At 40.2% G+C, this 72,089-nt stretch overlaps 1 protein-coding gene and 1 pseudogene across 1 annotated transcript; one reads left to right on the top strand and one right to left on the bottom strand.

The window, feature by feature from the left end:
• The first annotated feature begins 16,591 nt into the window (after positions 1-16,591).
• On the top strand, positions 16,592-24,859 carry TMEM215 (transmembrane protein 215). The gene has a single exon (XM_071802370.1). It carries the CDS (start codon positions 17,057-17,059, stop codon positions 17,774-17,776), a length of 720 nt encoding a protein of 239 aa, XP_071658471.1. The 5' UTR covers positions 16,592-17,056; the 3' UTR covers positions 17,777-24,859.
• A 3,817-nt stretch (positions 24,860-28,676) lies between these two features.
• Positions 28,677-62,331, bottom strand: LOC136115404 (atrial natriuretic peptide receptor 1-like; annotated as a pseudogene).
• Between the last annotated feature and the right edge of the window lie 9,758 nt (positions 62,332-72,089).

Raw genomic sequence — 72,089 nt, 5'->3', positions numbered from 1 at the left:
AGAACTGGCCAAAAAAAGCAGAGGCAAAAACATTTTCGAAAGAAAAAGTGGAACAGGCACTACTGCATCTGTAGGCTGCTCATCTCCACTAACTCTCTGGGTTTTTAAAAACCTCTTTCACTATAGATGGACAACAGCTAACTCATCAGTGTCATGCATCTGTCAAGCAATCCGGATGTAACTAATTACTTCAGTAGTAGGTGCCCTCTCAGGTATTCAGAACATGTGCCATGTGAGCAAATCCTCCTGATGTGCCTGGCACCTCTGGGAACATGCCACCCTTTGCTCTGAGACCTTCCCCACCTGTGGTGATTCAAGATCCAGAAGCAAATTTTACCAGCAGGACTTTTTGCCTCTTCCCTATTTCTCTTTGGAATGAGGAAGCCAGTGAAGAAGGACCAGCGAGACTAGCAGGACTAGGAAGACCATGATAAAAGTGTGCGTAACCAATGTGCTTTTTCTTGGAGGATTGCGAGCATTGAAATCATTAGGGCACATCACAGCTGAGTGATGTAAGGGAATCATTTCACGCACCACTGAGATGTATTTGTCATTGGGGGGAAGTACAACAGCTGTTTAGCCATGTACAGTAGCAGCATGTAACAATTTTATGCTAAGAATGCCTGAATTAATTGGACCTTGGGGGCAACTGAGGAAGGCAGAGTGTAATTACTTGAGCTGGAATTTATCCAGCCTGAAGAAAAAAGCTTATTCCTGGAAAAAATTATTATGGGAAGCTCCATAACGAAACCTATTGTCCAAAAGCACTCAGAATGCTGGGTTGGTATTTCCTATTAAAAGCTATCCAGTGCTGCAAAGAAATATGCCATGCAGGCAGGTCTGATCAGTGGAAGATGCAAATCCATACACACCAGTTGACTTTATCAGAGAAACAGACATGCTTATGCTGATTTATAAATGTTGCACATCTGGCTAAGATATGTTTATTGTTTTGTTTGCAACATGAGGGTTATTTAAAATAAATACGCATTAATTTTTTCATTCTTTTGTCTACCCTGAAGGCAGCTGTCATGTTATGGATGCTCAGAAGCCTATTGAGAAGTGACCCAGAGCTAATGTCAAACCATAAGCTACTGAGCAGGCCCACATCTCAATCACTCAGCAACTTTTGCACCAGATGTGGTTGATTTCTTATTTAAATTGAGTCAGTTAAAGAAATACTAAGGTAGTGAATGAAGTTAAGCCACTATGAGGCTGAAAGATTAATATCATACAAAAAATTTAACTAGTACAAACCAGGTGAGTAAAACAAGCTGAATTGACCATGCTTTTGTGTTTAGACAAAGAGAAATATGCCCAAACTTAGTCCTCAGGCTTTCTTTTCAATAGCAGGGTCTCTGCAGATGACTCACCTGAAGCACATGGCATTTCACTTATCTAGCTGTCTATGCAAACCTGTGTAAATCATGAGCTGTCTGAGCTCCCCACGCTGTTCGGAAGTCCATCAGCTGCCTGGCATGTGCAGACAGGACAAGTTGATGCTGGTCCTCCTAACAGAAGCCACCTGGGATCTGATGCAGCTTGTGTGGTGCTGACCTACCAGCCCTGGGGTCTTGTCACATTGTTCAGAAGTGAATTCAATTGCAAAGAGAAATTCAGGGCATGCCCTTACTGGAGGAAACTCTGTTGTTAGGTAACAGGAGGCCATCTTCCAGGACACAGCGTCCCACATCTAAGGCAAGCAAGACATTTTTATTATTAGAAAGCTACGATATACCTTTGCAATCTTACACCAGGCCTTCTTACACTTGCTCTGTTGAACTGAAACCCTAATACTGGTACTTTTGTGATATGTGTTTCACAAGCACAAACCTGACAATTACAAGCTTTATTAAAAAACACAAAGGCAAATTTGCAAAGAGAATACTATTTTTTTTCTTGCTTATTCACACACATTCATATACAGACTGGGGTGAGCATGGGACAATCTTTTGATGATCATGTATCTGTGCATAGCTGAAACTCATGGAAACTTTCTGATTACATCAATGAATTACAGTTTTGTTTGATTAATGGAAATTGTGTGCTTCATTCGTCACTTCAGATCTCAGATGTATATTTAAGAATTCGATCCAGTTAATCTGCACTTAAGCTTTGATCCAGTAAAAATCTCCTTGGGACATATGGATTGACAAAGCTGATGACACTGTCCCAAAATTGGCTCTGTAGTGACAGTGGGCAGCTGTTACACAACTCAGCGCTGAAAGCTGATCTCGTTTCATCTGCAGGCAGCCAGGGAATTGCCTGCTCTCCAAACATTTCAGCGGAAAGAAAGAGGGATCCCAGCCAAAGGAAATGAGAAGGTGATAGGCATAAAGAGAGGAATCAGCTCTAATGCCACAGAGGGTGATGGAATGAGTCTAAACACAGGCACAGCTTTGCTCTCATAAGAGGCTTAGCGCTTTCTTCCCAAAACTAACTTTCACACTTGGCTTACTCTAAAGAAGAAATCAAGTGTTTAAAGGCATTTCAGGAATACCGGAACAAATTCAGTGCTAAAACGAAGGGGGAAAGAGCTACCACCAGCAAAATATTTGCTCTGCTATCACAGTCATACTGCTGAATTTCATTCCTTTTGCCTAAGTACCTTTGACACATATCCCAGAACTATAGATCTCGAGGGAAGACAGAGAAATTATCTCAACGTTCCTTCCTCTACCAAGTTTGCTAGGAAACAATAAAAAGAAGTGGAAGTTCAGAGCTGTGTTCTGCAGCACCAGTGGTTGCACGGACTAGAAATGCATAGCTACGATCACGGAGGTAACCTTAGCTCAGCTCTGTCTAACACGAGCCATCTTCCAGGCTCAGAGCTAAATATATGATGAGAGAAAGTGCCACAGCACACTCCTATGACACATGCTACACCACCTACTGTCTCAGATAATTGCCCGTTGTGAGAACAGGCATCATCCAAAGAGGAAGCATGATATACGCTTTTTCTCCCCACCCAAAGTGTAGGGAAAGGGATTTAATTTCTCCTGAAGCTATAACAGTCTTGCCCACAAATCAGGGAGAGTCAGATCCCGGTCTCCTGAGGTTATTAGAAAAATACCCATTAAATTCAACAGGATCAGGATGAGACATTTGATCACAGTGGAGGAATCTGTCAAATAGACATTGCTAAGAATTTTTTTAACCAGTCTTTGTCCCACTGTCTGATATTACATGTGTTGCAGCTAGCACCTGGATAGCAACAGTAGAAATGAACTCTGACAGGGACACAGGGTCTGAATGAGTGCTAAAATACCATTAGAAACTTGCTTTGCTAAGACAGGAACCCTGCAACAAGCCATGGGATAACACAGCAGCTGTTGGCTGCCCTTGGCCAGAATAGGGTGGGATTTAGGACAGGAATTAACAATAGGAACCAGTGCACCTACTAGATAAATAGGATCATAGTCTCCAGTTCAAACCCAAGGACAACATGCCTCATGGTCTGTTTCGGTGTGTTTAGCAGGAGAACGCACTCTCACTGAGATAGGCTTGTCCCTGCAGGGAACCAGGAGTATGGAGCAAACTGAAAGAAACTGTCTGGGACATGGAAGCAAGATAGGATAATACCTAGCAATCAAAGATGAGTATTTGGACAGAGTCTGAAAATTACAAAGCTGTACAATTAGCTGTTCAGTGTTTTTACTAGGGCTGAGCAAGCCAGTGCAAAGAAGTGTATAGCACAGTGGCTTGTGGTCATTTGGAGTTTAGATCTAGCTCACCCATAAGACCTTGCCTAGACTCATGATCCTATGAAGATCTTCTGCTCTGGAAAATCAGCAGCAGACATCAGGCCAGCTTCAGAGGCTGCTTAATATTATTGGAAAAAACCATTTAAAGCTGAAAAAATCAACAAACCAGCTTTTGAAAGGAGTGACAATTGCAGCTCAGCCAGCCTCACCTAGCAGTTGACACGAGTGCCCTGTTAGACAAATCTACTATTCTGGCAGGCTGAGCTCAGCTGTGGGAGGAACGCACCAGGGAGGAGTTCACACAGCAGCGCCAGTGACATTGGGAGGCCACAATGAAATTCTCACAGGATTGTTCAGAAAAGGACAACGATGCAAATTGCATCAGTGTGGCACAGGCCACTTATTTAAAGCTGCTCCTCAGATAAAAGGTCTAGAAGCCCCTTGTTTAATAGGGTCCTTAGAGGCTTTGGGCAAAGAGGGCAGGGACAGCTCCTCGGTGGTAAGAAATAGAAGCTGGTAGCACTGAGGCAGTTTACACCTGCAAGGAGCCTGGCCGCATGAGTCAAGAGCACATTTTGTCAGGCAGCTATGGCAGAAGCATCTGCTGGGGAGAAGTGCGCAGTGTGCATTTCAGGAGCAATTGTGTTCAACCCTTGCTGCCTCCCGGCTGTCAGCACTCGGCTTTGATGGAGCTGCTGGGCACTGCAGCTCCCCTGTGCTCCGCGGTGCCTTCAGGCTTGGGAAGTGGGTCACCAGCATCCCAGTCCAGCCACGAAGGAAATCATCAATAGCCTGAAGGATTAGGAGGGGGAGGCCAGAGAGCTGTGGCAAACGAAGTCACGTTTGAAATTCGCTGTAGCTGCTTGGATCCAAAAAGGGTCAGAGAGGACTGGGAAGAAAAAGCTTACACACTGCCAGCCTACAACAGGGGATAAAAATCATAATGCATGTGGCTTTGTGGAGCCTCCACTACACAGCTCTGTTGCCACGAAACAGGGAAAATGTTCCCATTTCTGCTCACGTAGAATTGCTAGTGGCTGGGGAGAGTGTGGCAAAAATTACACACAATAAGATCCTGAGAAAGGTAAACTGATAAACCACACTAATGTCCTGAGTTTTCATTTTCTATGGGTTAATCTAGGTAAGAATCTAGGGATTGTAGTTTGGGACAGTGTTTTAGGAAGAAAAGCAAGACAATTCTTCCGTCCATCAACAAAGATGGTCTGTACACATCTGAGCAGGTAAGACTTGTAGTGAGGCATGCCTAGCTTTAGTAATTTCTCCAGCAAACTTGTTTTGTATGCAAATCCACGACTGAATTCCAACCAAAGATAGAAGAAAAATTCAGCTCCAAGGTATTAACCTAAGTTTCTAACAGTGTTTGAAAGCAGGCAACTGAGTATTATCCCCACAGAGGAAAAAGAAAAGATATTAAATGCTCAAACATTCATTTCAAAGAGACCTTCTCAATTAATTCCAGTGCTGACAAGAATACCTGATCTCAGTGACCTGGAAACCACCCAGACTATTTCTTTGCTGCTGCAGTGCTGCCATATTCCCTCAGCAAGACCTTCCAGCTCATGTTCTTCACTCTCCTCTCCTGTCCAAAGCCCAAATTGCCTTCCTAAGATGTGCAATCCCTTGCTACTTAAGGTCTAATCTGCTGTCTTTGCTGTCATCCTGTCACTCTTGATTTGGGATCAAACTTAAATATTTCACCCTCGCAGCTATACTTTATAAATGTGAGGCAGTGCAGAGGCCATAAGGGAAGTTAAAATCCTCCTGCACATTTTTTCCCAATAGGACAAATCCTGGAGCAGGAATAGACAGGTTGCTTCTGTGTTTACTGTCAGCCCATGGTCCTACTCTGGTCCAGACTAAATCTGAGACTACTGCAGCGTCCTAAAGACAAACCGTGTTTGTGCAGTTGCTAGGTCTGGTCAAGCTTAACATTTGAAAGCTGATGTGGAAAGGAAGGACACTCCCACCTGACATTTGAGAGACGTAGGGCCCTTTTCTGGTTCTCTGAGGCTTTGTGTAGGATGCTCCAAAATCCATGGAGTTGCACATGCATCAGTGTTTCCCATGGTCGCAGATGCAGGGATCCACGTCCACTGACATGCCAAAACAGACAGCACAGATCACAGGCCACACTCATCGCTCACGGTGCTCGTCTGCAGGCACTCCAAATTATTCTGCTGGACAACTCTCAATTGAGGGCACTGGGACACTAATCGCTTCCTAAGAATCAGCACTTACAAGGTCACCTTCAGTGTTCAAAGCCTCTGGACTTGGGCTAAGGTAACATCTGAGAACAAATGGCACAACACAAAAAAATCAGAAGAAAGCAAGTGTTTCACCTTGATAAAATTAGTGCATTTTTCAGCAAAATTGTCTGGGCTTTTGGTGGCTGAGAACTCAAAATGTCTATTCAAGTTCCTGCTATTTGCCTCATAAATTAATCTAATGAGTCGCCTGTGAAATAAACCATTAGAAAAGCCTTTGTTAATTTGTACCAAAGTAAATGCTTATCTAAAATAGACACCACAGGGAGGTTCTTAATTAGTCTGTTGTCAGCTGGGACTGGAAATGCTTGTGGCAGCACGAGGCTAATTAATTACTCATCTTGCCACGTTGCAGCTTCCTGTCAAAGCACAAGGTATTACGCTTTTCCGTGTGCACTGGTGGCTGGTTCCTCTTTTCAAGAGACCATGACAGCAGCGGACGGGGGTCCCGGACTGACCTGTGCTCACTCCCCTTAGGGATGTGTGTTGAGCAGGTGTCCAAGCCAAGTGCCTGTGCCAGGGATGAGATGTCTGTCTAGACAAGGAGTCTTTGCTGTCCACATCCTGCAGCTTCAACTGAAGGTTACTTCCTAAATGGGGAATGAAAATGAGCCTTGGGAAACAGGAATCTGGAATCAATTAGAAGCCCAAGGACATGCTTACCTGTGGTTCTTTACCCTGGGTCAGTGACACTGCATCAGCTTGTCGTGTGGCAGTTGAGGAAGAGGGGAGCAAAACAGCTCCTCCCTTCACAGCATCTTCACCCACAGGTCTTGGGGCTGGACCTCTGATAGCTGTCCTGATCTAACAGGGCTTCTGGGAGTGGGAATGTGAAACCCCAGCTGGAGAGACAATGCCCACACCTGCAGTACACTGAGAACCCAAAACACCACCAAAGTCTTCAGAAAAGGCCTGTGCTTTGCGGGTGGGAGAAAAAAGCCTGTTTCAAAGCTTCTGCTACTGTGCCTTCCCTACCACCATGACAGTGAAAGATGTATTCTTTGGCAGAAGTGAATTAAAAAATTTTGCAAACACACATTGCACAGTACCTCGCAGCAGCCTGCAGAGCAAGAAAGGAGCCAGCCACATGGCCCAAAAACCTTTTTTGTAGACTGGAGATCCCTTGAGACAGTACAGATAGTACCTCAGGCCTGATGCTGGAGGTGGAGATGGGGCCTTCCCACCCAGGTGGGTTGTGATGGGCTGGGAAGGACTAGTAATAGTATATGCAGTGGGCAAATATTCTCAGATGCTCTCCAAAACTAGCAGTAAGGTTAAGCCCATCTGTGGGGGATGGTAAGTGACATGTTTGTTGGAAGGGAGCTTCCCTGGGGCATCTGGGCTGCCCCCATGTCAGGTAGGGTGCAGGGGAGGTGAAGGTGGGCAGGGGGACAGGTTTGGCCATTCCAAGCCTGTGTTCAGAGACTTGGTTTGCACCAAACCCTCACTCCAGGTCGGGGAGGGGTGGCTGGAGACCTTCCTGTGCTCTACTCCTCCTCCACAACATATGTAGCTGTTTTTGCAGCATCCTTCCCTGTTTCTTCAGAGACACAGGTCTGTTCTACAGAAAGGGAGTGAATTAGCAGTGTATTTACACCCACGCTTGCAATCAAGAGCCATTTGAGATCCACTGATATTAGCATGCAAGCTTTTTACCAGCTCTAAGTGTTGCAATCAGTCAAAGTGTACAGCAATAAAAACTTTAACACCCTCTCCTGCACAGAATGTCTTTGTGCAAGAACAGCCTATTACACTGAAAGGTGTGTAACACTGGCAAAAATCCTCCTCCATCACCCTTCTTCACCCTTTGTAGTCACACATATCCTCATCTAGTAAACACTATAATGTGTTTTATGCTTAAACCATTCACAGAGTTGCGCTCCCAGCACAATAAATTCACAACCTACCTTTAAATACTGCTGCCTGACACAGGGCAGTGCCTTGACTGCCTTATGGTGGTCTACATCTCACCATCTGTAATGGCTTAGTCAGTTAATGGATGCTATGGGTGCAGCTTCAGGAAAAAGCAGTGAGTCCACAGGAAGGAAATGCCACAATTTGTGAAGCTTCCCCCATAGCTGCCCAATTAGTCTGTAGGGCACTAAGGTCGATCAGGTGGACTTTTAGCCACTATTGAGGCAATGAGGGCTCTGATAAGTGGTACCTGTATAAGTTATCTCCTGATTTTTGTGTCCAGTTCTGGGCTTGCCAGTTTAAGAAGGACAAGGAACTACTGGAGAAAGTCTAGCAGAGGCCTACAAAGATGATGAGGGGTTTGAAACTTCTTTCATATGAGGAAGGGCTGAGAGACCTGGGTCTGTTCAATCTGGAGAAAGCTGAGAACAGATCTTATTTATGCTTATAAATATCTCAAGGGTGGGCGTCAAGAGGATGGGACCAGTCTCCTTCCAGTGGTGCCCAGCGATAGGGTGAGAGGCAATGGGCACAGACTGAAGCACAGGAGGTTCCATCTGAATATGAGGAGAAACCTTTTACATCAAGGGTGCCAGAGCCCTGGAACACGCAATAGAGAGGTTGTGGAGTCTCCTTCTCTGGAGACATTCAAAACTCTCCTGCACACATTCCTGTGTGATCTGCTCTGGTGAACCTGCTTTAGCAGGTGTGTTGGACTGGATGATCTCCAGACGTCTCTTCCAACCCCAACCATTGTGTGATTTTCAGACAGCCAGTGGCATGCAACGGCCATGGTGATGAGCAGGCATTTTCCTTTGGACCACAGAACATCTCCTGATTTTTCCCCACTCCACCACAGACACCTTATGGCTAACTACCCCTTCCCACTCTTTTAGAGCATTATCCATGGAGGAAAACAGAAACATCACACAAAACTACTGATGGCTGGGTACAAATTCAAACAGTGTTTCCTCTGCAGTCAGTCTCTGACAGACATCTGTCACTCCCTGACCATGGTCTCTGCTGCACCTGAAGGCCAAAGGCAAGAAAGGGAATTGCACAGTGTGTACATGCTGTTGATTTGATCCCTGGCTGTCCTGCTCTGGGTATCGCTTACAAGGACAGCGGAGCTGATGGATACCTATCTCACAGCACATCACTCGCCCTTGGGACTTCAGGAGAAAGCCTGAGAGCTCTTCACAGTTGCCACCACCAGCAGCTATCTGGGCTGAGGTGAGACGTGTCCTCTGAGGAGCTTCTGTGGCCTCACAGATGCTGGAGGGCATTGCAGAAGGAAACCCCTCTGAGACCCTCAGCTGGTGGGGCTGTGGTGGGTGAAGCAGCAGGTACCCCTCAAAGGCAGTGGGAAGGGGAGCTGCCAGGGGAGTGCCCGAGAGCTGTGGAACCACCATGGGACTGCAGCAAGCAGCTCCAGTGCCTCCAGCCACTTGGCAGCAGATGGTCCCAGTGAAGCAGACGGGGGAGTGAAGCTGTTGGCATTTGATGGGGATCAGACAGGCTACCTTCTGAAAAAAAAGAAAAAAAAAACAGATTTCATGTTACTCAGGGACACAGCTGCACCGTGCCTCATGTCACATTGCGCTCCTCCCCCCAGACAGCTCCCAGTGCACCAAGCAGTTTTCACCCCCTTTAAAGAGAGCTGCTTGCACCTCCTTCTCCAGCAAAACACACCTTGCCCTTCTCCACTATCCAGTGCACACAGTGGTGATGGGCTCCTCAGCCCATGCACACACACGTGCTCACCTTCATCCATAATTTTCTTTGCCATTCCAGAATCACAGAGTGGTGCATGTCGGAAGGGGCCTCTGGAGGTCATCTGGTCCTGCATGCTCAAGCAAGGTCACCTGCACCAGGTTGCCCAGGACCTTGTTCAGATAGCTTTTGAATATCTCCATGGTTGGAGACTCCACCAACTCTCTGGGCAACCTGTGCCAGCGCTCAGTCACCCTCACAATGAAAAGTATCTCTTGAAGGCAACCTCCTGTGTTTCATATTGTGCCCATTGCCTCTGGTCCTGTCACTGGGCACCACTGGATAGAGCCTGGCTCTGTCCTCTATGCACCATCCCTGAAGGTATTTTATATACATTGATGTGATCCCCTTGAGCTTCAGGCTGAACAGTCCCAACTCATTCCGTCTTTCCTCATAGCAGAGGTCCTTCAGTCCCTGAATCATCTTAATGGCTCTTTAAGTATGTCCATGTCTCTACTGTACTGAGGAGCCCAGAACTGGACAGAGCACTCCAGGTGTGACCTTACCAGCTCTGAGGAGAATCACCTCTGTGAACCAGCTGGCAACACTTCTCCTAATGCAGCCCAGGGTTGTATTTGCCTTCTTTGCCACAAGGGCATACTGCTGGCTTATATTCAACTTGTCTCCATCAGGACCTCCAGGTCCTATTCTGCCAAGCTACTTTCCAGCTGGGCAGCCCGCAGCATATGTTGATGTCTGGGATTCCTCCTCTCCAGGTGCAGGACTTTGCACTTCCTCTTGTTGAAATTCATCAGGTTCCTATCAGCCCGTTCCTCCAGCCTGTGGAGGTCCCTCTGCTATCAGCCACTCCTCCCAGTTCTGTTTCACCTGCCATATTTCTGAGGGTGTGCTCTGCCTCATCATCCAGATCATTAGTGCAGATGTTGAAGGACCCAGTATTGATGCCTGGAGTGCACTGCTAGTCACTGGCATCCAAACAGATGTTGTGCCACTGATCACCACCCTTTGGGTCTGCCCATTCAGCCAGTTTTGAATCCACCTCACTGTCTGCTCATCCAATCCATACATCAACAGCTTGTCTATGAGGATCTTATGGCAGACAGTGTCAAAGGCCTTACCGAAGACCAGGTAGACAAATCCACTGCTTTCCCCTCATCTATCAGGCCAGTCATTTCATTGTAGAAGGTTATCATGTTGGTCAAGCGTGACTTCCCTTTCATGAATCCATGCTGACCTCTCCTTATTATTTTCTTGACATTCATCTGCCTGGAAATGATTTCCAGGATTAGCTGCTATATCTTGTCGAAGATACAGACGTGGCACAAGCAACCAGAGGGCAGGCAATCAGGATTGTTATGACAAAGATTTCACTGCTTCTTTCACATCCACCCCATGGGATGATTTTTTAAAAAGAAATATTTGCATTGATTAAATGAGCTATAGAATAGGGATTTGATGATATCCATCCTCATTTTCTTCTGCTCCAACTTGTTGGCTTGGGAAGTTCTAGTCTTCCAGAGCCTGCAAGTAACACAAGTTGCTGGTACTTTTTTGATCAGTTCCCTCAGTTTTTTACAAACTTTTCCTAAACAGACAGGAAGGGTGTCAGCAAGTTTCCAGAGAGAATTAGTCATTCAAGTGCCCTATTATGTGACCATCTCTATGTGATTATGCTTAAAACTGTTTTAAAGGTGTTGCAGCACATCTGAAATCACTAGCTTCTTCTGTAGAGCTAGGTCAAGACAACCTGACATGGGTTATTTTCCCTCCCTCTCTCCACAAATGAGAGACTCCAATTAGACACCCCTTCTATAAGAAATGTGGGTTTCAGTTTTCTGTGTTCTTTGGGGCAAAGCAAGGTATCTGTTATTCAGCATTATGCATAAGACACGGTACTTGTGGGTGACTCTCCTGAGATTATTGCATCTTTTTCCTGAGTACTTCCAGATAGAAGAAATAAAATATATTTCATCAGAAGTATCCTAAAGGGAAGAAGCACAGCAAGCAAAACAATGAAGATAGCCAAAATCCCCATTGAATTATATGGGCAGAGTTTTGCTCCATTGGTGCCAATTTACTGTATGGTGCTGTGACTCATACAACAGCCTATACCTGCTCCACAGCAACCCTGCTGAGGTTCCCAGGTCACCTCAAAACTGACGCATGACTCACTGCCAGGGTTTCTGAATCCTGCTCCTGTTGCAATGGTTCAGTGGCAAAGCACAAGCCCTTCAGGCATCTGATACTTCTCATTTGCCACTTGTTTCTTGATCGAAGTCGCTCATCAGCATAGTCCTTCCACATCTGACCTGCGGCAAATCAGTCAGCAAGCAGCAGTCGAGCACAAATGATTGCCTGCAAAGATCAAGACCCAGGGACGTTATTGAACAGTCAGGGTCCAAAAATCCTTCTTCAGTTGAATTTCTTATGCTTGCAGACATGAAGAGATAGAGAACTGCCTGGGGCTTTGAGAGTGGTTAGGGGGGATGGAAGACCCATTGGGTCTGGCTAGACAGACCCTCAAAAATATAAATAAGGTTATTTTGGTATGTGGAGCTGGGTGAATAACAATCTTTCTCAAATGGGAAAAAATTGTAAAGTGAGGTGTATGAGAATCACAGCACACATTTGCACAGTACAAAGACATTGGCAGGTATTTTCTTTTGTGGTTGTGACCAAGAAAACACAATGTTAAAGAAGGCTTGGAGATGGATGTGGCATTCAGCACCCACCTTCAGCAAAGAGTACTTGCCATAGATAGCAAACTGGAAGGACTTTGTGAAGCAGCTCTTGAGCCGGTTTGAAGTGCCTGTGACCTTAGCAGTATGACCGCAGTCTACTCAAGCTAATGGGGTGGCTCAAATGTGTGCACAAGAGCATCGCTATAAAAGCTTGAAACTTGAGCATCTCAACCCACACAGAACTTGTCAGCAAAACAAAGTCCTGTGCTTCATATCCTGTTATAGTTAGGACTTATACGATCCCACATTCAGAAGCAGTATCAAGTTGCTTCAAGTTTTAGCATTGCTGTAGAGCTTTGAAGGTGGAAAGGAGAGTCAAATTTTACCTGTGATGTTACACAAGGACTTGTGGAGTCTTGGTATGGTATGAGATATTATAGAGAGGCCAGCTGTCAGTTGTAACATACTAATTTGAAACTCTAGCTCCCAGATCCGTCTCCCCTTAGGATGATACAAAATATGCTACACACACCTTCCCATGGGTTTCACAATACTGCCTGGACAGAGAAAGGCTTTGCTTTGAAACAAAGACACTGATTGAACTGGACAATCAGATCTGCAAAACAAAAGATTCAGAGAAGGGTTTAAGATAGAGGTGCCAGAAAAATTAATCTAAATATCACTCAGCTGGTACCCTTTTCACCACCATCCATCTTGGTCCAATCTTTTCTGATCTGTACCATCAAAGCTACATAAAACCAGAAATGATGTAACATGTCTAAAGTTGTTTCTCTAGATAGCTGTTTTGGATGCTCCACAGTATTTAAGAAATAGCCTGCCATTGAGCTAAAACGTTACTTCAAGTTGAAACAGTAACAACCCAAACTGGCTGATTCTTGATAGTTTAGCATCAATAATGGTTATTTGCTAGAGGACATTTGCATTGTTGAAGTGGCAAGTGCTAGAAGTAGTGGAGATTAATAGAAGATGGGGTCATCCCTATCTGAGGAATTTGACCCTTTTGGAAGGTGCAGTCGTCCCTACATAGATGCACTGGGCTCAGACCACTGGGCTGCTGAAGACTCTCAGACCTTTGACGTATTAAAGTTCCCACCTTCCTAGACAACACTCAACAGTGTTTTGCTCTTTTGGGACCATTCAAATTTATACATTTTACATTTGATGGATCAAGATGATGAAGAAGGGGGTTGAGCATCTTGGGACACCCATGATATTTAACATGATTAACAGTGCAATAGTCACTCTACTTCAAGCTAGTTCTTTATTTTAAAACTTTATTTTCAATTTGAAGTCAGCTCTAATTTGCAGTTTTCCAGCTTCCACACCACAGCCTGGTAGTGGAGGAGAGCTGGAGTAGGTGACACCTCTGTAGCAGCTTTCGACCTGTGTAATCCTTACATATTTTACCAATAGAGGCCACTACCTTCAGTTATGAATTTCAAACAGTGAGAGGATGACATACACTACCTGATTAACAGTTACACTGGACTGTGGGACAGGAAAAGGGGATTGTATCTGACTTACTACACAAGGGAAATGCATGGTGAGCACACTGAAATTAGTGTCCAAGCCCAGAACATATCAGTTTACCATTTAATATCCTTATTTGCGCATGACACATGTCCATTCACAGCCTTCTCTAGATCTCCCCAGTTGTCTCTTCCAGAGACTGATCCAATTAGACCAGTCCTAAAAGAGCTGACAAACTCACAGTGTGGAATAAGAACACAATTTTTCTATAAATTGAGCTCAAATTTTGCTCTGAGTGAGTAGTCTAAGTTACGAGTAATAGCAATAAAAGATTGTTAATCACCATCATCATCTATTCAATTAATACTTTGGATTTTCAGCTAATCCAAACCTTTTGTGTAAGGCAAAAGAACAGAAGCATAATTTACCTCAAAGGAGTAATTTTCTTTCTCTAGTTATTAACAGAATAGAAAATTAAACCATTTGCATTGTTGCTCGATTGTGTAAGTGAATACTTGCCAGTCTCTTGATCTCGATCTTGGAAGGGCAATTTTGACAACTGTAGCATGCCTTCCTGTAATGGGGTGGTTGGTTTCCCTGTTCTCCCGGGAAGCATACAATCTTCCTACTGTTACTCTTGGAAACCATGACAAAGGGACAAATTGGAGGCATTTAGTTCCACCTTTGCCTTGACATTTTCTGTATGTACTTTTCTGTCCACTAAGAGCTTTCTCTTTCAAAGTAGATGTTCTCTCTTCCATCTCAGTAAGCCTGTCGCTTAAATTTGAAGGGCCATTTTTATTTCTGTTAGATCTTCTGACATGTACTGCAGTTCTTACAGTATTTTCCCCTCCACTGATGCTGCTAATGATATTTACATTTCTGTGTCATCTACTGATGCAGTTTTCCTTTTTCTGAAGGACTATTGATGAATACAGCTACAGCTAATTGCTATTCCCAAACAACGTAGTCTGTTTTTCAGCAAAAGACCAATTTCCATCCCAACAGGATATCTTAATATGTACCAGGGGAGGTGAAGCAAGGTCAGGGAGCAGGAACAGTGAGTTTCATGGCATTATTTACCAACATAACCCAGCTCATCACATAACCTTTATAACATTTTAGATAGGTGGGACAGACTGGTTGAAGATTAATCACTTCCCTTCATCCAGAATTTGGCAGAGGGGTAAAAAAGGCATTATCCATTCTAAAGTGAGGACATAAAAGCTGTGTATCTGAATAACAGCAGATGGAAACGAGCAGCAAATTCTCACTCCAGAAAATATGAGCCGAGAAGCTATAATCATTGCTCACCCTGCTAAATCCTGCAAAGTGACAAAAGTAAAAGTTAACTTGTGCTGAAATCTAACTGGCTGAGTTTGATTTTTAAGTTTTTCAGTCAAGGTGGAGAGTATGCCTAACAAGAGTCCAAATTATTCCTGTTTCAGCCCACTTAGCAACAGGTGAGGGGCTCAGTGTGGATTTTGCTGGGCAACTTTCAAGAGGACAAGCTCAAATGATGATAATGATCCATTACAAACTTTTAATATCAAAACCGGGCCACTGCCACTGATTTAACACCCCTCTCCAGTATGTTTGCTTCTGCCTCCACAGTAACTCTTCCTTCAAATGAAGACAGCAAAGGCTATTGCTTGACATTTATGTGGAAGGTGTCCTGTAAGGCAGAAGTTGTGCCCATTAAAGAAAGGATCTTCTCAGGCTTGCTCTTTGCAAGGCAGCTTGGAAATCTACAACACAGAGGTACTTTGTTCATATTGTACTGTAGGGTGTATGAATAAAAATTAGACGTTTTCATGGCTGAAAGATGGGGGATGTTTGAGTGTTTTCAAAAATGGCTTCTCAGAGCTTTGCAAGTTTCTAGTGTGAGGAAAAGGAATCATGTTAATGGGAAAATTTACAAAAATCACAGTTTCATGATTTAGTTCATGATTTATTCTCTTAATGCTCTTGGACATTTTCTGGTGTAACTGCTCTTTATCTCCCACTATCTGTGCCCCAAGTGAAAGCATTTACTCCTTTGTGTCGCTTCAATGTAGAAGCAACCTGCCTGAAAATGCTGCTGCTCATAAAGCTCCTTCTGCCTTTCCACATTCCCTCACATTTCACGTCCTCTCCTGTATTCATTCAGGTGGTGGGGCTTACTTCAAATTACCATCACTTGTGTGCATCAAAACACGAACACTGAACATCAGCTTCACAGCCGATTTATGGCAGAATTTAGACACTGAGGGATACACTGTGAGGTGCATCTCAGCAGCTGGATTCAAGCCTGGGTTAGGGGATAACTCCAGGAGAGGCTTTATCTCTCAGGGCTTCGCCCGTGATGAAATTCAGCGGCAGCACGGCATCTCCGAAACCCTTATTCTGTGCTTGCACATAATTCTGTGAAGGAGCGTTTGAGGCAGGACTGCTCTTTGTACGGAGGAGGATTTACTCAACAAATCCCAGCTCCACAAAGGGCTTTGAGGGCAGAGGGAGCGCAGACCCTGCTTTTCGGTGCACCCCAGGGAAGGACGCCTGTCGGGAGCTCCGGCGTGGGCTTCCCAGGCTGGGTCCCCTCCTCCTGGGAGGGGAAGCCACCCCGGGGCGGTGGCAGCTACCACCTGGCCATCAGGTGGGGGGAACCCCCCCGAGACTCCCTGGCCCGCCCTCCCAAAAGCTCCCCCCGTACCGACCACACAGCCCCCCGCGCCGCGGCACCCGTGGGCGGTGCACGTACTCACGGCTGCTGAGGGGCTCCGGCGGGGCTGGGCGAGGAGGAGGAAGGGCAGGTGTCCCTTGCGGCCGCTTGCTCCCCGCCCGCCGGCTGCTAGGAGCCGCCTGGGTCTCCCTCCTTTCCCCTCGCTCCCTTTTTGCAGGATTTGAGCCCCACACGCCCGTGTACACGCGTGGCCGCCGTCACGTGTGGGAGGGCGCGGCGGGGCTGCCGGCGCGGGGGCCGCTCCTGCTTTAGCGGAGCTGTCTGCGGAGCGCAGCTCAGAGAGGCTTCGGGCAGGGAGGAGGCAGGACGGCTCCCGCCCGCCGCCCGACCCCTGACCGACCCCGGCCGCGTCCCTGTCCCGCCCTCCGACTGCGGCTCCGTCCGAGGAAACCCGAGCGGTGCCGGACGTCGGGGATCTCAGTACTTCACTGTCCGCGGAACTTCAACCTCTTCCCGGGGAGCATCCGTCCCCTGCCCCGAGGGGCCGCTTCGGTGAAGGAAAGTGGTCCTTTGCGCATCAGCAGGATGGCACGGACCATGAGACCCGACGACATCAATCCCCGGACGGGGCTGGTGGTGGCTCTGGTCAGCGTTTTCCTGGTGTTCGGCTTCATGTTCACCGTGTCTGGCATCAAGGGAGAGACCCTGGGGGACATCCCACTGCTGGCCATCGGGCCAGCCATCTGCCTGCCAGGCATTGCTGCCATCGCTCTCACCAGAAAGACTGATGGCTGCACCAAATGGCCCAAGAACAAGTGTCCATGCTGTAAGCAAGTCAAGGACCGGGATGTCATGGAGCTGCTGAGGACACCCTCGGACCTGGAGTCTGGCAAGGGGAGTTGCGATGAGCTGGCCAAGAAAGCGTACCAGAAGGACAGGAGAGAGCTGCGGGGTGAGGACTCTGTGTCCATCTGCACCACCACCACCACCACTACCATGGGTGAGTGCAAGAGCCTCATCAGAAAGGTGGAACAGGAGGAGATGCTGAGATACCTGGAGACCTGTTACCCAGAGATGCCAGGGAATGTGTTCGTGGGAGATGGCTCTGTGTACAGTGCCTTGGAGAAGAAGAGCTCTTCTCCCATCAGGGACAACACTGATTGCCCTGACATCGAAGACAACATTTTTGTTGCTCCTAAAGACAGTATCATTGTCTGCTCTTACAAGGACAACAGCCCTTATGACAGATACTGTTGTTACATAAACCCTACTGGAGTCAACTCAGACCAGGAGACCATAGTGTGAAGGATGCATACTTTATATATATGTATGTATACAAAAACTGCAACTTCAACTTCTTGATAGGGGATAATATAGCTGACTGCACTGCATGGGACAATCCTGATACTATTACAATTTAACCTGGTATGTGACTGATACTCAAACCTTTTGTGCCTGAAATACTCTTTCTGTAAGTAAACAAGCATGTTTAAAGGCTAAAGAATTCAATTCTTCATTTTGGAAAAAAAAAAAAAAAATTACATTTTAATTTTATTTTCAGTTTCTCCCTTTGCCTCTCTTATATTTTTCTGCTGCCTATTGTACCCAAGCCCGTAGACACATTGGCAGGAGGACAGTAGTGGCTGTCAGCTGAAATCAGGAGCTGAATCGAAACTCTGGAGCTGTCTGCAGGAAAGAATGTGGTGCTCTATGGCTGAATGGATCTTAGCAAGTGTCACTTCATTTTAGGAGGGATTGAGAGATGTCAGCATGCACTCCAATAGCTGGCTAACATTAGGGAGTGTAGAAGTGTTTTGCTTCTTTTCCTTCTTCGTGGCAGGTTTTTATTTTCCTTTACTTCAAGGAATTGATGTGCTGACCCTGTGGGCTCTTCTCAAAGTCTCCTAGGAGCCACAGAAGCTCAGGGGAGTTTTCAAAGGCTGATTAATCCATCATTAATAGCATGCAAAGTACAAGTTTTAGCTTCCTTCCCCACTCATATTGAGTTCACTGGAATGTTTCTAACACTTTTGGATTTTGTAGACATATCTGGCAAGGAGATTACATCATGATCATGACACAGTTCTTGCAGAGACTAGGAGCAGATGTCGCTGGACTCAGGTCTTAAAAATATATTTCAGTACCTCTAAAGTTGCTCAGATAATAGAATTCTGTGGGTTGTGTTCAGAGCTGGATTTGACCTTTCTGAAAACGTAATTTTCATGTGCCTTTTCTAAAATGCCAGTTGCTTCTCTATGGGTGACGAATGGTTATGGTCTGTTCAGGGGCCTCAAAGCCATGCTTTGCTGGGGGAAGGGAACAGAGGACCTGGCTGGCAGGTGTTTTTTGTTCACAGCTTATGGATACATAGCAAGCAAAATATGAAGTGAATAATGAGGATTAATGATTCAAAATCCGAGCCTGCATCTTACATACAGAAACAGAAATCCTGGCTACTCTGTCCAACAGTAAATTGCATGTTCCATGCTGCATATAAACATCTGATCTGGCCTCTACTATGTAGGTAACAGAGATGTGGTATGATATGATGTGCATGCCAAGCAGCTATTCTCAGGGTTAAGGTCCTAGGGGAATGGTCACTAAAACATAGAGTAATTTGCTAGCATCTCACAAAGTCCCGGTTTCTATGACTTTCTCATGAGTCCAAAAAATACCTTTGTGATGGAAGTCTTAGTAACTGTTCTTAGCTGTTTGGGGTTGGTTTTTTTTATGTCAACCATAAGTTGTACCAGACAAATGTGTTGAATTACCAGGCTAGGAAAGAAGTAAAATTCCCTTTCTTTTGTAGCAACCTGAGATGTTGTGTAGAAAGTGGCAAGGAATTTTCCACTAAAAGGAGATATTCTTTGCTGCCCACCAAATTGTTCAGAAAGTGAATGGAAATTTTATGCATCCATCAGTTTGGTTTTTTGGAAACTTATGTCAAATTGTTACAGACAACCAGTCTCTGAAAAGGTTTCCAGAAGGAAGAAATACAATTTTTTACATAAGATAGTTTGGCTTCATTCAGACTAAGCAAGATGTTAATACTTTGTCCAGGCTTCGGTGGGGCATCAGAGTGCTATTATGACAAATTAAAAAAATATGAGCTAGTTCAAGTCAGACAAGGCCTCTCAGTAGTTAGTTACAGGTAGCTCTGCTGCTCTGGCATCCAGCAACAATACTGTGGGAATAAATAAACACTTATACTCTTTACAGCCCAGGTTTTATCCACTGAGCAAAGGAATTCTGCAAAAACAGACCCTCTCCATGACATGTTCAGCTCCCGTTCCCACAAAAAAGCACAGTGTTGTTGTCAGACAGATTGTCTCCTCCAGGCTTAGTCACTGCAGGACCTTATTCTGCAATGTACAGAGCAGCTCTTTGATGGTACTGGGAACTCTTATTTCATGACCTCTGAAGCCAACAGCTACAATACTGCTGATGAGGAGTAGGGTTATTCGTCACTTTCCGTTCCCGAGGGGATCAGGGGAGGGTCTCAGCATGTGCCCACGGATGCTCAGCATCTCTGAAGATCAGACCCACCATAAGAAAACAGGCTACCAGGTATCTGCGTCCTGCCTTTGCTGGGGTTGTGAGCAATCGCTCGCCTTGCATAAGAGAGCAAAGCGTCAGCCCGCTGGGAACCTAGATTTGTACAGTTCTGCAAATATATATAGGAAGAGGTCAAGTTTTTCCATTTTGTCTAGGATTAGATGTTCTCTGTCAAAAGTTATATGGGGTTTTACAAGGCAAGATGGCAAACTTTAGTGACAAATGGAACAGTAAATATATAACTGGAGATGCAGCCATGTAGATCTGGTCATGTGCTTTATTCAATTCTTTGTGTAGAAACAAGAGGATGCTTTTATTAAGCAAAGTTTGATGGGAGAGAAAGTTTTCTACACTATGGAAAGAGATATGCAAAATTTATGTTTAAAACATTGTATTTACAGGCATGATATTTCCTTTGTTCATTTTGCTGAGGTAAGATTTCATACAAAACACAAGTTTAAGCAATATTTCTAGGCTAATCCACCATAACCCACTTAAATTTTTTAGTGAATATGTAGTAATTTGATATTAATACTGCCTCTGAAATTTCTTTCTCTGAGTTTTTCGTCCTTTCCTTTCTGATAGTTAAGCACAGAATGAAATGGAAATGGATTAATTAGGCCATTTAAAAATTAAGAATCTGTCCATTTAAAAATGAAGGGCTTGGTGGTGGTGGTTTGATTGGGTTTTTTGTTGTTGTTGTTTGTTTGTGGTTTTGTTTGTTTGTGTTTGTTTTGCTGTTATTTATTTTGTTTTGTTTTACACAAAGGGAGCTTTTTTTCATACGCTATGCTTTTGCCAGTAGAAATCTGCTGCTTATTTGATGGAAGATGGCATGGCAGCAGCTTCAAGCTTTTTATGCAGATACCATGCCCAGGCCAGAGAATTACTGGGGTTCTATTTTCTTTCAGCTCATGTGCTCTCTTCTGATGGCCACTGGAACTTGTAGGACCAGTGCTGATCTTGGAATAAGCAGCAATAATTGCATCACTTTTCAGAGGCAGCTTCTAGTCCTGGGTCTGAACTTCAGGCTGCCACAGCTTGGGGTGTGATTCCAAGCCAGGACCCAGAGATGAGAGCGTCTTTCTGTCCTTGCTGCCTTCAGAACACCTCTGGGTCAATATCCCACTTTCTCCTCAGTGCTGTCCTCCACACAAAGCATGCAGTTGTAGTGGAGCTCTGTTTGTGGGGTTAATGCCTGGGCTTGTTGAAGTCAGTGGCCCCATATTGCTTGCTCCTACAGCACAGGTGGCATGGCATGTATCAGCGTCTGAAGAAAGCCAGTGATTTGGATATTCAGAAAAGGATCCTTATATATATAGAATTAATTTTTAGAATAGCATTTGTCTTAGTGCTACAGTTAAGTTTACCTTCTTTTAAGAAACAATGTGATATACAGATAAACTCTATGCATGGCAATTGTGTTGATGTGATTAGATTTCTGTTGTCATAAATAACATTTTTACGGTCATACAAGCTGATCATTGCAAAGCCTTTAACAGAAAATTGGGAGTGTTAATCAGTGTGCAGTTTGTCCCCCTGGAGCACTAAACAATAGCTGGTCCTTTCTGCCTGGAACCAAATGGGTGGGAGGTGAGCATGCTCAGGACTGTGTCGCTGCATTGTATTCTCGATCTGCATTCTGCAGAAATGTGGTGCTCTTCCACAGGCAGTTCCTCACCATCCAAACCAATCTCTCTGCAGTCTTGGCTCCAGTAACTATTTATTATGTTGTAATTAGCAGATTAGCAGCCGCTGTGACCCCCTCTCAGCATTTCTCCTGGTACATACCAGACTGTGTGCAGAATGAGATACTGCTCTTGGTTGGGCTGGTAGAATCTGACCCCAAATCACCCATCCTATGTAAGCTGTTACGCTGAGACGTCCAACTAAATCATCAGTTCTTGCACCACAGGCCTGGGATTTTGCATCTCTATGTAATACCTTTCACACTAAAGGTGCCGTAGAGATGGGTTAGAGAGGGGTGACTGTCAGGCCTTGAAGTCACTTCCAGCCTCCTTTTCCTGAGCATTTAGTGACTGATCAATTTATATGCAGAACACAGTCTGCACTCAGAAACTTGAATCTAAACACGTTGCCAGTAAAGCCATATTGCTAGCAAAAGCACTTCCGACATGGGAGATTTTCTGGGTCTTGAAAGGTTTCTCTGCAAGTTTCTAATATCAATCGTATTAAAATGTGCAGAGGAGTTTCCTAATATGTAGAGTAGAGGAGTTTTCCTGATGCATTCTGAACACACAGCATGGGGCATCATCTGCAAAGCAGCTCATGCTGAGCCCATTTGTGCTCTGCAGCCAGTCTGAACACGCAGTCCCTACTGGGCCGACTGTTGGCAGGTTTGTTACTTCTGTGGTACTATGGGCCCTTTTATGTCTGGACTTTAGAAACAGCACAGAGAACAGATCTAGAATTCACTTTTAATGCTCTCTGGCAAACTTTCATCAGTAAGCATTACCTTTAATTTATCAGTCCTGACAGTGGAGGAATTCCAGACCATGTATGTCTTTACTAGGCAAGGAGATCCAGCTTTCATTTGTTTTTAAATCACAGCTTATTTTCTGTTCAGAACAGTTGCAAGGATTAGCCCTGATTATCCTGTTGTCAGATACACGCAGAAGTGTTTATGCTTCATCTTTTTACTTACAAACACTGAAGCATGCATAGATGTAAATACATTATGCATTTGTTTTCAAGAGCAGGTTACAGAATACACAAACACAGCAATATATTAATTTGAGATCCGCTCAGAGGACCCCTCTGTTTTTCTGACACCTGACACAAATTTTCTGCATCAGGCTTATTGTTGCACTTTAAAATTCCTTCTGTCCTTTAGGAAAAGACAATTTTTCTAGAGATGAACTCTGTTGTGGTTCCTTAAGGACACACAGTTCTTTTAACAGGATACATAGAGTTTAAAGGCCCCAGGACTGTGTCTCGTTACAACCCTGAGAAATCCTGGCTCCATTATGAATTACAAACTGAAATTTTCCAGTGCTTTGCATTCAGCATTTCTCCAAACCGTTGCTAAAAGCCTTGAACCCTTGGTCCATTCTGACAGATACAGTACTAGCATTTTTTAAACCTACAGTTTCATTACTCTAGGGAAAGGAAAAGGCATAAATACTTTGAAAATCTGGCTCTGTACTTTACTCTAGTGGGGCAAGAACACAAGAAGAGGTCTTGTGAAAATCTCTCATGAAATCAAGAGAGACCAAAAAGGCTCACAGACAGTATTTCATTACTTTTTCAGATTAAGTGTGTTATATTCTGGTCGCATAGGCAATATGTTTAGTGCGTTCTTCCATTTGTGTAGCTTCTCTTTGGTAGCTTACGCTGAACAGGCTCCTTAGGTAGGAACAGAGAGTGTTTTTCTGCCTGGAGGCGGGATGCAAGAGTTACAGAAAAAATTGATACGTAGTAGGAATCTGATGCCAGGAAAGCTGATTCATTTTCAGATATCATCAAGACACTTACTTGCAACCCGTCGTATTTTACTAGGAAATGCAGCGATAATCATTAGCAGTTACATGCACTCATGAACATAAGGATGTTCTACAGTAGCTTCATATTTGGCATTCACTGACAAGGAAGTACCTATTCTATTTCAACTAAAATCCAAGGCAAAAATCAGAAAGATGTAACAGTAAAAATTAAGTGTGAAACTTCAAGGTCAAACTTAGTACAGTGTGAAAACCGTTAAATCCAGCACTAGAAGTTAGTTCTAAAAATGTTGCATATGCACATAAGATGTAGTGGAGTGGAGAGCTGAGGTACAAATACAGAAGATCGGGTAGGTTCATTCCCTGTCTGAACCAGGGGACTGTGGTTAGTGTACTATGGAACGTTAAATAACACCATGTAGACTCATGCATGCTCATTGGAAGGTTACAGTCATTGAGTTCCCACACAATCAAGTTCTGCAAAACCGAGCCTCTCACATTTCAGACCGGTTGGTTTATATCTCTACTTCAGAAAGAACATTTTAGCAAATTTTATATTAGGAAGAGGGGAAATTTTCCCGTTTTCTTTGGGGACAGCATTGGATTGCAAATTATTTTATCTTTGAATTCCAATTTAGAATGTAACAATGTACAATCCAATGTTTTACCCTGACTGGTGAGAAGTAGGGGAAAATTCAGACACGAATTGGGAGGACAGAGTATTCATTAGCTGAAAAGCAGATGGGAGCCAGCTGGAGAATTATCTGAATAATCTTGCATAGCCTTGTCTTTTTACTGGTCTGAAAGGACAGCCCCAGAAATACTCTTAACAAACCAAAGAACCCTACTATTGAGATCATTTCAGATGGAAGGGCTATTAATAACTTTTGGGGGTCTGAGTGAGGTGGGAAAGAGTGATATTCTGCATGCTGGGGTAGCTCTTACCAACCTCTTCTTCAGATATAGATCTTCAAGAGACCCTGCACCCTCCGACTGCATGGTCAGGACTCGGCGCTGATACTATGCCCTTGCAGTGTTTGCAAAGAACACCTGATTTTGTTCCACTTTACTTTAAATACTTTTTTTTTTTTTTTTAATTTGAATAATTAGCTGTAGGAAGAAGCAGATAACTTTTCTGTTTACACAAAAAGAACCATGGAACTGGAGATTCTCTGCATATGTTGATAAAAACCTAAATAAAATCTGTTTGCTGCCTAATCTAGGGGATAAAGACTAACTTTTTGGTGGCAAAACACAGTCTTTTTCCAATGCTAATGGTTTGAACACAATGTAGAAAGTTTTACATCTGCAAGTACATTAACCATTTTTTTTTACTTGTTGGGCTTTTTTTAAAGTATTGTGGTTATTCAGTCTATTCCTCAACATTCTAACTGAAAAAATATCATAAAGGTTTCTTGATCTAATTAAAGACTTTCATAAGTCAGTTTTTGCGTTGTGTGATTCATTTAATGTACCTGCCTGCATCCTCACCTGTATGTAGATAGAGCTGCAATAAGCAATAATCAAAATGCACAATCTTTCCATAAAATCACCACATAATGCATACAGTATTAGTATCCTCTGCATTATTTTGCATGACCATGGACAATGAATGGCCACTGAGTGAAGAACTGAAGTGATCTATAAAGCGCATATCACCTTCAGTTCTTCAGCTCTATTATTGCAATTTCTTTCCCACTTTCTGATAGGGATATAATCTCTTAGGAGAGGAGGAACACATCATATATTTATCTGTATCAAGTGCAGTTTTAGAAAAGAATACTTGATAGATTAACCGACTGAATCCACATCTGGGATGTGAACCTCTGTGGTTTTAAAGCGTCTCACAGACGAGCACCATGCTGGTTATCACACTTCAGTTTACCATCTGGTAAGTGCTTTTCTGCAGTGCCAAGGTCGTCAAGGCTTCAGTCAGCAGCCACAGCGTCAGCCACAACAGGTTTCCTTACTACATTTCTTGGGCAGTGAGAGGTACAAGGAGCTATAACAGGCCTCTCTGGAGATATCTGAACTTGCAGCTACATGAGTCACAAATGCCACCCCACACCAGGATATGGATATAGAGTGGTGAAATGGGACAGCATTTTGGTTTGCAGGTGCTATGAAGCTGTATATGAAGTTCTATGAAGAGCACCACTCTGTGTCACCTGGCTGGGTCCAAAACCTGGGATGCCTCCAGAATTCAAACCTGAAGCTACAATTGTCAACAATTTTGTGTCCTTATACTGGGTATTGATCTGCACTAACATCTCCCTATACAGTTATATTTATAGCCAGACATATTTTACATATATATTAATATATAAATGTCTCTATATTTTATATATGCCTATTTTTATACGTACATATGCCTCTGTGGACACAATACAGAAAAAGAAATCTCTGCAGCTGTGCCAGTCTCAGGAGGTAAAAGTAATGCACATCTCACAAGGTTTATGCTGCAACCACTTCTGCTGAATTTGCTCTATCATACATTCTCTAATGATTGCTGCGTTGTATCTAATTTCTAGTAAAAATCTGTGTAAACAAATAGAGCTCATGTTCCTGAAACTTGCCATTGCTTTCGTAGCTGACAACAGAATATGGCTGTAGCGAATGATTACATCTGTCAAAATAACTGAGATTAATCTTAAATACTTGCTAGTTGACTGAAGACACTTCAGGTTGCATATATAACATTCATTTTGTACTTCTGTCTTCTGGAGGAACAACAGTCATATCATCACAGTCATTGGACAAACTGACATTATAAGAACTACTGCTTGAAGTCTCAGGAAAGATATGGCAGATTCAATGGTCCTTGGAGAATAAATTAGTTCTCGTTCTGGAGATGCTCTGTTTGAGTAGAGGATCAAGAAAAAACAACAAAATGGAGAGGCAGGCTGACACTGGTGTTCTTCAAGCTGTACCTCTTCTGCAGATAACCACCAGACTCTAAGTTTATTGAATTCAGCAAGAATCTCTACTACCTTCAGCAGAATTTTAATCCACCCAAAGACATATCAGTGGTGAATTCAACAGGCTTTCTAATAGTCACTCATCACTAATTTCTCTTTAGAAGAGTTTAAACTCAGAAGACACTCATTTTAAATCTTTTAATTCTAAAACCAACACTAAAATAATGCAGAAGATTTAAAACAGAAGTACTGGTACAGATGAACATATAACAACGCTCATGATTTCACATTGACATTTGATAAGACCCTATGATATGCACCTTTCTAATAGAAATTTTAAAAATGCTAACTCGTTAAAAGAATAATGTAAACTGTATTATACATCACGCAGCAATATAATAGAGCAGAGAGTTTCAGAATATCTAGGTAGCATTTGGATAAAAGAAATGTTTGTGCTAAAGGTTATTTCTGGGTTCTAGATAACTGAAAGGTTTATTTTCATAAGATTACAAATAAGATAAATGCACCATACCATGCACTAAAATGAAATTAAAAAATAGAGGAAAGAATATTTTAAGTTTGGAAAAAAATGTGAAGCCAATTAAAAATTTTAATTTTAAAATATTTGGCTGGATTCTATGTTGGGATCTCATGTGACAAGATCAGCTGTGTGTATGTCCCATTCTGAGATTCCAGTCCCATTCAGGTGGTAACTTTCCAACAGACTTCTGAGACAACATTTCACTCAGAATCTTCTATAGTTTTCTGTGCATTTCAAACAAGTCTTCCATACTTCAGAAGGATTTAGCTTGCTACCTCTATTAAGCATCACTGAAAAATCTAACATTACCACTGCATTTGTTTTCCACAGAAGCTGAAGGATATTCTGAGCATGACTCTTCTATTACTATCACACATGCTAACTCCATGGGAACATGGGAAACTAGTCAGCTGCTTGTTTAAACTACACAAATTCGTACTTTATACCAGAAAAATTTCATCTACATGTGTGTTTTTGTACTTGTACCTAGGATTGGGGACAGGCTGGAAAGTACAGGAGCAGGATAAGGAGGGGTAAATGGTGCTGTGTCACTCATGGTCCTTCCTTTTCACCTCCTCACAGTTAGCTTTGGCAAGTCCAGTTCACATTGAGGTGGAGCTGTAGTGACTCTTGGTATCCTTTTTTCCTCTGTTTCACCTATCTAATTCTGATCAGTTCAACTGGAGCTGGCTAAACTCTTCTGAATAGATTAACCCTGAAAGGTAGTTTATTGCCATAAATAAAACCCTAAAAAGTATAAACAGTGCCCACCATGCATATGCTTTATCTTTAAAGAAAGTCAACACCAGCAGTGCTTACGGAACCATGCTCATCAACAGATGACTCCACTTGTAGTGGCGGGTCTCTCTTTACAGGAAATGCTTGCTCAGGAATGACCGTTTCTAGACTGTGTCCTAAATTACACAGTGACTCAGAGGGCTGCCTGATTTCACAGTCAGAAAGCTAACCAGCTTCCACCACCACTTAAATCAAAAAGCAACTCTATAATATAAGCCAATGTCATGAGTAGTTTTTCAGAGAAAACCCAGAACAGCCAGAGACAAGAGCAGCTGTAATGGACTCTCTTCTGTTTAACAACAGCATGCGATGTCTTTCATTTATCTCCAAAGATTTTTAGATCTCTGTATGAAGATGGCAGGTATCACTAACCCTCGACTTTGTTCTTAATTCCTCATTCTGTGTTCCATTCAACAGAGATGAAACAGAAGCAGGAGCACAAATGCTCATTTTGATTTGTATCCACTGCAATTGCACTGTTTCATCCTCCTCTTTCCGTGGGTGTTGCTTTCTAACACAACACACTTCTCACTTTTCCCTTTCAGGGCACAAAACCAATCACACCCACAAGGTTTATCATGGCACTGGATAGCAACACTACACTGTCTCCTTCTTCCCTTTGGGAGCAGTTTACAGGCTGGAATGTCCAGCCACCTGGTTTTGAAGTAACAGAGTTTGCTGGCAGGGGATTAACCAGCAAAACCAAATCAACAAGTGACACCGGGACCTTTCTTCTGCCCTGGGGTGCCAGTCTTACGTATCGTTTCTCAAGATGATTTTTTGCTTTTTTGTATTTTTCCTGTCACCTGTGAATAAAGTGTGAGCTAACACATCCACAGGGCCAAAGTGACACACTATCTATATTTTCTTACTGATTCAGTGGGATGACCTAGCAGACTGAAAGCAGGATGCATGCTGAAGTCAGTGAGTGGCTAGTAGGCAGGACTTGAGAGAGGATCACTGTGCAGGACACCTGGTATCACACTAAATGAAGCTCTGTTGGGGTCCTGAAGAGTCACAGAAGTGCTGGTGACTGTCTTCTGCGTGGCAGAGGCTTTCTTACCTTCAAGCCAGTATGTTACCATATCTCCTTTCCCCTAAAGAAGAAGAGTTATGAGGTTATAGTAGTAAATGTCATTTGTGCAATAATCTTCTTATCACAGCTCAAAGCAAGTCCCCAAAGGAGACTGATGTGCCCATCAGCCATTTTACATACAGCAAAACTGAGGCATAAAACTTTTCCTTAAAAAGAAGCAGCAGCACTATTGATTAAAACAATTGTTTGAAGTCCCATCCAAAACTGGGCCTGGAAATAGGTTAGTCCTCTTATAGAACTCTTATTATGATTTCTGATGTCTCCGAATTATGTTTTTTTTATTTTAAGCAGTTATGACAAATTGACATTACACACAGTACTTCCAAATTTGTCTAAATCCTTCGTCTCTGAATTATCAGGGTTGTCCCATGAACAAGCCCATGGAAATGGTCCTGGTTTAAAACTTGAGCCTGTCCTCTTCAGGGACAGGAAATAGCTTAACCCAAGGACTCTGAGACATAGAGGACTGCATGGGTTAAAATTCAGGGATTCCAGAATATTTTCACACTCTCGTCTCTGAAAAGCTGAGTATAAATGTTGCATACACACCTTGACTTGTAAATTCCCACGGCATACTAACACATACTCTCCAATCTGCTCCAACAGCTGGTATGCGCTTGAACTGCACTGTATTTTAAGAGCTGGAAAGAGAGACAATTGTCACATTACCATAACAATTTAAACATCTAAGACAGACCCATCCCCCTCTGTGTGCCAAAAACTTCAAGACTCATTAATAAACTCCTCCTTGTGTTTTTTTTTTTTTGTGTGTCTTTCCCATCATTCTTGTGTTATTTGAAGTGTTTGCACACAAGCTCCAGTATTCTGGCCTCTTTGTGAGAGCATCTCAGGACAAATACGTGGCTGTCAACAAACACTACTCTTCACATCCTGCATCTAATATCATTTGTCCACCATTCACAGCTGCCTGGTTGAAGTTACTGACAAGCACCCTTTTCATCTTGTGAAGAAAAGTGTACATAGTTCTACCTCCTGGTCAATAAAGAGCCAGCACTTTATTTGCACATACAGTTTTCAGCAAAGTCTAAACATCAAGGAAAGTGCCATCATTGCTCTGCCTCAAAACTCATAAATAAAAACAGGAGGAAGAGAAAATAATTCCACTAATTTTTTAACAAGGTGATTTTTCCTTTGTTGAGAATTTATCTTCATGTAAACCCTGGCTAACTTGTCTTTTGCAAATGATGGAAGAAGAAATAAGGAAAAGGACAGATAGAACAGATTCTGAATAATCCTACTTTTGCCAGAAAACAAAATGTTGCCAAAATTTTGAAAATTAACAAAAAACCTCTGCGGTCCTTTTGCCTTTAACACTCTGCAACATGGAGTAAATAATTATGCTTCTTTGTTGGAAAAAAATCCCAGATTATAGTAGGACAGGCTGATTTTTCTCATTTCATAAAATGAAAGTCTTGTAATATCTACTTTTGCTGTTGTTGTTGTTGTTGTTGAAATGTTTTTTATTGAAAGTCTCAGAACAATCTCTGTAGACCAGCAAATGCATGTTTCAATATATCCAGATACATATCTCTGAAAAATTCTTTCCAGTAGATATGTGATATTTTAACTGGTCATTCTGCTTGGGAACAAGACACTACCACTCAGATTCCAGCTGACAGAGATTTTAATTTATATTTCTAGTTATTAATTATGCAATCTATTTTAAAGTTATTATCTTAGGGTTAAAGCACATTAATATAATTTGAAATCCTCACATGTATGTGGCCAGAGAAGTAGGGAGATAAAAGAAAGTTTTAAAAGATAAGAAGCTCTGTCTTTATACTTTAGTTTGTAGTGTTGATGCACCATATGAGAAACAGACTGACATACAGAATGAAAGATGAAATGTGAAGAATGATGGAAGCAGATTTTGAAGACATTAGTTTTAAAACAGTCGAATAAGGTCATACAAGGAGCCTGAAAGGAGGAGGAGGAGGAGGAGGAGGAGAAGGAAAGGAGTTATCTGAAAGACTGACAGAGGAAAATGAAGTTATACTTGTTCCACTCAGGCCAGCATTTGCTATGAAAAAATATATAAAATGATGAAAGCAATGAATCCTAGCTGATTCTCAAATCAAATTCAAAGATATCATATAGGATCACTCCTCTGACTTTCTTGTTTTTAGTAGATCATGATAGTTGTTGAAAGCATCAATTTTTAAAATTTAATTAAACTTGAAAATACCTTGGATTTTGCCTAATTCAAATCAATTTACAAAGCACTGCAGTGTGAGCCATTTAAGGAATGAAATAAGCATATATAAGTCATCAAGATTGTTTGCCCTTCAACTCTTTTATTCTTTTCTTTGGTTATTTGTTTGTTTTGGGGTTTGTTTGTTTGTTTGTTCTTCAGTCTAAAATATTTCATAAGTTGAGGTTCAAATGCTCATGCTGGCTAAAGAATAAGCTTGTTAAATAAACATGGAGCTCTGTTATCTCCTGGGAAGAAGTGAAAGTAAGGATATGTCCATTATTTAATCTCTAGAGATTTCTGTCTAATCTCTTTCCTGGAGTGCACATACTATTTTCTATACTGGTTAAAGACAGACACAGCTCCCCCATGGTGCCCTACCACCTCTTGTGTTCTCCATTATAGGAAGTTATCAGAGAAATAGAGGAGTCATGAAAATATTTCAGCTATAAATTCAGCTGGGTGTCAGGAAGGAATAGAAACAGTTAACATATCCACTTACCTCGAATATTATCTGATTCTTACTCATTTTTATTGTAGAGAACTTCAAAGCCCTGAAAATCCCTCTCTGAGACTTGGGGAATAAAAGGATCTTGTTACAAAGGATGTAGAAAATATCACTGGCATAATTTACTCATAGACAGATTGGACCCAGAAATCAACACCCTCCTTACAGGATTTGGAGTCATTTAAACAGGACAGAACTCAAAACTCAGCATAACGTTTTTTCAGAACTCATTAAGGGATGGACAAAACTACATCTGCAGTTTGTTCCTTCTTACCTTCACTGGTAGATTCCATCCTGGAAGCTGTGTTCACAGTATCTCCAAATAAACAGTACCGTGGCATTTTGGTCCCAACAACTCCAGCTACAACTGCTCCTGTTAAAAACAAACAAACAAACAAACAAACAAACAAACAAACAAACAAACTCCAAGATATTTTTTGGTTTTAAATCAGATAATCAGTCATACAACCTCATGGCTGCTTCATGCACTACCTTACATCTCATTCATGAGCGAGATAAATACTGAGTGTCAGTATTGTCTTACATGGGTTATACGTCTGAATTACAGATGGGTTCCAGACCCATGGAGGCAATCGCAAAAGGGCCTCACAGAGGATTGGTGGGGGAAGCGATGGTGGGATGGATGTAATGTGTGTGAATTTAGGCACCTGCAGAATTATGTTTCAACATGACAACCAAATATTTTGAGTGGCAGTAAGACAGGAATGCTGCAAACAGGAGCTGGGCACAAAATGTTCACTAGTCACATGGAAAAGCAGGAACAGGAAGTAACCTGCTCCTGTTGAAGGCAGAAAGTGGGCATTCTGATTCCTTTCTGTTATCCCCAGGAGATTTAAAATATAGAAAATATGATCTCTTGCTGAGACAACATAAGTCACTTAGTTTGCTTATTTTGGGCTGCACAGCATGTGTCCAGCCCTCGCTGCCTCTCAAGAAGGAACTGCAATCACACATCAGTTTAGATCGGGGAGCTGGGAGTCTGAGAGTGAAGGCTAGATCAAAGAGTCAACAAGCAATTCATTGTTTTGAGAAGAAAACAGCTGAAAAGGACAAGTGACAGACACACGGCATGACATAGCAGTCCTCACTGGGGCACTGGGGCCATGTGGTGGTTCCAGTGTTTTATGGAATAAAACATTGTGTTCCAAATATTCCAGGTATCCAATAATTTATTCTGCTGGGATGATCTCTGTGAGTTGTTCCATTCCATAACAAGAAGTTGTATTCTTATTCACACTGAGAGGAAATTCCACTACAGAAATTTTTGCTAAACCAGAGGAAGACTCCTTTGGAGCCCTCTCAACATACCTGAATGGATTCCTGCTCTTATCTTTAGGAGGGTGTCGGGCTTGTGTGGGATCTTAAAAGTCTTGCAGACATCCAGAAGGTCTAAAGCCATGCTTGCGATCTCACCGGCATGAAGGATCCCGTTCTCTTTGGGTACTCCTGACACCACCATATCTTAACACAACAATGCAATTGTGTTAACCTTTGACATTACACACAAATTTAACAAAGGGTGCTGCATAAGTTAGAAAAAAATAAAGCCACATTCCTTCATATCCCACAGCACAGTTGTGCATGTTGAACAGAGAAAGCCAGAAACAAATGAAGGATAAGGCCCCAGCTCGTGTGAGTAATTACCCTAGCTCTAAAAAATGTTGGATTTCCTTTTCACATTTCCATCAGATTTATTCTCTCTTACCCTTTCTTCCTTCCTCCCCACACTGAAGATGCTTGAAGTAGGACAGGTAGTGGGAAAGTGCCTGTTAATATCTATTGTCTTTGGGCAGATATAAAGAGAGACAGTGATTCCAAGTGGGCACTGTCCTATGCCTCCCACACTGACTGTTACTGTGCAGGACAAGAGGCAGGTCTCTTCAAGATCCCCCAAGTGCATTTCTTCAGGAATTTTATGCTCCTGAATGTGTTCAACCTTGCCAGGAAAAAAAAAAAAAAAAAAAAAGTGGTTTTTTTCCACATCTTGTAGAGGATTTCCTGTCTGCCTCATCCAAATATCCTGCTAGATCATGCTAGGTTTTTGACGGAAGTCAGTTTTAACAGTAGTATATCCCCAGCAGATTTATATGGTAGCAAACAGAAAGCTATTTTCCTAAAAATCCAAAGAGACAAGGCAGACAAGCTCCTACAGAGTATTAGGAGACATAAGGTTGTTGTGGTCTTTACAAGAAAGACAGAGATAGTAAAGCTTATAGAATGGCATTTGTGCTCCCATGTAAATTTTTCATTTGTGTTCCTGTGAAACAGAAATTGCCAACTGGGATTAATCTGTTGCTGAGGTTTAAAGTTAGACTTTACAGGTCAGAGGAACCAAATAAACAGCAGTGGTAGGTAACTCAACTCATTCATCCCACCCACAACACCCACAAATTGTAGAACTGATGAAAGGTATGCAGGAAAATGTTCCTTAAGTTTGCTAGGTCTCAGCAAGGACTTCTCCCCTAAATGTTTTATGCGTTCTTCCCAGTGGTAAGAAGCTTTTCAAATCTCCTTCATATGTTCTTCCTTGTCATCAAATCAGTCTCTGTCCTGATGAAATACTCATACCCCATCATCGCCCACAGCTCAAGGAACTTACAGGCATCTCCTATTGTCTCCACCTTATAGACATCATAGTTGTCTATAATTTCATCAAAAGTGGTATAAAGCTTGTTCAAGAGATCAACCACTTGGTACGGTGTGCTGCTGCTGGACAGCTGAGTGAAGCCAACAATGTCACTGTGAAAACACAACAAAAAACATACTCATCCGCTGCCTTAACCATTGCAGATTGGTAGTCCTAAACACAGTAATAATTTTTCAGTGGAGCTACCTCAACCTTCTGTTTTTCAGTGTTTCTTTCACTAAAGATCTTACAGAAAAGTTTTGTCTTCAAATGTTTACTTAAACTGAAAATGGACTCCCTCCATTTAAAAGGACTGACTGACCTAAGTCTTTTTGCTTACCAATGCAGTAAGCCATTTTTTACAGCTGGACTTTAATCTGTAACAGCATAAGTTGTCAATTTTGGCTTATGTACAATTGCAAAAAGGACACTTAATGTCTGTCCATTTATGACAAGTGAAAATATGCAATTTATATGTTGCTACATGCACTCATAACAAGTCATACTCTGTAAATCTATGTGGACCCTAAGGACAGGCAAATTTCCTTTGCACAGTTAAATGCTTATGAAACATACATGTCTCTGTGTGTAACACACATGAAGTGACATCCTGCTGTGTGTTAGAGCTCCACAGTAATCTTGTTTTTTTATTTAAGTAATTACAACGAAAAAGGGAGACTTGAGAATTTTGAAAGACATTCATTTACAGAGCCGAATGTTGCCAGCTGGTATGATAAATTACAGTTTAGATAGAAATTTTGTACTCAGTTGGGAGATTCACCTCCACAAGGAGCCTAAAATTTCTGCAGTAGGATTCAGTTCCAGTCCTATCTTTCATTTCTGTTTACCTGAAAAAGATGGTGGCACTTAAGTAACTTTGAGCTTGTGCATGTTTTCCCTGCCTGAGATCATCTGCTACTTGCTTTGGCAACATACCTGTTGTAGAAAGTAGAGCATTGTTACTCTTTTGACATGGATAAAAACACACCATGAACAGAACAAGTTTAATTAAAGGTGTCAAAATGATGTTTGTAAATGTGAAATATACTGAAGATGAAAGCACACTTTAACATCAAAATCTGCTCTGCTGTGAGTGAGAATTCACAGTAAATCTCACTGATAACAAGTCCAGATTTTTCAGAAAACCCATAGCTTTTAGTTCAAACAAGCCAATATCCAACATTCCAAGTCAGATAAAGGTTATATTCTAATAATGTGATGTTACTAACTCTTCTTTGTCAATTCTTTGCTAGCATTTTCTTTCTGTGTTGTTTACTATCTCCTCTTTTTTTTTTTTTTTTTTAATCTTCTTTACTTCTCATATCTTGCACTTTCACAGCCATTTCCTTTTCTCTCCTATGTATTATACCTGTTTCTTTATGACTTTTTTTCTGGTGGAATTCTGGAAGGTACACTGCCATCAAAAGTAACATCAGTCTAAAACCAATTCGCCAATATCTATAACTGTACAGAAGGACTGACAATCAAGATCAAAGTGAGAGCGTTATGCATTCTGCAGTCATAGCTCTCAGATGAGTACACCAGTTTTTAGGAGGAAAATATAAAAAGTAGCTAAATATCCTTCCAGCTTTGCAAGGAATAAGTATATTATTTCATTGTCAACTAAATACCTATTAAATAATGACCTATCAAATGGTTTCTGTTTGTAATTAGACAGTTAAAATCAAATTATTATTGAGAAGAATATCCGATATTTTTTGCTATATAACTTACTATACAACAGACGATCAGTCTTCTGTTTTTCATGCATTAAATCCTGTGTTCTCTCAGAAACCAGTATCTCCAGATGTTTGCTATATTTCTCCATCTAAATAACATAGAAATTTGCATAAAACAGTCCTTTTACTGAAACAGATTCATAGTTGGATAGGATTTAAGCATTTGAAAGATTCTGCTTTGAAAATATTCAGATAAGACTGAGAACCAAGATAGTTAACTTTTTTTCACAAAATCCAGAGATTAGATTTCTCCCTAGGTAAATTTATTAATCTAGGTTTGAGACTGTTGCTTATACGTAAGAGGGCAGAAGCCACTTCCAGACTTCGCAAAGTCTCGTCAATGTTTATAAATATCTCAAGGGTGGATGTCAAGAGGATGAGAACAGACTCCTTTCAGTGGTGCCCAACAATAGGTTGAGGGCCAACAGGTACAGACTGAAGCACAGGAGGTTCTATCTGAATATGAGAAAAAACTTCTTTGCTTTGAGGGTGCCAGAACAGGCTTGCCAGAGAGGCTGTGGAGTCTCCTTCTCTGGAGACATTCAAAACCCACCTGGATACATTCCTGTGTGATCTGCTCTGGTGAACTTGCCTTAGCAACTGGGTTGGACAAGAAGATTTCTAGAGTTCCCTTGCAACCCCAATCATTCTGTGATTCTGTGATGAGGGGTCAAATCCAATGCAGAGACCAAGCTTCAGACATAGTTAAAATATATTACCAAAACTGAGGTATCTATCTAAGTCTCAGTCTTTTATCAGAAGTCTACAGTGCTGTTCCAAAAACTGTCCTGCTATGCTATGCTGTGCTTCATGCATCCTTGCTCTGTCTGTTGAAACAGGTTGCAGAGACAGGAGTCTCCTCTACTGATGGTCTTGAGATACTCTGCTCAAAAGGCATCTGTAAACGTGTCGTTTGTGGCAAGTAGGGTTTCTATACCTCCAGTACTGTAAAACCATCAATGAGCCACTGAAAAAGGGGAATACCATTTCCTGTGAGTGCATTAAAAACCCAACAACATTTGACCGAAGAAACAAAGGTGTTCAGCCCCAAAGAAGTTGAGAAACTTGAGAAAAACAGACAGAGCTGGAATGAGAAGGAAAGCTGGGTCTTGAGCAGAACAGCAGCTACAATCAGACCACCAGAGATGAATAAATGACTGTGAATCTTCTCATCAAAAAAGGGCACGAGATCAAAAAAGAAACCTGAAGGATAGAGGTGAAAGTTATTGCAAATGAGCACATTGATTTGGATTGGAATAAAAAAATAAATTTACCAGAGTCATCATCATGTCAACAGGGCTAACTTTATTAGGATTCATCTTGTATAACATTTTCTTGACTTGTTCAAATGTAGGCCTTTGGGCTGGATTATTTTTTCTGCACCTTCTAATTAACTGGAGCAGGGAAAAAGAGTGAGAAAAGCACACAACATTTTGTCATTCCAAGCGTAGCCAGCATTTCCAATTAATACTACTATTTTCTCAGTGCAAACTGTGCATGTGAAGACCGATTTGCAGCTAGTGAAGAGTAGCAGAGCTATACTGAGGTCTCCAGATTTCTACAGATTCATGCTCAACAAAGGATGTTAGTTCATGAAAATGCTACTGTGGGAAATCATGAATTAGATGCTCACATTACTTCTGCCAAACACTTCTTAAGCTCTTGTGTTATGCTGTTGGAGTCACATATTGTTTTCAGAGGACTTGTGTGTACACAAAATTCACAAAAGATTAAAACTCAACTGCTTTTTAAGGATATTAGTGCCTGACTAAAGTCCAGTGCTGCTTATGAGAAGTGTGTTACCTTCAGGTTACTGAAAAACACCAAAGATGAATTGTATAGCTCTTTAGCTGAAACAAGGATATCACAATCTCATTCTGATTTAATTGAACTGGGAGGGGGTGTACTTTGTTTTATTAGGCAGTTTGAAGCTACTGAACTCTTAAAACTTTTTCAGGAGAATCAAACCAAATTCATACTTTCCCTGAGACACATACGTCACTATTTATAAGCCCTTTGCCAGCAAGCTAAATAGATATTACTGATATAAAATATGCATGGAACTCAACACTTTATAATAAAATGAAAATGCACAAAAATCAATGACTGAATATAAAAAACATAATTTACCACACTGACAAATTGAGGGGACAACTGAAATTTTCAATTTGTCAGAATGACTGTTTTTTTATTAAAGACAAGAAATAATTTCATCATGCCTTTTCTGAGATGTAATTCTTAACTTCTGGGTTTTTTGCATTCATCAAAGGCAATATTGCCATAAAACTTCTGTGGCATGTCTTAAATTGACTTCAATAAAGAATTTTTGTGCACAGTATTGTGTCTTACTCACCTCTATATAATCTGTGGGACATGGGCAAGAATTCTCAGCCTTTCCTGAAATTAATTCTGCCAAAGATGGACACCAAGAATATTCACCTGAATGCACATCATCTTTCTAGAGAAAAAGGGATTACACAATGTTAAAACAAGTGGTGTGCTTTTTGTACCACTAATTGAAAATACGTTGCTATGATCATTATTACTGTTATGACTTCTTCTCTACCACTTCCAGATGAGCTCTTTTACATGAAAGCACAAGGAAAAAAAAAAAAAAAAAGATGAAACCCAGTCTAAACTGGGTGGCCTTGTCTTAAAGCTTTTTCATAGCTGAAAGACCTTAATTTCGTTGTTTAAATGAAGTAAACAACTTTTATAACAAACAAATACCTGTCAAGATATTGGGTAACTTCTGAGAAACCACAAAGCCTACATTGGTCTACTATCACAAACTGTCAGAAATGGAAGAATGGCAATTTCAGGTCTTCATTATTAGAATTCTTGTTAAGCAAATTTCAGACAGGAGAGGGTTACACATCCAGAACACCTAGTTTCAATTTCAGGGTGCATTTTTTGGTGTTTGCCTTACAGCACTGACCATGTAATGCATGCAAGGAAGGCATTTTCCTTACCAACAACAGCTCATTTGCTCTTTTAGCATGCTCTTACTACTGCAAGACTCCACTGAAAGAGCCTGTGTGGAGCAGGAAAGTGAAGAAATAGTGGGAGAAAAAGGAAGATGTTATGGCATACCTTCCCTCTCCCCACCCCTGCCATTCAGCATTATGGGGCCAACCAAAAGGCAGTTTTGGAGCTACGCTATTTTTGTCATATGCTTTTCTTTAAAGTGCTGAAGGGAGGATTGGAAGATGCATGAAGAAGCCCTGATTGCACCTTCCATTGAAACTGAACTTGCACCCACAAAATCAAGAGAAAAATGCATGCTTGAAAAATAAATCAAATGTTCGGTTTCTCAGTGTGGTTTGTATCTTAAGCTGAAGCCGAATCAAAGTTGTCATGGAAACATCAAAGTTTATCTCTACTTACTGGCACGAGGTCACTTCTCGTGGCAATTTCTAGTAAAATGATGGCATAACTGCAGAATGAAAGCAAACCAAAATCTTAACAAAATAACTGTTAATGACATAAATTATTTCTTCTGTCCCTGATTTCTTATTCTCTCCCGTGTTATGACTGAAAGACCAATATGCCAAAATTGAGGGTGGCAACAGTGCTGCTGTCTGTTACTGCTCTGTGTTTTCAGCGGTCTGTCACTGATCATTTCATAGCAGTCTCCTCTCACAGTTATCAGTCTCAGAGATAAAGCATTTGGGTTTGATGGACAGCAAAGCAATTTTCTCTGGAAGAATTAATGGAACCCAGAGCGGATATATGCATGGTATTACATGATATTTACTAATTAAACATACAGGACAGGTTTGTGCTGTAATCAAGAGGAGGGTGAAAGTTCATCAGGATCATCAGCTGGAGGAGTGGTTTCTTTTCAGCATTGATAACTGTTCTTGAAAATCTCTATAAAGTCAACGATGAAACAGTGTGTGTCCAGAGTACGACTTTTGTGGAGAGCATTTTTGGTTGTTTTTCTGAATCATATTTTCATCATAATCATCTTCTTCAGATGAATCAAGGTCAAACACAGTAATTGAGGTGAAGAATGGAAAAGATGAGGTAAAAACTGAGTGTTCAGTCTTCTTATTTAACTCAATAGAGATCTTTAAGAGCAGTGACATCTAAGAAGCCAAAATCTCCTCCAGCCAGCAATCCTGGTAAAGATGTTCTTGCCTCTTTATGTGTTCAAAGTGCATGAAAATTAATTCCCTGCATGTGTCTGTACTAGATAACATTTATTTTCATGGGGAATGTTGGTTTGCAATCTGTTCTATTGCTAATAGTTGCTCTGTTCTGTAATGCATTCTAGTTATATAATGGGGTATGTCTGTCTTTCTGTCCACTCATGGACCACCACCAACAAATAAAGTAATTAATATAAACCATGCTGAATAATGTAGAAATTAATCTGATGAGATTTTTATGTTAATTTGAGGTATATTTGGTAGTAGAAAGGAACATCAATTGTGTTGAGATAGCAAAACTGAAACAGATTTTCTAGGATAGTAAACAGATGATGGTAATTCTGATAAAGCAGTATTGATTTCATTCAGCTTCAGCAGCACTGCTCAAAAAAGTCCTACCATAGTGGAAAGTGAACTTCACATAACAATTATAAATCAAAAGGAACCAGTCTAGGAGAAACTGTGACTGGAAACAGCCTCTTCAGCTCAAACAGGATTTTCTCTCATGCTCCTGTTCCCATTTCCATTTTAGCTTTCCCATCTGACCAACACATTCCCTGGAAAACTTCAAAAGCAAGTGATTCATCTGTAGGAGCACACAAAATTACAAGTCCCATTCCTGCAGTTTCAGCTAATTTTTAGTTTGGGCCATATATTCAGGAATATTAATGGAATTTTTGCACAAATAAAAACTGAGGATTTCAAAACTGGGACACTGCTCTGTGGCCAGTGAGCCCCCATACATGTACCAGGAGGGCTTAGCACCTGCTCATATCATTAGACACAAACTCTGTCAAAATGTGAGTTCTGAAGAATAGGTTGGTTAAAAAGACAACCCTTTTAATGTTAGAGGGTACAGCTCTATCTTTTTTTCCCTTACTGTACATTGCTCTTGTTCCTTTTCTGATTTCATTTCTTATTGGCTCTTCTTTTTTACCAAGAAAGGATTAACTGTGGTACAACAAAAGAAGACCTGGATTTTGCAGACACAGAGACTGACAGCAAGATAGATTCAGCTAGCATTCACTTAATCTGTCAAAAGTTCATTGTAGTCATCTATGATATGAGCAAATCAGCTTTTAGCATGATTTTAAGGGAAGTCCTTAGCAAGAAATGGCTTCAAGAGGGCAGGTTGCGTACAAAGTCAAGTGATGGTATCTAATTCAAGCAGCGGCAGTATTGATTTCAGGTAAGTACCAAGCAAACATTTCTGGAATACATTTTGGCTGTGGGGCAGTTGTAAACAACAATGCATAAGACAATCCTAAAATCATGGCTTAGTTGGAGGACAGTACTTTCTAAAGCCAGTCCATGTTGTAAAGATAGACTGACACAGGGCAAATGACAATAGACAGAAGTATCAACAGTGACAAACTGCCTTTAGCTGAGCTATTTTGAAGAAAATTCTAGGGGCATGTTTGAGCCTATAGATGTACGTACTAATGAGACCTCAAATTCTTACTTATGTAATCTGATAGAATGAATGAAAAATTAATAATATTCTAGCACATAGTATATGCATACATTTCTTTACAAGGGGATAATGTGCATTCATCCAGTAAATCTTATCTAGAAAGTCATATCTTTAGTCCATACAATTTTTAACGAGTCCTAATTTAAAAAGGAGAAGACTCAAACAACATTCTCTGTTTCTGCAACTAATTTTTCAATAAGAGCCCAATAACAGTTGCTTAAGGCAGTAAATACTTCTTGTGGCCTAGTGTAGGCCACAGCAAAACTCAGAGCTTTTAATAAAAGGCAGTAACAGCTACTCCTTGGTAGATGTTGTTAATAAACAGTGCTAATGACCATGCCTTCTGCTCAACTGGGTTGCACTGTCGACATTTAAATCTCTAATTGAATTCCAGTTCTTTACATTCTACTAGCTACCAAAGTCACCAGGAAATAGAAGACTTCTGCTCAGCTTGGAATGTGGCAAGAAAAAGTAAGAGAATAGGGCCACAAAACATTTTGTAGCACATTTCTGCATTTTTCCCTTTCAAATGCTTTCAGCAAACTACTGTAAATAACCAGGCAGAGGAAGTATCACTGTTATGCCACAGAATACACCAACACAGGGATTTTCCTATTTAATACAGAAAATTCATGCAAGAACCAAGAATGTGGGTAATTTTGTGAAAAGCCTGGTTCAATGACTCTTTCATCGGATTATTTTTCTCTAAAAATTCAGTTATAAGCCCTCTTATCTGAAAAATGGCTGGATAGAAGCTGTCCGTCACTGGCAAGGCTGAATATGAGAACCAAATAAGCTATTGCACTGCAATCTCCTATAAAGACTTTCGAAAGGAAAGGGATGGTGGTATTCGCTAGTGCATTCATTTCCTTTTTCTACCTCTATATTTTTCTCTGAAAAGCAAATATTGCCACAGTGTGTTTGCAGAAAAATAATGTATTGACACTAATTATAGAATTACAGGGTGCATATGTGCATTATGACATCCTGAAAGATTGATGTTATTAAGGTATTGCCGTTATTGAAAATAATGTACGTTTTCATAAGAAGCAGCAACCAAAAGGGAATATTAGATAATAGCTGATCTTTATACCTTTTTATCTACCAGTTTAGAGCAACTCCTTATAAATCATTAGATCAGCTCTGCATTTATATAATGTCTGTGAATTCAGTATTTGGTTATCTACCTTGAAAGAGAAGATCGTGTGATATCTATGCTCTTCTGTGTTCCAGAATCAAACCTTTTTAAAATACAAACAAACTTACATGCAGGGTGACCACAGAATTACATTCGGCCTAATTGTTATTAAAGAATACTCAACTCGAGATGAGACTTTTAAGTGTGAGGAAAAGAAAAATTTAACCACCTGTATACATCTGTCATAGGATTGGGTTCGAAGTCTGAAAGGGAAAGGATTTCAGGAGCTGTGTAAACCTGTATCAAATGCTGTTGATATGAGCTTGTCCCCTCAGGAGAATCTTCTTTTCTGTATGACTGCAAACCATAATCTAACATGAAAGAACACAGGAATCAAATTATTCGGTGGGTACTTCTCTGAAACACATGCATTAGTAGACAGTAACACTAGTCTAAAGGAAATAATTTTCTTTATTTGAAATACACCTCTGAGTCTAAAACTAGTGTGTGTGTAGTGGTCATATTACTCTAAACCAACTACAAATATAGTATCTGGAAGCCAAATATTTGTGTGAGACTTCATGACAGCACAGAAGTTGAACTACATGGGCCCTTCCAATCAGAATTATTTTTATGATTTAATAAAATTATATCGAGAAGATAGGCTCATTTCAGTGCAAGGTTTCTGTTCTACTTGTACCCTGATCTTATCTCCAGTGGCAGGTTCCTGGAATAATTACAAGTTAGACAGACTAGAACTACTGAAAATCAGATGGTGGGCTTTACTTGCACACCACGAGCTTCGGAATAAAGGCAGCATAAATGGGAAACATCTTTGCAGTTATGCTTTTAGCCTAACATAGAGTAGACTCTCAGCATGTAACTCAGCATCAGAGAGGAATAACTGACTTCGGCTTTCTTGGATATGAAGTCTATATGCATTAGTGGGTTATCTGGGCAATTTTGAAAATTGTTTCTTCTCTATACCTGCAATCTTACAAACCCATCGGTCATCTATCACACAGTTACGAGACTTCAGCCGTCCATGATACATTTTGTGGTGGTGAAGATAGGCCATTCCTTGTGCAATATCAGTAGCAAAAGAAAACCTGAAAGACAAAAATCAATCAGCTAGTATTTCCAGTAAACCTTCACTCAAGAGAGGCTCCAAAGCCTTCTGAAGATAACAGAAAGTCTCACTCTGACTGAAATAGCTTTCATTTGTGTTCCCATGCTCATTTTTCCAAAACAAAGTGGGTTGCTCAAAGCCCTTATCTCCCACTCAGTTGTCACAGTCCACAGACCTCTATCCTCTTTTAAGACAGCTGAGTTTCTTCTAGAAATTCCTGATACCTTTGTATCTTTGAAAGTGTTTTCAAATGTTTGCAAGAGAAACCATTTTTATTAACTTTCTCACTCTATTTGGATGTTTTCCTCCCTTACAATCTTCTTTGCTGAAGGCAAACATAAGCAGAAGTAGAGTGAGTGTGCCAAGAAGATTATTCTCAAAAAACAATGTAATTGCCTTTGCAGAAGTTTCATTGGCAATGTGAGCTCATTTTTTGTATTGGTAAATATAATAAAATATTTGTAGGTATGCTAATCATTTCACCAACGTGTCTTTACAAACAGAGATGAAGTAATTTTGAACTGAATAGGGATGTCCAAGATATTTGAGAACAAAGTGAAGTTACATGGAACAAAAGTCTTAAAAACAGTTTTGCAGCATAACTAGAGATGGTTTGAAAAGTCATTGGCTTAGCATGACCAGTGGTACACATATGATTGCTCAAGAATCCAGAAGACAAGTTGTTCTGGATATTTGAATTAGCCTACTTGCTTTCTTCTTCGTTCTCTACATATCATAACACATACCTGTCTATTCAAGGACTTCATCTAAAATTAACATCTTGTCCTAAACAGCACATAGCACAGTTTGTATCATTTAGCTTTTCAAAAGTTTTTTTCTACCTGAAGCCCCAGTTCAAAGGAATGTCTTCATTGAGCAGAACATCACTCAGACTGCCTTTGGGGCAATACTCTGTAACGATGGCAACATTTGGCACTTCTATACAACCTCCAATGAATTTGCAGAGATTGGGATGGTCAAGTTCCCTGTGAAAATCAAGAGAAATCACATCACCTCAACAATTTTCATGTATGTCCCCCCTGCTTTTTGTAGGGTAACGAGAAAACTAAGTGCCTTGTCTCACAATGTAGAGAGAAAAGTCAAACAGGCATGAGGAAATTTTGATCTCATGTCAAAGCAGTTTGAAAGAAAGAGGAATGTGAATTTACAGTCACATTTGGGTAGATTGCAACCCCTAAAGAACCAATGTAAAAGTGGAAAAACATACACTTCTCAGGTTTCACTTCTTACCTCACTTGCTTTACTTCTTTACGGATGGATTTGGACAGCGCGAATGCCTTCTTCATTATTTTCTTTATGGCCACTGTTCTACCATCACTGAAACAGAATGAAATGCTGCTCACAGAGTTTTTGGCCAATTTCATAAACCAGCCAGACTACAAAAATGGACTGGATATTTTTTTCTGTAGTGATCAGCTTCATATCTCTAGAGATGAGGCACAGAATTTAAGCATGTTGATATGTTGGTGTAAATCTGAACCTGAGTACATGACAGGTGACAGGGCCCTGTTCCTATGATAAGGGAATCATTAGTGATTACATTCATGAAACACATACAGCAACATCCCTCCTATCCATTGCTTCTGTCTACTGTTTTGGAGATCCACCACTGATAATTAACACCATTTTGTTCTTACGGGATGAGGCATTCTCAGGGATGAAGCAGCTGAGTTTGATAGACAGCAAAGCAAAGTTTCTTGGAAGAATAAAGGAATCCAGTGGATCTACATGCAGGAATTCAAGTGATACCCACCAAATAAATACAGATTATGGGATCTGTGGTTTTGCAGATGTAGGTACTTTGCCAATGAGACTTAATGCCACATTCTTACATGTTTCACACTTGATGAATGTGTTTGACCTTCGTTCATCTAAGGAAGATGATGAACATGATGAAGGTATTCAGAAAGAAGCAGCAAAAATGTTCACTGTGCAAGATCTATGCTGGACATGGTTTATTATCGATGGAGTGGCTCTGATTTTCCAGAACAGTGATCTATGCTGAAAAGGCAGCTGTTCCCTCAGCTGATGATCCTAAATGAGCAATCCTGAAAAGCACAGATCCTGCCCTGTGCATTCAAATGGTAGGTAATGCTTTCATCTTTGCACATGTGCTGCCCCTAATTATTTTTTCATGAGAAAAAATGCTTTCTGGATAGCAGGATATGGCTATACTGTTTGCCTATATAGTTGTATGATGAGCATCTTTATAATGTGATCCAGAAGTGAAACACTCTGTATCTTCAGTCACATCAGCTGGTTTAAGGACAAGATTTCTAATGTGCTTCTGTATAGGATGTCACCCTTTAGTACAAAGAACCTAGCTGAATGTTGCTTGGATTTTAGAAAAAGGACTGCCTAAAAGCCTTGGTTCCAAATGTTTGATCAGCAAGGACCATTCATTCAAGACACATGACGCAGCCACAGCCTTTTAACATGTCCCCAAGAGAAAAGGAGGAATGACAACCAAAACAGAAGCCTGGCTTATAAGATATTCCGCAGCCAGTGTGTGGTACAAAAGTTAGACAATGATATTAGTTTGCTGGATTTGGCCTCACAAGAGAAATGGAAGCTTTTGCACTACCTGTCAACAGTAAAGTGGCAAAAAACAAAAGGCAAAATGGAACTATAGAATAGTAGGTACTGCAGTAAATGCACAATATATTGACTTACTATCTCCCAGTGTGGGTGAAGTGCTGTTTCCTGGACATGTTAGCAGCTGCTGTACAAGAGCTCAGAGCAGTGATACAGCTGGCGGTGGAGTCACTGGGTACTGGGGGAGCACTCATCATGCTTCCTGTTGCTGTCCGTACTATGCGATCTAAATGGGATGTGGGATAAGAAAAGGCACCTGAAGATGCATATTATTGCCAAGTTATAGACGCCACAAGCAGACAAATGTAAAGAATTTTCCAAATCTTTGAATCTTGGCTGGTCTTACTAACACTTAAGACAGAAAGCCATTGCTTGAAATGTAGCTGCTGCATAAAAAGTGAAAAAGTTCCAGAGGTGTTTCATTGCCAGAGATCTTTCCACTAATTCACAGGGTTTGATGCAGGTTTCATTTCTGGTATGATTAGCCCTTGCTGCTACTAAGATGCTGAGGACAGAACCCAGGGAAGCAGAGCAAGCCCTGTACTGTACTTTAACAAGTCTATTTGGAGCTCCTAAAAGACTGTAAAGTACAGAGATGTGGGAAGTGATTCTGACACTAGAGGAAAGTCAGAGAAGAATAACAATACAGTCAGATGAGAAAAAAATCAGTGATCTCAAAATACGTTTGTTAATCTCTGTTGACCGGCTCAAAGTAACAAAGTGGGTTTCAAAACGAATTTGATGAATTGCATATAATTTCACTATATCTGATTAAAATCCAGATTTAGCTAACTAATCTCAGCATTGCTGAAACCTCTCAACTCTTCCTGGTATAAGTATCCAGTGAAGTATTGCTGAGGAAGTTCATCATCTCACCTTGCATCAGGACTGCCATGTTCTCACACCACAGTATTATCCATATGCAGTTCAAAATTACATTGACATTTTGAGTCTTTCTGTAGCATTCCACCCAGAAATGTATTAGAGAACCCTGAAAATAAGACTGCACATTTATATGTGGTGCAATACACCAAAAAAAAAGGGTTATGCTAAAAAAATAAAGTTCATTATTTTTCACAGCACAGGCTACATGCTGTTGGTACAGCACTGCTGATGTCTTTCCATTTACATAACTGTACATTTCAGGTTGCTCTGGGTATCTCTGTATGGCTCTGTCCATGGAAGACATACTGTCTGTTTCCAAATCGCATAGTATTATCTGTCCTCATTACTCCTAGATGGTTAATTATCACTCTTAGGTCTTAAACTGTATTGTTGCTTTGCAGGCTCCTCTCCAAGAAAACATCCTCTTCCACTTTGGTTTTTTTTCAGATTAAATTAAGTGTGCTATTTTCTTGATAATGCTTCTAATTTCCCTCAATTTCTTTCTGTTATTTCTCCTCCCACATGATGTCTATGGCTTCTTCTAATTCACTATCAGCTGAAAATTTGCTCATGTTCCTTTTTGCTCTTAATATATCAAAAGACACATTTCCTTGAGTGTGTTCCGTTTCTGTTTTCACAAATCTGGATTGAAATCCGGCTTGGTTAATGTTCTCAAATTAATTTCTAAGTTAACATCTGTTCTTTACAGCAATGAGGATATCATATCAAAACTACACAGAAATTAATCTTCAAGTCCAAGGCTGAAAGTATCTCTACTACATTTTAACACATGAGTGTCTTGACACTTTTACTAGCAACACAATGACATAACACAGATAAAGTAGACATCTTTCTAGCAACTCCTCACAGAGACAGAAAGTGAGAAAGTATACATCAGCACAGATCTATCAACTTCAGCAGATTTCTGCAGATTTACCCTCTCTGAGAGTCTTGGCATTGTTTTCCTTCTGAATGCTGAAACAACGAACACCAAAGTAAACTAACCTATTTTAAGTGCAGCATAGTAAAGCATACAATAACAACTGAATTTATTCTTAATATTTTAAATTAGAACCAACTAAATCATATTTTAGATCCAGAAGGTAAAATGAAAAAAACTGGCCACAATAAATTACTTTTTGCAGGAAGTTTGTCACAGATAACATACACTGAAATTAAGATCTCATAATATTCCACATTATATTTATGCAAATCCAGAACAACTTAGTGTGAGCAATTGTACAGCATGATACATCCACTGAAGCAACTGTAATTTATTTTATCCAAGCCTAGTGGTTACCTGTTTATTTTGGTATAGGCCTTTTTTTAATTGACAAATCACCATAAAAAAGAAGGAAACTATTTAAAATAACTTTGACATCTAAAGTTTCAAAACCCAAAAATGCTTGCGATAAATCACAGAGGTTACAGGCACGAAACTTTGGATATGTCTTTCAGAAATGGGTGTTCCGTTTGTAAGACCTTTAAAGCACAAAGATGCAGTTATGATTGAGATTATTTCTTAAGATTATTAAGCAAACAAACAAATAGTATCAAAAAGACAAGTTACTAACCTTGTTTGATGCAGGAGAAGTCTATAATCCAGCTTTCATCCCAAAACATCTTTTGTTTCTGATATTGAAACCACTACAAAAACAAATCAAATTAACTCCTGATGTAACCCTACTGACAGCGAATGAATTAAACCAGAGATGTTTGATTCAAATGAGAATTTTTTTAAGTATTCCAACAAAACCTGATGTTTAAGATTGTGTCTTGTGAGTAACATTAAAACCAAGAGCATTAATAACAGGCTTAGAAGAAAACAGCATATAATAAATATCTTTAAAAGTGTATATTTTCTATTCTAGAATCTAATTACATGTTATATTTTGTACTGGCTACAAACTCTCCATTATTGTCAAAACTTCTTATGCAGTACATTAACATTTCAGCCTGGACATCAGAGTGGTTTACATCTCCTCATGTCATGGAAGTGTCCTATGCTATCTAAGTGCATGACAAGAACACACTACATCCCAACCCCAAGATTAGGAGCATTACATCTCAAATCTTATAATAGAATGATTCTCCAATCCACAAATGAAATCTTTTTGTGTCAAATACTCTAACACAAAGAATATTAGGTAGGGATTCTGTGATTACTGGGTAAAGAAGGCATCGCTTTTCTGTAAAGCTGGCATGTAAAATTAACATATAAAGTGTAAACACATGTTTTCAAAAGAGGAGCAGCAGATCAAATTATACAGCAGTTATAGGTGCAGTCAATGACCAAAAACACAAAGCATTAATTTGCCATCATTATATCATTTTCTATAGTTGGGAATTTAATATTAGGAATTATGCATTCAATGAAACAGGGAAAAAAATCCCATATAATATGCAAGGAGCATTGGGTGGAGATTGTGTTGGTATTTTGGTAGAAATTTATGACAGATGCAGAGCTCACCGCATCAAAATGAAGCCATCCCAGTTATTTGAAAAGGTTTCTGAGAGAAGACGTCTACATTTTATCTTGCGAAGGTATGACTGAGCAAATACATATCAGCTAGAAGTGACCACCAGGCTTGCTACAGACACCGATATCAAAGGAATCCTCTCCTCTACTTGAATGATCAAAGAAGGCATTAGTTTCCCAGATCGTTCTTTTACATGATATTAATTACTATATTAGATAAAAGTATCTTCCCTATCTTGTTTACTTATGACCTAAATAAAACATAAAACAGGAGAAGACACTACTACAGAAAGTAACAGAATTAAGGATACAGAAATGCAAGACAAAAACTAACAAACAAACAAAAACCAACCCTCAAAACCTACAGAAAAATATCAGAAATAATAGCTAAATTTTGCTACAACATGTTTAGATATACGTGTGCAAGGCCAATAAACTCTATTTCTTTTGCTAGAGTAAACATTTTTTAAAACTGTCTCAACTTCTCATCTGTTCAGTTACGCATTTCTATCAGGTCATATGGTTTTACAGGACAATTACTATAAACATATTTTTACAGCTGTCCTGTGGGTTATAAATGCTGAAAGTTTTCAACAGTGCTTCTGTTCCTAACTCACAAAGCCACACAAAGAGGCGCAGAGGAGAGAAAAACCTGATCATGAGTCAGGTCTCCTGCAGTCCCTTACTCAGTGGGACATCAGCCTACTCCTGCTCATTCCCTCTAAGCGCACTCGCCTGCCTCAGATACTCACTGCAACAGTGGTGCAAGATGGAAAGAGGAGGAATCCCTGAGGAAAGAGGAGCCTTTTGATTTAGAAGATCTAATAGGCCAAACCCCAAATAGATTATCTGTTACATACACAGTCAAAATAATGACACTACAACTGCCATATTCACCTGCTGAATGTTTGTTATGAAATTCAGAAATGTATTTTTTTCAAGATGCAGACACATAAGGAATGTAGGTCCTCTTTCCCAGAAGCACTGTGAAGTAATAAGCTATAATAACATGCTATCTCCTCTTTATACAGACATTTTCTTTTAAAGGTATCCAAAACTACTTCTCCCACATTCATACGTTCCTCTCTCCTCATTGCCTTTTTGTTTTCCTTAATGAGTCTGTAATAATAATTGATAACTAATAAGCAAAACTGATTGCTTTGTACTGAAGTGAACTGGTTCAGTTATGCTAAGAAAATGAGCATATTAAAAACAAACAAACAAACAAAAAAAACCACAACAAAACAAACCAACCAAACAAACATACATGGAAAAATCCTCTCCTCATTATTTCTTTTGACAATATTTCAAGTTGAATGTTTTCAATTATAACTTGCATTTGGACTCTGAGATTTAATGGCATCTGGTGGAGCTAATCCCTTCATGGATTTACCTAATTTGTTTTTGAATTCATTTATACTTCAGGCCTCCATAGGCAAGAAGCAGTTAATTTCGTAACAGAGTTTTATTCTGAGTGAAAAGTACTCTTACTTTACTGGCATCTCCTAGTTCACATGTGAAAAACCTGTTCTTTACCATTATATATCCACCTCTCTGTTACATTCCTCTTCAGTGTTTTCTCTTACGGCATGAAAATTCCTAGCCCAATGAGCCTCCCCTCATAAAGAAGCCAAAAACATTGTTTTCCTTCCTTCTGCTTTCTTCTGTAGCACACAGGTTCTGAATGCAGAAGAAAATCTATCCCTCTGTTAAGAGAGAGCTCCACTCCAACTAGTAAAATTGTGGATGTAAGAGAAAGGAAATAGAAGAGCAGGGAAAGGACACTTACCATCACTGTCAAAATGAAGCCAGTGCAGACTAAACACATTGGTAAGGCAATTGCTATCCTAGCATCAGCAGACAGTGGGCATTCCCCACAATCTGCGGGACAGATAGAGCAGCCTTCTTCTTCCTCACAAAAGCCATCTCCACAGACTGATTAGAAAAGGAAACACATATCAGAATATTTTAATACAGTTTAATCTGTTCATGAGGTTGTATGCAGATTTAACCACACGGTTATTGAGCAGGAAAACCTCAGAGTGTCAGAAAGAATTAATTTTTAAGAATCTAGAGATAGCACCTCAGCAGCTGAAAAATAATCTGAATTTTTAAAGAAGTCAGGATCTCTTTGATCAGATTAAATTGTTAATGACACCAGAACCTTGACATGTTTTGTGTGTAAATCACTTCATCACTACCCTGTTTCTCATTGCCTATCTGCTTTTCCTGAGACTTTAAGTTCCTCAAGGTGGGCACTGTCTTGTATTCTTTGTACTTAATCCAGCCCTCGAGACCTCAGAAGCTGGTGACCCTTCCTCAGTAGAAGCAGAAGACACTGGGTACTCCAGAATGAAACTTTGCAATGCATACTTGAAGGATTTATTTTTCTTGAAGGTCAGATGAAAATTATCATCAGTATCAGATCTGATTTAAAACAAAAACTCTAAAGGACAAAACTCTCTCGTGTCCTGAATGGTGTTTCAATTTTACCTCTATAACTAAAATAATATCATGCTGTACTTCAGCCTTCTGAGACAAGCTGAAGGTATTGTTCTGTCACTGTGTAATATATTTTTCTAGAGCCTCAGCAAAACAAAATTCACTTCTCAGTAATAATTCTGCCTCAGTCCATTTGATTCCACTAAAATACCAGGATAATAATGAAAACCACTTTCTGCCTCAGGGGCAGAGCTGCATTTTAAAAGTTCTTTTCTGATAAATTGTAAATTCCCTGGAAAACTCAGCTGCAGCTGTCTTGAAATAAATAGCAAATTCTACAGCTGAACACCTCTATCCACACTGGAGTTGCTTTGGTTATTTTTTTTTTTCATAACATTGGGAAATTCATTCTCAAATATATTCCAGAAGAGTAGCTAACAAGAGTACTGTGAAGACATTCCTATTTTACCCAATATTTTGCTTCAGGTTGTGTGTTTGATTTATTAAATAAAGTCCATTTTATGAATCTTTTATTGCTAAGGGAATTGTTATTTCTGCTTCCTTGCATATGGCTATACTAAAGTGAATGAAAAACTGGTGTCTTTGAGAGCAATTGAACTTTACTGTGAACAAGGGAACCCAGACATGTTTCTACCTTTCCAATATGCTTAAGGCTAGTCTTCTCCCCTTCAGATGAAGTGTGCAAATCCTTACAACATACTAGCTGGAATAATATTTTCACCTCCTCATAAACTGCCAACAAGCCTTGTAGTACCTGAAGCTGTTGGTCATGGCATTTGACTTTACCTGTTTAATAAGAGTGGCTTCCTAGTGTTCTAGATTCACATACAGGTTAGAACTCAGACACTTTTTCTGATGTTCAATGTTATGTGAAGAAGAATTTTACGAAGACTTTTGTGTATTTTCAGTGTTAAGAAGGGGATAGGAATCCATTTTCCTCTTAGTGATCATTTGCAAATGATAAAAGCATTACGATTTGCAGGCAATAAGCACTTCCCTCACATTGTCATTTTATATCATACCTACTGCAGGAAGGACTGTGGTTTTTGCTTCCAGAGCAACTTGCATTCTTCCAACTCTGATATGTGCGATGAGAGAAGTTACACCCACATGAACTAAAACAACCTGCCAAACAAGTGAACAAAGCAGCAAGCATCAAAGCTTTCCTTGCATACAATAGAATCATAGAATGTTCTAAGCTGACTTTTATAACAATTGTCCAATTGTGGTGTCTTTCGAAATAACGTATGCATTTTTTCAGAATCAGGAAGGACAGGTGTCCTTGACTGTGGGGACAAACAGAAGCTGGAGAGACAACTCTTGTGGGACAGGCAAGTCTGATTCCTCTCCTGGCATGTATTACTTTCACCAAGCAGAGCTATCAGCCCATGCATTCTGCTATGTTTGCTTCCCTGTTCCTTCTGCTGGGTAGAAACCCCTAACGACCACATTAACTTGCAACACAGTCCAATCAGGAGTGCAATACATTGTTAGTGTAGGCCTTGAATGGACAGGTTAGGCTATTATTTTGCCTCCCATCCCCATTACTTCTACTGAATACCTAAGGAGTCGTAGTGTGAAAAGCTGTTGGCTACAACACAAGTCAGTTGGGAACTGATATTTCTCAGCCATATGCGTCATTTACACACATAACACTGACAAATAAATGAGATGGGGAACACGTACATGAACTGCACTAAACTATTAGCAAGTAAGCTCTGAAAAGAGCAAACCAGGTAAAATCCTATATACAACAAATATACCTTACCTTGGCAGTCCAGTTTCTTTGACTCATTTTACCAGCTGTAGACAAAGTGTGAGTAAATATCTGGCCATCATCTGGGATCCATGGACCACATATTCCTCCTCTACCCTTTATCAGACATATCAGTTATGTCAGTAAACCATGACACAATGAAAATCCTATGTCTTCCTCTTGTACTTCATTAAATTACTTGTGTTTTCTAACAGCAAATAAAGTGATATTTTATAATCAAATCTATTAAAATCCCAAAGCAAAAGCAGCACTGTTCTGTGATAAGGTAGAAGAGAAAATAATAGAGAAGCAATTGTGCCTATACTGAGTTAAATTCACACAAATATTGATGTTTTTTAAAATATGTGAGCCAAAATGTGGTTCTAAATTGTAACTGCAGCAATTCTATTAAGCTAATACACTTTTTCACAATTTACTGTATTAGAACCAGAAACAGAATCATATCTCAGGTTTTATAATTTTCTAAAGGGGTTTTATAATTTTCTAAAGGGGTTTATTGCAGTTTGACTTTTGATATGACAGGGTTTTTTTTTTTCTTTAAAGAGAGAGGAAGGCATCTTTTCTGTGCCTGTTTCCAGAGTGTTTCTCAGCAAAGCTGTTAAGATGTAAACATCTCAGCAATTGCAACCATAGGGGATTATTTTGGCTGTCTAAAAATCTTGCATTTCTGTGTGTGATTGAAAGAATTAAGTCTGTCTCTTAACTCCAGATATTTTTTCAGGCACTTCTTGCAATGCACTGTAAGACACAGACCAAATCAAAAGAAGTGGATTTAATGTTAAGCAAGAGAAAATATTTTTAAAGTCATGACACTGTAAAAAATGCTCCAAGAAAACCTCCTCTCAAATAGTGGAAAAAGCTTGATTTGAAGTGTATGATGTTTGATCTTAGGCAGTGATATTCATGGACTTCTTGCTGTGGGAGAGCCAACCTGCTTTGACTTCTTCTAAGCAGGAACTGAAATATTTGCAGTATTACAAGGAAGTCGAACGATGCATGTTGGCTACATGATTCCACCTTTTCCACACCTTAATACCAAGCAGAACTAACTGTGAAAGTAAGAAATAATGAAGAGATCACCACATTGACAGGTTGTTGAAGTTCTTTGCTATGGTTATAGACAAAAGTTTTGACGTAGGGATTCCTCTTCTAAACCAAAGCCCTGGTATCAGCTGAGGTCCCCAGGAAGTCTCTTATAAAAGAGCTCCTTAAGAAAGGACTTCCAGGAAGTAGGCTAGAACTCTTGTGGAGACATTAAGCCTTCACACAGAATAACACCTGAAAAAGCCACAATCTGTGTAGACTAGGTTTTCTGTGACCATCTTTGATCACAAAGAATGTGTCTGGTTGCCAGAAATGAAGATAAACTAAGACGACCGTGCAACTGCATGGAAGTTATTATGCAGGGTAAGGCTTACCTCCTAGAGAGAGAGAGAGATGGATAGATAGATGACAGATAGATAGATAGATGGATAGATAGATAGATAGATAGATAGATAGATAGATAGATAGATAGATAGATAAATGGTGCCCCAAACTGTGTTGTTAGAGTCAAAACTTTAAATATTCATTCAAAGAGGGACAGGCATGGAAGTTAAGATTGGATCTTGCTTACATTACAAGAACAAATTATATCTGTGTTTGGATTCCTTTTTTTTGCTCTGATCTTGTACAGAAAAATAATTCCATCTCAGGACATCTTGGCTTCAGTGATACAAGTCACAGTCAGTGATGCCCCACTCAGCTTCAGTAATTCAAGTGAATAATTCATGGTCCCTCTGCTAGCTGCAGAGACAGAAATGCCTCCAACTGACATTTCACCCTGCTTTCTCTACAATAAAATGATCTACCTTTCTCTATTGACTGTGGAGAGATCTGAGTCAACTAAACTCAAAGAGATGAAGCTGGCCCCACTAAACATGAGTGATTCAGGATAGTACCTTGTACAAAAATCCAGCCATTTGCTTTGCAGCCTCAGACAGGGTGGTTTTAGTGAACAATAGATTTGGTCTAATTGTAATCACAAAAAGACTTCATAAACTTGAACCTGGTTATTGCAATGATGTCTCATCCAGTAGCAAGAACAGAACACATGGTACTGCATCTCTATACCAACCATGAACGCCAAAGGACAGGAGTGAATGTTGGCGTGGTAAACACAGCAGTTGTCCATGTTTGCGTCTTTCCAGCTGGCAGGGCACTCCTGCTCCTCACAGAATTCCTTTGCAGCAGTAGCATTGCTAGTCAAGCAGCAGAGAGAGAGAAAACTTTTATATTCATTCCTCATTCCTCAAAGCTGCAGCAAATACATGAGAGGCTGTTCTTTATCCTGGACAGAAAAATTAGCAACAAAAACGTATGCAGAGAAATAAACACTGCTACACCATTTCTTTCTCTTTTGTTTTCCTTCTGGTTGAAGTGTCCCTAGAGTAATAAAGATTGCTGTCAACTAGACCACTGTCTACTGCTGTGTGGTAGGGATTTCTGGCAGATGCTATGCTGTAAGCAGGCACCAACCTTCACTTCTCTTCCCAGACTGACTTCATGACCAGATGGTGTTACCTGGCATTGCTACATCTGGCACAGAATAAACCATTCCACTTCCACTATCAGAAATACGCGTCCCAAATTACTTTAATTCTCAGTGTTTTCAATGATATACTATTATCTATGCATGTGATTCATACATTCATCCAGTCTTTGTTCCACAACCCAAACAGTAGATTTAAGACAGAAGACCTTATGATAAAAAATAAAGACAAACAGAGGGGATCAGGTTGACAGAGATTGTATTCACGGCCAGATTTGCAAAGGCATAGGCATACTGGAAACCTGAGATAAGCAAATCCGTCAATACCGAAGATACCTGAACATCTAAAATCTATTGGGCTTTGAGCCCACGTTGGGAGTGAAAAAAAGATTCTTGTGAAAGCTGGTGCCCCATTCCATCACATATTTGTCTTTATGGTTGCTTTTTAAGATGTATCCTGTATTCTGTATTTTTTATTTGATATTTTCATCGTGGCTTCACCCAATTTTTCTCATGCCCACACATTGGCTTGCCAACCTCAGTCATATTTGGGTCAGCCACTGTAAGCTTAAGAGTCAACTAGACCGACTTCTAGTTAAAATGAGGTGTAAATTTGATCCCTTTGAAAAAGTGCAGCATGGACTTCTCTCTTTTTAAATATTTGACATCTGTCTCTATGTGTGCGATATTTATTAGTACACAAAGAACAGAATTTTCCAGATTCCTTGTTGATTCAAGGGAGTGGGTCTCCCTGGAAATACTGGCAAAAGAGTTTCATTTCCAAGCACTGCTTTATGGTTAAGTTCTTGGAACTACTACTAACCATAAATTCCAGAAAATGCGATAAACATATTTTGCAAAATGGTAACCATAGTACACAGATAATCAAAATACAACATCAACATTTAGCCTTTGCAAATGGATTATAGGCCATCATTTAATATGAAAAAAGCCCTCTCTGGGTAACAGCTTTTACAATCTGAACTTTGAGCTCAGACTGGCAGAGAAAAATGTGAGGTTTTCCATAAACATCTCTTACACTAATCAAGTACAGCACAGAAAGTGGGGAAATACATCTGCAGCCTCTGTCCCAGACATTGCTGTATTTGGATGGAGAACTATGTACAGACAAAAGCACAAAATCAGGGTCTGTTAGCTTTTTAGTGATCTGGAGTTGTACACATAAACATTTTATATTTAACCTCATTTGTCCACAGTTACCAATACAGTCTCTGAGCTGATATATAAGCTTTTAGACTGATTTCAGTTCCACAGAAATCAAAATAAGTTAATCACTGAATTCAGTGGATTCAGGATTGGGCCAACCTCTTTTTCATATCCATGCTGTGCACTTCAAACACACTTAGGATTAAAATGAGTGTAAGATACAATTAGTCTGGGACTTGTGCTTAAACTTCAGTTGTAAATTCCATGTGTAGAGAAGACAAGAAGTGATATTCAGAGCTGCACTGAGAAAGTAATGCAGATACAGGATGACCTTGGCCGTGCAGGCAAGTATGCCCTGATGGCTGCTCTGAGAGCAAAGCCATTGAAGAGAGGAAAATATCAGGGCAAACAGAGCTATAAGAAACCTCAAGAGTTGCAAGGATTTGGCAAGGAGCTCCAGAGTAGCTTGTTCCAATTATGTTATTGAAAATGTACACACAGAATCCCCACAGATTCATGACCATGAAAGCATTTTTATAGGAGGCAATACCTGTGAGAAAGGATGCCATTTTGCACTGCATATTGATAAAAGCTGTCTGCAGCAAAGACTGCATAGGTCACATTGAAGAATTCCCCACTCACTGTCTTCTCTGGAGGCCTTTGCACCCATGACATCTCCAGGCCTGGAAACAACACAGTCATGGGTCAGCATATTTACTATACTTTTCTACCTTACAGATGCATACAAATGTAAAACTTTCTCTGTGACAATTTTCATCTATTGCTCCTATTGCTTTTTATGAGCCTCAAACAATGAAGGATTATAGTGGCTATATAGGTAAACACAAATGCACATTAACTGAACAATTCTGATACTCAGAAAAGATCAAGCAATTGGAGAAATATGACAAAAAAATGTGGTCATCTTATCTAAAGTAACTTTGCTCTCAGTATAATGCAGTGCTGCTTGTCCTGATATATTTGCTTTCCTCTTTGATCTGGCAATAAGCACTGCTCTTCATTCTTGGGTGCCTTCAATCAGGCCCTCCTCATTATTGGAGAAGGACAACTCTAGCACACATGAAATTCAGCCAAAACCCTTAACTGCATGAGACATAAGTAATACATACTATTAATTGTATATTTAAGAAAGTGATCTCATTTTATAAAACCATATCATATCCAGAACAGAGGATAGTGGGAGGAGTGCTACTCAGATATCTGTCATTTTCCATTTTCACACTCTTACTAGGAAAAATAATTTATCGCAGTGATCTCTCTTGTCCCTGGGACACTTAATTACCTGCTCTGAGTCTGGGGATGAAATGAGATAAGAGGTGCGAGAAGTTTTTAACCAGTATTCTTAAACAACACTATAAAAATCTTCACACTCCATTCGCCTACCTCTTTCCATAGTGTTAGATGAAGGTTTTTATTTGCACCACATCAAATTACTTACCTTGTGCAAGCATGTAGCTTTCTAGTTTGTCAGGAAGTTTTAAATACCTTCTGCAGAGGATAGATTAACCTGCCCTTCAATAGATCCTCACTTTTTGTTGTTATTGTTCAATTACAAACTATTACTGTGGAGTTGTTTTTACAAGCATATTCTTCACTTGCATTGCTAACAAAGCTGGAATTTTCCCCCTAAACATAATTTCATTTCAGATATAAAGAAGCAATGTGTAAAATAAGCTCTTGATTTCACATCCGCCTTGAAAAGTAAACACTCATTATTAATGTTAACACTATGAGAGAAACTACAACACAAAGATTTACAAAAAAATGCCAGTGTGATTTGCACTAAAAGGTAAGAAAGACCTGAGTTTCAGAGAATGCATGAGAATAAAGGCAAAAGGTCAGCATAAATTTCAGTTAAATTACTTTCTACTTCCCTTTAAAGGTCTCACAAAGATAAACAAAGCTCTCCTTTCAGCTATAGATACTCCCACATCTAAATGCTTTGAAGATCTCATGTTAAATCCACAGCAATGAGGCTACAATATATGCCTCTTGTTTTGGTTTTAGCAATGCCCAGAAGATGACAAGGAAGGGCTACAGGAAAAGGCATGATAGAACTTGGAGTTAATTCTAAAACTGGTTGTAAATGTTATGTGTTAATTAAGCAACCTACTCATATTAGTTTCCTATGTACTCAGTTCACACTTTGATTATTAGTAAGAAGAGTTTCAAGCAAGTCATCTGTTCCAATAAATAGTTGTTTCAATGTTAAAGCAATAATAATTTCATACAATGATCAGAGTTTCAGTTGACAATCATCCAGATAGTCTTTAAATTTCACTGTTCCAACAGAACTCTTTGATAAATGTTAAAATGTAATATTGATCTCAGACTGCAACCCAGCAGTGTATTTCGTGGAGTGTTTTATCCATATTAGTGTCTCATGTGTTCTTGGTTTTTTCCTTATTTTTTTTTTTTTAAGGAAAAAAAAAACAAACACTACTGAAACACATTGTCTCTGGTCTTATATTTTACAACACAAAATGTGTTCCTTTATGTCACTTATTTATCAGTTTCTGAGTTACAAAATCACAGAATAGTTGAAATTGGAAGACACATCTGGAAATCATTTAGTCCAATCCTGTGTTGCTCAAGGCACGGTGACCTAAAGCAGGTTGCTCTAGATTTTGTTTAGTTGGTTTTTGAAAATCTCCAAGGGTGGAGAAACCACAGCCTCTCTGGACAACCTGTTGTACTGTTTGATCACCCTTGCAGTACAAAATACTTTTCTTATATTTAAATTGAATTTCCTGTATTTCGGTTGCTCCTTAATTATTTTTCAATCTCAGTCAATTTCCAACACACAAAATTATTATACCTTTTATAATTTCATCATGTAAATTCATTTTTGAAGCTGACTGGAATAAGTAGTTAAATATCTCAAGGGGTTTTTTTAAGTACTCATAGACACAGTTTGAGCAAAGTGGAAATGCATGATGTGCAGAATCAGTGATTTTGCTTACTGGCTGGAGCATTGAAACACAGTCCACTTTTGAAATTATGTGACCAAATTTCAGCAATGACTCAATAGAATTTGCTGCAATGCAGAGTTCTGTGCCTGCTTTGTTTGGATTGAGTTGCATTTGGTTTTCTAATGAGAAATAAAATGTTTTCAGTTTCTTTCTGGAGGACGAGATTCAGCTGTTGCTATTACTTTTTCTTTTGGAACCCATGAATATTGGACAAATAATTGCTCTGAAGTATCTTTTCATTGTTTTCTGACTTATTTCTCTAGAGAGGTTGTCACTGATTCAGATGCTTTCCACCAAGCATAACATTCATCATGAGTTAGGTATTCTGAATATATCAATTTGGGGTTTTTAACCATTCCCCAAGCAAGAAATTCTCTTTCTTGAGCAGCTTTAGGACTCACCCACCTCCACAGTCCAGCATGTTATACTCATCTGGTTTCTCCAGGGGCCAACAGTCATAGTCTTTATTATCTAAATCATGCCACCCCTCCACTGATAACACCTGCCAGAAAATAAATTAAAAAAAAAAAAAAAGGCATAGTAATAGACACCAAAAAAGACAGTATGAGAACAGGGGAAGCATGAGTGCCATCTCCAAAATCTATATTTCTCCTAAAGAAACCAAGGAAAAAGCAGAAACAAAGCCTAACATATTTTGCTCTCTTCAACTTCTCGAGTGAAAAATGACAGCTTCCTAAGTGTTTACAATCTTGATCTTTGTATTATTTTGATCTATCCAGAAATTAGCCTTGAAACGATGAGGGAACATAACTAATCATCCTCTTGAAGCAGGATTTCTCTACAAAGAGTGGGTGATTCTGAGACCAGATGCAGAGAGACATTTGATATAAAGAGGGTTTTTTTTTCTTCGCTTTTAAGATGGCATTCCCGTCCATCCCCCCACTCCAAACTGCTCAATTTCTTTTAATCTTTTACACCTAAATTCTTTGAATGAGTCATTTTCTGTTATACCTTTAATAACACAATAAATCTGTTAATTATATAAATGTTAACATATATAATTACAGATAATAAGATGCATGAGCCTATTATAGGTAGAATACAGCATCATATTAGCATATAAATTGAATTGCAACAACAGGAGAATATACATTATACCTGTAGATATATCATACATTAGAAAATATATACGCATCATATATTAAAATATACATTCTAGGGTATATAGGAACAGAACAGAACATGTTATGTTAATGCACACTGGTCTTATTCCACTTGCAGTAAAAGATAACAGTTTCTGTTGGTATAATCTGCTATTATTTTTCTATATATTGTTGGAGGATGATAATCTATGGGATTATACAATTACTTATCACACTATTAATGGAACAAGGTAGAATTATACAACTGATTTTCCCAATATATTCTCCTATTACTCCTGTTTTCTACATTACAATTGCCCAGTATAACTAGCCGTCTCACTGCAATAAACCATATACAGTTCTTTCCATACGAACAGATGACAAGAATAAGTTCCGGCAAGTGGATCTATGTAGTTTACCTACCAATAAACTGAGGAGGCTTCGGAGCCCTAAGGCTGGTGTTTTGACAGCTCTCATGCTCCCTGACATGCACCCAGCTCACCAAGTGTCTGAGCTGCTTCTGATGTTGCTGTTGCTACTGAATTACGTGCCCTTGCCTCAAGAGGGGGGTTGCCAGGTAGGCTGATCCTGGCAACTCCAGCTGCTGCAGCTGTTCTGTCTCCTCCTTCCCTCTGCTCACCCAACCCCACTTCTTCTTGCTGCAGGCTGGAGACACCCCTCTGCACTTCTGCTGAACCTCTATGAAAAATTGTCACTTGCCTTACAGGCAGATCCACTCCCAGACTACTAAAGTTTGTGCCCCTGCCAGCTCAAAGCTGGAAAAGCAATGGGAGGATTTTATTTCACTGCCTGGTTGAACTTGGACAGCATCTGACAACGCTTAGGCAGATGAATTAACACTGTGGAAATGAACACAGAGACACAGCTGGACATGGGGAGGAGAGGTACACAAACTCCAAGGCAAGAAAAAGTCACCTATACAAGACAGGCTGTAGAGGCTGGACTAGGTGATCTCCTGGGATTCCTTCCAGCATTAATTCTACTAGACCCTATGAGTTCTATTCCTCAGTCCCTGGAGGTGTAGGAAACCTTCTACTCGAGAAGTGACCTGCTTCATGCATAGGTGAAACAGAACTCTGCCTGGCCATGCTGATGTGGTAAAGACATAGATATGTCCATGACTATTTCTGTTTGCTGCAGTCACTGCCAACACAGAATTTCAGCTGTGATTCAGTTCTTCTGAATGGTTTTCTCTGGAATTCTGTCTCTCAGACCAAACTCACATTAATAAACTTGGCCAAAATGCTCGGCCTTCGCTATTTATTGTGTAAAAATTCCATGGAAAAATACAGTGTGTGCCCAGTTCATCTTGAAAGGGGTTGTATATAATAAAAAAAGCTTTTTGGATTCACTCATAAGAGAGGTATTTATATAAGCTAATAGAAACATTTTAGGCTGAAATTTTATGTTAGTAGTTTGTTTTGTGTCTTCCTGTGCTTCATTATGATCATTTCACCTGAATCACAGGTTTTAATACATGGAAGCTCTTAGAGTATTTTCAGTTTGTCTACATCGTAGAAAGATAAGTGAAACAAATACGTCTTTTCTTTTTTTTTTCCTAGAATTACCTGCTTTAAAGAATGCTACATGCATTCACGTCTTAGAGAAGTCTTAGTGGTGATTTGTTTTAGGATATCTTATGTTTAATGAGGAATTTGTTGGCAGAGAAGCTGAGGATTACAACTCGTTAGACCCTAGAGCAGCCAAAAGATTACTAGACTGATCCTATTTGCCTTAATAGGAGTGTCAAATATTCACATGACATTAATATCATGATTCAAGTACTGTAAAGATAATACATCACCTTTATAGATACTTGTCCATCACCAAGTTCAGAATTCTCGGAGAGCAGCCTGTCTGGGAATCCTGAATTAAAGATGGACGTATTGGAATGGCTGGTGATAGTCTGATTCGATAATCTATCCCAGCTATTTGAGAAACACATTACTACCTCTGCATTTGAGCACTGGAGACTTTAAAAAGAAAACCAGCGAGGAGAGTTTTGCAGTATAAATATATGAACCCTGGTAAAAAGAAGGGATTGACAGCTTAGTGGGTGATAGATTCTTTAGGTCTATCTACAGCTCTCTGTATATAAAAGAAATCAGAAACAGATTTGAATAGGGTAAGATGTCATCTCAAACCTAATAATGTTTGCTTTAAATTTGCTCCTTTTTCTGTTTGTAGGTTATATGCAGTCACATAATTTGCATTAACATCCTAATATTGCATCATACCACCTGTGAGTTTATTAACACAGTCAGACTCAGTCTAGGATAGGTTAACAAAATTCCACCTACTGCCATTTAACTTAGTGCAATAACACAGTACTTTGGCTTCTTCTCTTAAAAGTATTTCTTAATTTGAAAAAAATAGGTAATTTCTACTGGTTGAAATGAAGTTTATCAGATAACTTTATGCTTACATATTTATTTCTGTTATGTTGGCTGTGTTCAGATGGACCCTTAAGTTACATCATTTTTATTTTATTCATTAACTCAATAATAACTTCTGTTTTGAAACAGAGGAAAAATAAAAATATTTCAAAGTTTTATGCAAAACATCACTGTAGATATTGCAAAATATGTGTTTTTATTATTTTTAATAACAATTTTATAAATAGGATATAAATAATTCATATGTGCAGGAAATAATAACAATAGTTAAAATATTGCTCGATAAAATTTGCTAATAATTTGCTTTCAACTATTTTAGGAAAGCAATATCCAGCAATATAGTGAAACAAAAATTACTGCAGTGAAAGCTTCAAATATCCTTGAAAAAAATTATTTATTATGGCATTTAAACTTTCCAGATGGTTCTTGTCTTGATAACAAGCTGAAGTTCAAATAGAGATGTTTAAACTACTACATTTTTAATTTGATTAAATTTTCTAGTATGGCACATTTTCAACAGCAAACAATCTCAAAAAATCACCACCAGGGCTCATTTGAAATTAAAAAATTATTAAATTCCAAAGATACTTTTTATTTGAACTGTGTTGTCATATGTGAAATCAGCAGCTAAAACTTTAGTTCTTGAAATATAACACTCCACTATGCAGAGTATGTTCATCCTGCACATGGGCTGGCATCCTGCTCAGCCACTCCAGGCTCCTGGCATCTAGAGGGATATAAGATCATCTATCTTATTCTCATTCTAGAGTGGAAGGTCTCATAAAAAGCATTTTAAATGTTATGGAGTCTGAGTGTCTCTCTTACAGGGATGATAACAGACCCCGTGTGAGCAGAGGTGGAGAGCAGCCACAGCCAGAGCACTCTGACACTTCCCTCTAGTGGTTTCCTCGCAGAACATCTCCAGACAGACCCCAACTCTGCGCAGTTTGGTTTAAGGATAACCTCCTCTCGATGGACAACTCCTCAGAAATGGGGTCCTTTGGAGCAGTGGAGCAGAGAATCTGCCTGATCTCAGGTTCTCACCTGGGAGTTTGGTGGCAGCAGCTGATGGCCTCCTACCCTTGCTCCTCCCCAGCCGCAGAGGGATGTGCTGTAGAGCCATGAGAAGTTCCCAGGGTTCTGGTATATGGCCACATCACCACAGCACAGAAAGTGGTCACACTCACACTGGGATGCCATGACCATTTGTTGATGCATTTTTAACCTGCAGAAAGTGCTTTGATCTCTTACATAACACAGCCCCACAGATAAAGGGTGATGATGTTGTCTTGCAGTTCCACATTGAAATGAACAAGCATGATCAGAGGGCTGGAAGACCTCTCCTACTAGGACAGGCTGAGAGAGCTGTGGTTGTTCAGCCTGGAGAAGAGAAGGCTTCAGGGAGACCTTATTGTGGCCTTTCAGTGTTTAAAAGGGGCCTATAAGAGAGATGGGAACAGAATTTTTAGCGGAGGCCTGTTATAACAGGACAAGGGGTGGTGTTTTTAAACTAAAGGAGGGAGATTCAGGCTGGACATGAGGAGGAAAGTTTTTACATTGAGGGTGGTGAAACACTGGCCCGGGTGGTCCAGAGAGGTGGGAGGTGCCCCATCCGTGGAGATGTCCCAGGCCAGGCTGGACGGGGCTCTGAGCAACCTGATCTGGGTGAATTTGTCCCTGCTCATGGCAGGGAGTCAGATTAGATGAGCTTTGAAGGTCCCTTCCAACCCAAACCATTCTATGATTCTTTGATAAGTACATGTGTCAAAAGAGGCCTTATAGTGTGGTCTTCTTGTGTGCTCTCCCTCTGGTGCTGGTCCTCCAAGCTTTCTGCTGCTTATGAGATGAATTGGACGATTGGATCAAAAGCCTGATCTCGTTATAACTGTTTGGTTTGGGGTTTGTTTTTGTTTTGTTTTGTTTTGTTTTGTTTGTTTTGTTTTGTTTTGGTTTGTTTGTTTTGTTTTAATAATATTGTTATTCCACTGCATTAGTTTTAACTGGGCCAGTGGTTTTTTTTTTCCTCCCACTCATCATCTTTTCTCATGTCTTCTGGGTGCAAACTCTTATTCAAGTAACATATGTGTGTGTTCACGTGGTTCAGTGAAACTCAGACCTCAGCTGAGCAAGATCAGCAAGATTAGAAAACAACATCTGATTTTCTCCAGAATTCTTGGTAATATAAGAAAAGAATAAACATTGTCATAAGTTTTGTAGTAGATTAGCAGCTTCAGAAGTTGAGTGCCCTCAATTTGCTGGCAGTGTTGAACAGGCAACATGTGTGATCTGGTGAAGAGCTGGAGAGCAGTAAGCAAGCTTCTGAGCCTTGCACACACACCATCCTTTAACTTTGTAGTACCTATCCATTTCTTTCTCACACTCTCCCAAAGAAAGAGGCCTTGGGCTAAAAGAATGGTAATCATAAAATATAGAAGAAATAATGACATTTTTCTCTGATCTGAAAGGTTACTGTTAGATGATTAATCTTTGATGACAGCTTAACTCAATTGCAGCAGAAGGAGCAAACAGTTACATAGTTTACACAAAGGAACAGAGCTGGGAGGCAGTGGAAGCATGACAGATCAGAGGAGTTTTGTGAAAAGGTAATTCAGGACATTGAAAACTACAGCTAAGAAAGTGCTTCTATCACCTACAATGTTACGCATAACTCACAAACCCATGAAAAGCTCAAAAATCCAAATGGTTCTCATTGGTAAGGTGGCAGGTAGCCTTCACTGGACCCTCAAATTAGTAGGAATGCTGAACAAATTTATGCAGATCCACACTAGTTCATGGGGCATCACAGAAAGGCTTGTTCCATTGCTGTACTTTTGGGTTGATCTGCAGCACTAAACAAGCTTAAATACTTGATCATTTTCAACAAAGTTAGAAAATACTATGTCACAACTTGAAACATGAAGTATGTTGTATACTCCCTGCAGTTTGTATGAAGACTGTCATCTGGGATATGTTGCAAACTCGAAGAAGAATTATTTGTCTTTAAGAATATGCACTAATGTCTGTATAGAGGACTGACCAGCACATGAGCTGTTGTGGAAGGACAGCAACATTCCAGGATTTTCATCATGTAAAGCAGTCTGTAATTTTTTCTTTTACTAAAGAGAAGGTGGAAAGAATGGTGACATCTAGAATTTTGCAAGGAGAATACTCACAGCTAGAAAAATAACAGGTAACCATTATTACCTCTCTAGCTGAAAATGCTGCTGGTCTTAATGTTTTGATATAACACATGACTGAAAACCTCTGAAGAGACTGGATAAGAAAAATTGAACTTACAGTTCTCAGAGAAGCCAACAGGAACTTCACTTTGAAAGTGATCCACTTTAACCTTTAGAAAATCCTAGCCTAAGTACATAACTTAAAAGAGATTTCTGCATCAAGGGACTTGCTTGAGCAAATCAATGGATTTCTGTTACTATCATGCAGTATGTCAGCTCTGTAGTTGTTTAAAGGGCATTCAGCAAGTCTAAGAATGTGAGAATGAATTTAAATTTGATAGGATGACTGCCTGAAAGGCTTAAGAAGAGTTGGTCCCAGTTCAGCACAGAATAATTTGGGTTTTCTGTTTGTGAAGAAGCTGAGCAAAACATCGCTGATGTTCTCAAATGCCTCCCATCTTTCAGTCCTCCCACACAGGCAGAAATATTACAGGTGTCTGCAGTGCTTAAGAACAGTAAACTTGGTTGCTCTGAAGATCTACTGTGGAGGATCTGTATGTCAGTGACAGATGGCAGCTGAGGGACATTTCCGTTCTTACCTGCATCATACTCTAAGATCCACTGGTTGCAGTGGCATTCAGCTGAAATCTGAATTTTGTCTTAATGGGTTTTTCTCCTCCTCCTCCTCCCTTCTCACTGCATGACTCACTTCTGTTTTCAGAATACTTGAATGATTTTCTGCCCATATTTTTAATGCACATTGGCACTGCACATTTATTGTCATTGCGCACACCCTTACTCTACCTCAAAAAGACACCCTCATAAGCATAATTGTTTCCACATTTCTAGGGTCCCATGCAATCAGGAATCCCTGAGACAATGAGAGGTCACTGAGACAGGGGGTCTCTTGGTCCTTCGTAACTGAAGGATCATTTAGTCTTTTGAATCATCTCTTCAGACCAGCTTCAAAATGAAACAGGGGTCCAAACTATTTCCTTTCCTCAAGTCATGATCATTTCTGCTTATGTCAGGCTAGAGAGACATTTGCCTAACCTTTTTTAATTACTTTCAGTAGTGGAGCATCTATCTCTCCCTTTGTGGTATAGTCCAATGCTTCACTACCCTTCCTTGTTAGAAGGTTTCTCTATGGTCCCACCTGCTTCTATCTTGCCATAATTTCAGCCCAGTGTTTATCCCAACTACACAGAGAACAGTCAGTATACTTTTTACATGCTGGAAGTCTTTATCATTCTCGCTGTGGAGGTGGGTGAGTCCTAAAGCTGCTCAAGAAAGAGAATTTCTTGCTTGGGGAATGGTTAAAAACCCCAAATTGATATATTCAGAATACCTAACTCATGATGAATGTTATGCTTGGTGGAAAGCATCTGAATCAGTTACTACATATCAAGATGCCTCACACAAATGTATTCTCAACTTTCTTCACAGGGAAAAAAACAAAGATTATTCTAGTTTCAGCAACATAATACAGGAATAAAGAGTGATTAAAGAAAATGCATGTCTAAGCAGAACAGATATTTCAACATATGAATGAACGCTTTCTCCTTGGATCTTTGGATGTAAACAAGAGATCCCAAATACAGCCCAGGATCTTAATCACAAGACCACTCTCATATTATAATTAAAATTAATTGAAATTAAAATATGATTAAAATAAAATAAAAAATAATTAAAATAAATAACAATTCCAGAAAGAAGTAAAAAACAGTTTTGTTTAACATCCCAGTCCTTATGCTGATGGAGGCTTAGTCTCAATGAGCTTTTTAAATCTGTGCTCAAATGGAGCAAACTTGGTAAAAGTCCAGTTTGGCATTATGCCATTTTGTAGGCTGTTTTGTGACTGACTAGCTGTCAGAACAAGTCTAGTGGGAGCAGCTGAGGATTTTCACATGCTACTGAACCTGAAAAGATTTCTCTGCCATTCAGGGTCCTTTGGGCTCATTACTTTCATTGCTGACGTATGACACATCTTCCTTCTGTCAGAAAACACTGGGGATCCAGCAGCTTCTTTTCCTGTCACATTTAGCACCCAGAGATCAATCTAACATTCAAACTGTAGCTCTGACACAAGGAACAGCAGCTCAAATGCTGACAGAGATGAAGAGACAAGAAAGAAAAATATTTTTAATTTGAAACCCAAATGTGTTTGAGTTTTGAAACTTGATGTGACTCAGTTGTTGGGATAAAATAAGGTATCCTTCTGTAATCACATGCAACTATTATCTGATTTAGGGCTCAGCCTTACATTGACTGAAAGCTCTGGCACGTCTTTGCTTTTTTCAATGATATCCTCCAGAATGGAGAACCTGAAAACACACTTCAAGGAGAAATGCAAGCATAGTAAGTCAATATTTATAAAGAAGAGTTTTATTTTCCATTATTTCACTTCTGTATTGCCTAGGACTACTAGCTAATCAGATTTTACTTCTGTCTTTTCATATCTCTCTTCCTTCAGAAAGCACACTCCAGAGTGCTAGACTTAATGGTTTCTAGTGCAGTCTGGTTAAACAAGAAGCATGAGGTGTCAGTATGATTCTGCCATGAAGTATTTCATTGCTCTGTTCTGACAAATATTAGTTAGTAGTTGAGCCATTTCTTCTCATCTTGCGCTTCCATCCAGACCCCTCACTTCTCCAGATTGAGAGCAGCCCTGCTGAGAAGGACTTATGTGTGTTGATTGATGAGAAGCTCAACATGACCTGGCAATGTGCACTCGCAGGCCAGAAAGACAACCATAATGTGGGCTACATCAAAAGGAGCATGGCCAGGAGGTTGAAGGAGGTGATCCTTCCCCTCTGCTTTGCTCTGGTGAGACCCCATCTGGAGTCCTGTGTGCAGCTCTGGAGCACTCAGTACAGGAAAGTCATGGACCTGTTGGAGAGGGGCCAGAGGAGCCACCAGGATTATCAGAGGTCTGGGACATCCCTGCTTTGAGGACAGGCTGAGAGAGTTGGGGTCGTTCAGCCTGGAGATAAGAAGGTTCTGGGGAGATTTTATGTCAGCCTTTCTGACCTACAAGAAAGCTCGAGAGGAACTTTTTACAAAAGCATGTGATGATAGGACAAGGGGTAATGGCTTCAAACTGGGAGAGGGTAGATTTAGAATAGATATGAAGAAGAAATTCTTCTACTATGAGGGTTCTTAGGACCTGGAACAGGCTGCCCAGAGAAGCTGTGGATGTCCCTTCCCAGGCAGTGTTCAAGGCCAGGTTGGATGGGGCTTTGACCAATCTGGTCTAGTGGAAGCTGTCCCTGACCATGGCAGTGGAGTTGGAACTAGATGACCATTAACGTCCCTTCAAACCCAAATCACTCCATGATTCTCTGATAATTTAATTCCTATATAATAATTCCTTAGTTGTTAAACTTCCAAAAGCAGGAGATTCCCAAAGGCATAAATATTATAGCAGTCAGATGTCTAATGCTCACCAAATCTCCCCATGGTTTACTGTCACTTGCTTATTGGAAAATTCTCCTGCATTTTTTGTGTAAGTATGTGTACAGTGAGTAGTAAAGGGAAAGACTCACAGTCCTGACACAAGCTATCAGGGCTCTGAGCATACCCTTGTCTCCTGGAAGCTATGCTGCCTGGTCCCAGGGCAAACACTTACAGTGCAGCTCTCCAGCCTTGAAGCTACGTGAGGCTGAGCTACCTGAGAAGCCCTTAAAGGGGCTCTCCACTCTTCTCTAGGAGCTGCTTTTAGGCTGGGCTCTCACATTTGTTTTCTGCCAGAGCTACATTGCACCTGTGCCCACACCTGGCCAGGTACACTGTTGGTCTGAATCCTGACCCTGATACATAGATTTTATTTCCTGGCTTGACCTCAGACTTGTCTCATCACCATGGACTTGTCTGTCAATCTCCACTTTTGGCTGACCCTGCTTAACATCTGCAGACCTGCCATGCTTGCTGTCTTCAGGCACTGTGGATTTGGGCCCTTTTTCCAATGACACTACTCTGCCAGCTTTGCTGTCACCCTGGATCTCCCTCCCTTGTGGAGGCCTCTGCCCTTGCTGCTCACTGACAAGAACACCTCAGCTGTAATGAGGCATCAGAAAGAAAAAAATAAATAAAAAGATGTTCAAAAGTAAATATGCAATAAAGCAAAACTCTGCCCAGAAAGGAAAGAGTAAATGCTTTGCTTGAAACCTCAGAGAGATACCTCTCTACAGCAGCTTTTGCCATACTGTTTCTAATTGCAAGGATGGGTTATTGTAAAGAACTTACTCTTTACAAACAAACAAGAAATTGCTTTCATAGTAAGTAAGTATTCAACAGGACAGAATTCTATGTATTTTACTCTACATTCAAACACAGACATTATCAATATCTTGGCATTTTCTAGAGTTTCTATAGTGTTTTAAAGTGGACAGTTTTATCACTGATTTAGTCACGTTCCCAGGCACACTCCTGCTTCAAAATATCTGCTTCAGACTGGCTGTAGTTTTAGAGATTTTTTACAAAATGTATATGGGCACTTTAGTTTCTTAACAGTTATAGCTTTTTATCAATGCCTGGCCATTAGAAATTGTTGCACTGGTTCATAACATCACCCCTTGGCCATAAAAAAGACTAGGTGTGTGCCCTGGTCTTGCCCCAGGTGCTTATCCAATTAATAGGA

Source organism: Patagioenas fasciata, chromosome Z, assembly GCF_037038585.1.
Source record: "Patagioenas fasciata isolate bPatFas1 chromosome Z, bPatFas1.hap1, whole genome shotgun sequence".
Lineage (NCBI taxonomy): Eukaryota > Metazoa > Chordata > Aves > Columbiformes > Columbidae > Patagioenas > Patagioenas fasciata.
Note: the sequence above shows the minus strand (reverse complement) of the source record. Positions and strands in the feature narration are given on the sequence as shown.

Coding starts and splice junctions, on each gene's coding strand:
- TMEM215 (XM_071802370.1), top strand. CDS start 17,057: ATGGCACGGACCATGAGACCCGACGACATCAATCCCCGGACGGGGCTG.